At 54.9% G+C, this 66,761-nt stretch overlaps 5 protein-coding genes across 12 annotated transcripts in view; 3 read left to right on the top strand and 2 right to left on the bottom strand.

Moving 5' to 3' along the window:
• FOXO4 (forkhead box O4) overlaps window positions 1–8,476 on the top strand; it is an 8,665-nt gene extending 189 nt beyond the window's left edge. The window contains 4 exon segments of the mRNA XM_072626656.1: window positions 1–171; window positions 173–478; window positions 5,453–6,596; window positions 6,815–8,476. The exon segment at window positions 1–171 is cut by the window's left edge and continues 189 nt beyond it. Coding sequence (XP_072482757.1) covers window positions 1–171; window positions 173–478; window positions 5,453–6,586 — 1,611 coding nt within the window. The 3' untranslated portion in view covers window positions 6,587–6,596; window positions 6,815–8,476.
• An 801-nt stretch (window positions 8,477–9,277) lies between these two features.
• Window positions 9,278–12,089, bottom strand: CXHXorf65 (chromosome X CXorf65 homolog). Its single transcript, XM_072626660.1, has 6 exons — window positions 11,896–12,089; window positions 11,436–11,522; window positions 11,170–11,304; window positions 10,621–10,689; window positions 9,600–9,706; window positions 9,278–9,435 (listed from the first exon to the last, which is right to left on the bottom strand). The coding sequence occupies exons 1-6, from the start codon at window positions 11,918–11,920 to the stop codon at window positions 9,310–9,312; spliced, it is 549 nt and encodes a 182-aa protein (XP_072482761.1). The 5' UTR covers window positions 11,921–12,089; the 3' UTR covers window positions 9,278–9,309.
• A 316-nt stretch (window positions 12,090–12,405) lies between these two features.
• On the bottom strand, window positions 12,406–15,850 carry IL2RG (interleukin 2 receptor subunit gamma). 2 transcript variants are annotated; one of them, XM_072626658.1, is made up of 8 exons: window positions 15,631–15,850; window positions 15,385–15,496; window positions 15,032–15,201; window positions 14,703–14,842; window positions 13,805–13,967; window positions 13,440–13,536; window positions 13,188–13,269; window positions 12,406–12,869 (listed from the first exon to the last, which is right to left on the bottom strand). In XM_072626658.1, the coding sequence occupies exons 1-8, from the start codon at window positions 15,833–15,835 to the stop codon at window positions 12,681–12,683; spliced, it is 1,158 nt and encodes a 385-aa protein (XP_072482759.1). In that variant the 5' UTR covers window positions 15,836–15,850; the 3' UTR covers window positions 12,406–12,680. The 2 variants fall into 2 exon arrangements, with proteins under 2 accessions (XP_072482759.1, XP_072482760.1); XM_072626659.1 differs by having other exon boundaries at window positions 15,706–15,850.
• Window positions 15,851–23,309: 7,459 nt separating this feature from the next.
• MED12 (mediator complex subunit 12) lies at window positions 23,310–44,841 on the top strand. Of its 2 annotated transcripts, none has more exons than XM_072626830.1 (44): window positions 23,310–23,498; window positions 23,871–23,975; window positions 24,270–24,461; window positions 24,953–25,112; window positions 25,213–25,385; window positions 25,556–25,666; window positions 25,749–26,003; window positions 26,312–26,458; window positions 26,549–26,648; window positions 26,729–26,865; window positions 27,253–27,384; window positions 27,609–27,735; window positions 28,318–28,547; window positions 28,659–28,739; window positions 28,856–29,026; window positions 29,197–29,341; window positions 30,637–30,755; window positions 30,941–31,084; window positions 31,709–31,872; window positions 32,009–32,140; window positions 32,329–32,559; window positions 32,690–32,834; window positions 33,019–33,139; window positions 33,320–33,421; window positions 34,140–34,253; window positions 34,641–34,807; window positions 34,938–35,117; window positions 36,287–36,358; window positions 36,796–36,932; window positions 37,066–37,227; window positions 37,453–37,564; window positions 37,677–37,766; window positions 38,029–38,138; window positions 38,436–38,571; window positions 38,754–38,915; window positions 39,429–39,803; window positions 39,936–40,083; window positions 40,330–40,535; window positions 40,726–40,803; window positions 40,888–41,105; window positions 43,550–43,772; window positions 44,046–44,132; window positions 44,367–44,448; window positions 44,611–44,841. In XM_072626830.1, the coding sequence occupies exons 1-44, from the start codon at window positions 23,400–23,402 to the stop codon at window positions 44,652–44,654; spliced, it is 6,426 nt and encodes a 2,141-aa protein (XP_072482931.1). In that variant the 5' UTR covers window positions 23,310–23,399; the 3' UTR covers window positions 44,655–44,841. The 2 variants fall into 2 exon arrangements, with proteins under 2 accessions (XP_072482931.1, XP_072482929.1); XM_072626828.1 differs by having other exon boundaries at window positions 44,046–44,195.
• A 1,580-nt stretch (window positions 44,842–46,421) lies between these two features.
• On the top strand, window positions 46,422–62,782 carry NLGN3 (neuroligin 3). Of its 6 annotated transcripts, XM_072626918.1 has the most exons (9): window positions 46,422–46,583; window positions 48,164–48,821; window positions 49,735–49,794; window positions 52,884–52,943; window positions 53,613–53,645; window positions 54,411–54,560; window positions 58,056–58,241; window positions 59,787–60,576; window positions 61,161–62,782. In XM_072626918.1, the coding sequence occupies exons 2-9, from the start codon at window positions 48,365–48,367 to the stop codon at window positions 62,005–62,007; spliced, it is 2,583 nt and encodes an 860-aa protein (XP_072483019.1). In that variant the 5' UTR covers window positions 46,422–46,583; window positions 48,164–48,364; the 3' UTR covers window positions 62,008–62,782. The 6 variants fall into 6 exon arrangements, with proteins under 6 accessions (XP_072483019.1, XP_072483021.1, XP_072483020.1 ...); XM_072626920.1 differs by lacking the exon at window positions 49,735–49,794; XM_072626919.1 differs by lacking the exon at window positions 53,613–53,645.
• Window positions 62,783–66,761: the final 3,979 nt, after the last annotated feature.

The following is a 66,761-nucleotide window of genomic DNA, read 5'->3' as shown; positions in this document are numbered from 1 at the left end:
GACGTCGACCCCGATTTTGAGCCCCAGAGCCGTCCCCGCTCGTGCACATGGCCCCTTCCCCGGCCCGAGCCCGCGACTCTGGGGCCCGAGGGGCGGCCTGAAGCGGGGCCGCCGCTGCTGCTGCTGCCGCCGCCGCCGCCGCCGCCGCCGCGGCCGCCGCTTCCCGAGTCTGGGGGGGGGGGCCGGAGCCGCCAGCCGCCTAGGAGCCCCGGTCGGGGCCGCCGCCGCCGCCGCCACTGCCACCGCCACCGCCGCCTCCGCCGCCGCCGCCGTAGCCGCCTCCGCCGCCACGGGGCCCCGCAAGGGTGGCTCCCGCCGGAACGCCTGGGGAAACCAGTCGTACGCCGAGCTCATCAGCCAGGCCATTGAGAGCGCCCCCGAGAAGCGGCTGACACTGGCCCAGATCTACGAGTGGATGGTCCGCTCCGTGCCTTACTTCAAGGACAAGGGCGACAGCAACAGCTCCGCCGGATGGAAGGTACTGCGTCCCCCCTCCCCTCCCCTCCTCGCTTCTCCTCCCCTCCCTTCTCTCCTCTCCCCCCCCCGCCTCCCCCCCCCCCCCCCCCCCCCCCCCGCCAGCTGTGTGCCGCAGCCCAGTCCTGGCCCCCGTGCCGCACCGCACCGACGGGGAGGGCGCCTTTACATCCCCTCCCCAACCTCGCAGCCCGGGGCAGGCGGGCACACACAGGCGGACGGGGGCGACGGCTGCCCTGCGCTGCCCTCCCCTCTCCTCCCCTGTCGTCCCCTCCCCTGCCGTCCCCTCCCCTCCCCTGCCCTGCCCTGCCCTCCTTCTGCCGCCGCCGCCGCTGCCGCTGCCTCGGTAGGGACGTGCCGCTGCAGAGCTCTTTTGGCCCTGGTGAGGAGGGGGCCCGGGGTGGGGGGGGGCCGGATGGGGGAGATGGCAGAGGGGGGAATCCGTCCGGGGGGCTCCGCAGGGGCAGGGCCGAGGAGAAAAGGCTAGGCGGCAATGATTGCCGCCCCTCCAGGGCCGAGAGGAGCCGGTTGGGGGGGGGGGGCGGCACTGCGGGCACCACCTGTTGTGCACCCGGCCTTTGCCCGAACTGTCCTCGGCACAGCGGTGAAAGGGCTCACCATCCATTCATCCATTCATCCGTTCGTTGATGGGGAAGGGCCCTTCTAGGTCTCCAATTCTAGGATGTTATCTGGAGGCAGAGATCATGGGAGCTATCCTAGCATCCTTAGAGAACGATGTGGGGGGAAGGGTTTGAGCGGCAGGGGGGCACCTCCCTAGAGATGGCCTGCGAACTGAGCCTTATAGAGCTATAGCCTTGAAAGGGGGGAGTGGGGGTGGGGTGAGGTGGGGGTGGATTTCTCCAAGGTTCCGACTGCTGCTGCCGCCACCGCAGTCGTTTGCCTGAATACCCCCCCCTTCCCAACCAGCTGTGGCTGCCTGCACCTGCAGCTGGCACAAAGGGCAGGGTAATCAGCAGCCCCCGGGGCAAAGAACGTAGAGACTCAGATCCAGGCTGACCCTAGGGGTTGAAGGCCTACTCTGTGCAAGGCTCTGATCCGTGCTGCAGGCACTGATACACTGGAAGGCTGGGCTTGCCAAACCAAGGTGCAGGCCCACCCCCCTCCCCAGGTAGCCTGCTCTGCACCTTGAAAACAGCCCACTGCTCTTCTCCCATGACCCGGCTTGGAGTCTGAGGGAGGACCACTGGTTGCTGAATGCTCAGGGTAGGAAGGCCTTCTCTTCTTTCTCCAGTTGGGCTGAGGGGCTCCCAGCCCAAGATGGCCCTGTCATCCCAACTGCAATAGGAAGGCTGAGCCTGGGGCCACAGTTCTGGGGTGGGGTGGGGGGGTCTGGTCCAGCCATACTTGAACTGGCTTCCTTGGCTTAAGTCCAGATTATCCCTGCCCCGCAGTTTGGTTATAAGGATAACTTGACATTTCCTGAGCTCCTTCCCAACATGATGTCATTTGAACATCACAGCAGCTCTGTGACGTGGAGGCAGGCACTAGGGTGTTACCCCTCTTAACAATGAGAAAGCTAAGGCCTGGAGGAGGGAAACAATTTGCTCATAGTCACTCAGCTAAGTGTCAGAGGCAGGATTTGAACCCAGGTCTTCCTGACTCCGAGTTGGGCAGTCCTACCACCTGGGCCCCCTGCTTGGACCCCGGTAGGGTCCAGTGGAATCCTGTAGGATTAGGGGCCCAATGATTAGGCTGCCTGCTCCCACGCTGGAGGAGAGGTGCATTTCTAGGGGCTATTCAGCTGATCTCTCCACAGGAAAGGTCAGGTCCCAGCTTCCTAAAGCAGCTGGGTCTTGTGAGAGCTAGAGGGGAGGGAAAGGATGTGCCTGCGGAGCTGGAGGGAGCCAGGGGCCAGCCACTGGACCAGGGTTCATTTTGCTCCCATCCAGAATCTGCAGCTTTGTGGCGTGTGTTGCTAAGAGCCCAGCCTGGCTGAGGAGGTGGGAGGGGGGGGCTCTCTCAAATGACGTCAGTCAGTATCAGGGTGGCCATGGCAGCAGTGGTGCCCTCACCCTAGTGTCCCCAAAAGGAACATGGGAAAAAACAAAACAAAACAAAACCTCTCATCAGTGAAGCAGTCATAAAGCAGGCTGAAGGCTAGAGGGATCCGGCTCTGCCATGGAGCCCATCCCCCACAATCCAAATCTCTAGGTCCTGGGGCAACAGATTTTTTTGGCCTGGGAGCTGGAGGGAATTTCAAGAGTGTTAATCCCGAATTTGGAACGCCTGCTTTAGAGCCCCAGCGCTGACATTTCCTCTCCATATAAATAAGCTGGAAAAGGGACCCTCTTTGAGCCTCAATTTCCTTATCTGTAAAATAGAGCCAGTAATTCTAATGCCACCTGTCCCTGGAAAGGTTGTTAGGAGGAATAGCCTGCAGAAATGGAACCTATTATCTTCAACAGTACCTTCTCTGATTTTACAAATGAAGATGTGCGACTCATCCGTCCGCCCTCCCCCACCCGTCCCTCCACCCCACCCCCCATCCTGCCCCTCCCTGCCTCATGGGAGGAGTCCAGGATACTACAGTTAGAGGTCAAGGTTAGAAAGGGCTTGAGAGCTGTCCATTCGTTCACTGTGTTCGCCTCGTGGCTTCCCTTAGCTCAAGCTGGCACTGCCACTTCAGTCGGTTAACTGGTAACTCAGCAAGTTCCTTCCCCTCTTTGGCTTGCTTCACTTTCCCCATCTTCCAAATGAGAGTATTGGACTAGAATGCCAGGAGGAAATGAATTTGGGGAGGGGGCATGGAAAGGCTCTGCCAGTCCTTGGTTCCCAGCCTTGGCATCAGTACTGGCAGAGATGGGATGGGGCACCTAGGAACAGATGGTACCCTGAGGGGAACTCCACGATCATTACCACCTGGGAGAGGAGAGCATTTAATCAGCTCATCAGCAGAGATGTACCAAGTGTCTCCTGTGTGTCCTTTGATGTCCAGCCCCCTGTGGGGAGAAAGAATTAAGAGAAGGGCTCGGCCTCGGGATGCTTGCACTGGTGAAGTCATCAGTCCTCAATCAGCAAGCATTTATCGGGGCACACTATGTGCCAGGCATTGAGCTAAGAACTGGGGTGCCTGAAGGCCAGATCAAAGCTGGTCTTAAATTTGAATGGAGGAGACAAACACGATGAAAATAAGCAAGGCCATTCCTGCCAGACCCACCCAGGGGAGGCAGGGGGTGACCTTAGAGGCGAGAGGCAGTAATGAAGTGGCCAGTTGTGTGGGGCATAGAGGCGATTCCAGGAGGAGGTGAGCCTGGCCATGGGGAAGGTGGGAAGAGGCCGCTGTGTGTGGCCATGGAGGCAGGGGGCAAGGAAGGCATCTTGGAAGCCAGGGAAGGTAGCTTGTCCACAGGGGTTTCTAATCTGCAGATGAAGCTCTGGGCCTGGAGTCAGTGAGACCTGAGTGCAAATGTGCCCTCAGACTCTTCCTAGCTGTATGACCCTGCGGGCCTCGGTTTTCTCATCTGTAAAATGGTGTTACTAGTAGCACCTACCTCACAGTTATTGTGAGGATCATCAGCACAGTGCTGATGATGCATTGGCACCTGTGCCCAGCAGGTGCCATCCTTCATGGAATATTGGGAAAGATAGAGGATTTCAAGATTATGGCACCCTCTGGAAGGAGCTGCTGCTGCTCCCCCTCTTCCTCCTCTTCCTTTTCCTCTTCTTCTTCCTCCTCCTCCTCCTCCCCTCGCCTTCCCTCCTCTTCCTCCTCCTCTCCTAGTATAGACATTCCCCTCACTAACTCAGGTCAGCCAGTCTTTTGTGAATTTGCCTGGGACAATGACAGATTAAGTGATCTACCCAGGGTCACTGTAGCTAACATACACAGGGCTTGAACCCAGGTCTCCAGGGCACATTTGGTATTCCCTCTTCTTCTCCAAGTCCATTCATTTATTCCTTCATTTCTTTAATGAAAGTGATGGCAATCACTCACACTTGAATCCCACAAAGCAGTTGCCATGGACACATTCACCTCCCAACCTGGGCCGAGTGACCCAGCCCAAGTCAGCCAGCTAATAAAGTGGCAGAGCTGGGACAGAAGGCCAGGTGTCCTGAATCCCCAAGCAGAGTCATCGCATGGACCCTGCTGACACTGCTTGTTGCTGCCTCTCACTCTCAAGCCTCTTCTTCCAATCCTGCCGTGGGGTGGGTGCTCCTTTGGGTGCACCCCCACCATCTGCTATTCTGCTCCCTTTGGGTTATTGAAGAAGATTCTGAAGTGGATGGGACCTTGGAGGGCCACCTCCCCTCCTCCCCATTCTATTGATGAGGAAACTATAGTCCAAAAATAAGGGACTTACTCGAAGTGACTTAGCTAGTAAATGGCAGCTGTTGGGTTTGGTTTGGGATGCTAATTCTTCTCCAAGTGCAACAAAGCCTGCTTTGCCACCACTTGTGATAGCATCCATAGAATAATGTCTGTGATAAGAACCATGATAGCAGATATGAGTCCCCTTATGTTGATAGGGTTTGGAGTCTACACTCCCAGCATGATTCCTCAGATTTGACAAATGAGAAAACTGAGGCTCTGGGGGAAGCGTGCTGTATGTGTCCAGGGTCATTAGCTACTGTCCCAGGGAGGACTTAGGCCTGGCCTCCTGCTCTACTTCAGCACCCTGCCGGCCCCTGATTGTGCTCATAAACCCTGCTCAACTCTGCGTTGAGGGAATGGGGCAGTGGGACCATCCACCAGTCCAGCAACTGTGGTCCCTCTTTAATGGGCTGCACCAACCCACTTCACTCTACTCAGTCCCCCGAGTGTGGGATTAAGGTCAGAGAGTGTACTTCAAGCTTCCCAGGAGCCCTGCTAGCTGGTCAGGTAGCCCTCACAGGGGAGGATCTCAGGACCAGCACCTTGCCTTCCCAGGGATCCCATCCCATTTCAGTCAGCTCAGCCAGCAAAGCGCTAGTACTGCCTCCCTCAGTCCTGACCCCTCACCTCTTTGTGCCCCTACAGAACTCTATCCGACACAACCTCTCCTTGCATAGCAAGTTCATCAAGGTCCATAACGAGGCCACGGGCAAGAGCTCTTGGTGGATGCTGAACCCCGAGGGCGGCAGGAGTGGGAAGGCACCACGAAGGAGGGCAGCCTCCATGGACAACAGCAGTAAGCTGACCCGTGGCCGGGTCAAAGCCTCTAAGAAGAAGACGGCTGTGTTACCCGAGGGGGCCGAGGGCCCTGCTCCCGCTAGTCCCGGGAGCTACTACCCCAAATGGCCAGGTAGCCCTAGTCCACGAAGCCCCGATGACTCCGAGGTGTGGACGGCCTTCCGCCCACGTAGCAGCTCTAATGCCAGCATGGCCAGTGCCCGACTGTCCCCCATGGGGACAGGACTGGGACCAGAGCCTGAAGGGGGGGTGGCTGAGGAGGAGGTGATGGCCTCCCTCACTTACCCAGGCAGTGTTCCCCCAACAGTCAATGAGGAGCTTGAGCTGCTGGATGGGCTCAATCTCACAACCCCAAGGCCCCTTTTGTCCCAGGGGGCTACCTCGAGCTTCTCCCTGCAGCCTGCTGGGGGCTCTGGCCCCCCAGCTGCCTTTACTGGCCCCCTCTTTGGCCCTTCTGAGGAGGCTCTGCCACCTGGGGAGGGGCGCTTCTCCGGCTCCCAGACTCTGGAGGCCCTGCTCACCTCTGATTCACCATCCTCCACCGATATCCTTATGACCCAAGTGGATCCCATCCTTCCCCAACCCTCAACCCTTCTTCTGCCCGGGGGGCTTCCTGCTTCCAGCCCACTGCCCCCAGGAGTCAGCCTGGGCCCTAAGCCCTTGGAAAGTCAAGGCCCTGGCCCTCTGCCTCCTCCCCTTGCCCTGATGGCACCACCTGTGGGCATGGAAAGCACTCCTGCCCCTAAGGCCCCAGAGCCTGCTGTGCCCCCTCTCTCCGATGAAGCTACAGACCAAGACCAAATGCCACAGGACCTGGACCTAGATGTGTACATAGAGAACCTGGAGTGTGATATGGATCACATCATCAGCGACCTAGTGGATGGGGGTGAAGGGTTGGATTTCAACTTTGAGCCTGGTTCGGGAGCGCCTAGTTACCCTAACAACTCACAGCCCTCCACCCACTCATGGGTGCCCAGCTAAGTCTGACCAGGTAGGAGAGCAGAGCGACCAGTTGGCCTGGGTTGGGGGTGGAGGAGTAGGAAGGAGGGCAGGGAGAGGGGGGGGGGTGAGCCCCTGGGAGCTCCAGAGGGGTTTCCTGTCTTTCCCCTCCCAGAAGGCTGTGGTACTCCTCCACATTGTCCACAGAGCCCCAGTTAGCCCTCCCTCTTATCCCTTTCTCTGTCTCTGTCTCTGTCTCTCCTCCAACAGGTCCCTGGACCATAGCTGGGAGCTCCTTCCCCTGCCCCCACCCCCAAGAAGGAGCCGAGAATGTCCCTTTTTCTTCCTACCCTTGGTCCCTCCCCCGGGACCAGAGCCCCTCAGGTCCGGGCATGGGGGGCTTCTAAATGTCCAACTGCTTTCAAGGGGCTATCTGAGGGGTGGGAGGGAGGGGGTTATTCTCACTGTGCCAACAGGGGCTAAGGCCCCCCCTCCCCCCTCCCAGGAGCCACCCTCTGCCTCTGTTCCCTTCCCCCTGCCCCCCATAAGAGCGTCCTTGGACGCTACCACACACACACTCACCACGCATATACACACACTCCCCCAAAGGCTTTGGGGCCGCTGCCGGGGCAGGCAGTGCTCCTGGGAATGTGAAGCCGCTAGTGGCCTTACCCCTGCCTTTGGGAGCAGGACCTTTTGTAGAGAGCTTTATCCAGGCAGGCCAGGCCAGGCTGGGCCAGGAGGGCTGGACTGGGCTGGACTGGGCTAGGCTAGGTTAGGCCAGGCCAGGCAGGCGGGCTGAGCTAAGCTAAACTAAGCTGGGCTGAGCTAAACTAAACTAGGCTAAGCTCGTTCCCTCCCTCCCCATTTGCTAGCTCACTCGCTCGCTCACTGCTCAACTGAGCCTGATCGGCCGCAGCCAGCCAAGGCCTGGGTTTTTTTTATGCAGTGACCCCCAAACTGGGGGTGGGTGGGGGCAGGGACAGAGGAGGGCCCAAGCCTGAGCCCTGAGGCAGCCAGCCAGGCCAAGGCAACCCTTTGGAAAGCTGCAGATAACCTAAAAGCTTTTTATAAACTTTTTACGATATATAAACACAAGTATAGAGATTTTAACAGAGAGGCAAGGTGCTAGGGATTGGGGGGGGATTGCTTTTCTTTGTGAAGGCTTTATAATCGTGACACGAGGCAAACACTACAGACAGCAGACAGACAGACAGATAGACACATCCAGATGCTAGGGAAGGAGTCAGTCCCTGGCAAGCCCCAGGGGAAAGGGGGAGAGGGATTGCAGAAAGATGGAACAGCCTGGTCTCCCCAGGGAGAGGCCAATTCCGGGAAGGCCAAGGGGGCTAAGGGGGAGGCCTGTGGTGGCTTAGGGAAGGATCCCCCATTTGTTCGGAGAAGGAAGGAGCTGAAGTGCCCTGAGTCAAGGGCCAGTCTTCAGCCCTGGGAGCTCCTGCCTGAGCACTGAATTCAGTGCTAGTGCTGCTGCCGCCGCTGCTGCTGCTGCTGCTGCTGCTGCTGCTGCTGCCGCCGCCGCTGCCACCGCTGCCGCCGCCGCTGCTGCTGCTGCTGCTGTTGCCGCTGCCGCTGCCACTCCTGCTCCCACCGCTGCCGCCGCTGCCGCTGCCACCACCACCACCACCACCACCACCACCACCACCACCACCACCAACACCACCACCACCACCGACACCGCCAAGGCTGGGGGATGACTTGGGTGGGTGTCTAGAGACCTCCCCCCTCCGAGCCTTGGCCTGCTCCTCCCCCAGCTCCCTCAGCACAGTCCCCTGCCCCTCCCTGCTGTGGGTTCCCATCGTGTCCTGGGTCCTGCCCAGATCGTGTCAATGTATGTATGTACTAGATCCAAGTGAGAAAGTGTGTCAAATGATTAAATTAAATAAATGGAGACATAAATAAGAAATAGATAAATACCTAGAACTGGTTCTGGTTTCTGCTGCTTCCTTGCCCTCTTGGGAGACCTGGAATGGAAGAGCTGCAAAGCGTGGCCGGGAGAAGAAAAGTGGCCATTCCTGGCCTTTGTTGGTACTGTGGGAGCCAAAGAGTGTGACAGAAACTGAAGCATCTGCCCACCAGCCACCTTCTGCTCTCTCCAATACCTCCACTATGCTGTGGGGGCCAACTCTGCCCTCATCCAGGCAAGAAGTTGGAAAAAAACCTTAGAAGTCCACTAACTCAGCCTCCAGCCTGAGGCAAGAGTTCCACCCAGTCATGAGCTCTTGAGGCAGCGTATCTCATTGTTGGGTGACCCTCAGTTCATGTTAGAAAGCTTTCTCATTTGGAGCCCAAAGCATCATGGGATTCCTACCCCCTACTGTCAGTCCCAGTTCTCTTCGAATAGTGAATTCTGTCATTGCGATTATGACCCGTGGCCACTTCAAGACTGCACCTGCCCAGTCTTTCAGCTGCCCAAGGATGTTCTGACAGGTTCCCTGACCATCCCAGGCTACCCCTTCCTGGATGTTGATTGGCACTGGTGCTTCTTAAAGGGTGGCCCCAGAGCTGAACCCAGTCCTGCAATAAATGTACTCGAAGTACCTTGGATGGAACATTCTATGTCTATTCCTTTGCCTCCCCCCTCTCCCCTCCCCGCCGGCAGACACTTCATGGAACCTGCAGCCCACCACAAGCCCCCAGGTCTTGTTCCACAGGAACACTAACTGGTCTCATCCCCAGTCAGTACCAAGCCAGTAAGGAAAGCCAGCTCAGGTGTCATGTGGCTGTTCCATCCTTTATTGACTAATTTAGCGATGTCTCTCTTTCTTGCCAGTGGCTTCAGGCTTAGTCTTGGCAAGTGCAGAAACCCCCTTTCGAGTGGTTGTCTCTTCTTCTCCTACCCCTGATGTCCCCATTCGTCCTATAGTTTTGGTCTAGACAGGGAAGGAAGAGCAGTGGTTGAGTGCATTTGGAGGGCTGTGGGATCACATCAGGGAGGGGCCAGTTTGGAAAGGCCAGAAAGGGATGGAAGTGGGGGCAGGGGGCAGGGCTAAGAATTCATATAGGCTTGTGGGGAGTCAGAGCCAACAAGTCTTACCGAAATGCTCATAAAAGAGTCTATGGGAAGGATTTTCTTAGTGTCCTGGCCACGGAGCATCTTTAGTCGACTCTTTTCCAGATAATCACACTGTAATTTAAGGGCATCTGGGCCCAGAAATGAAGCTTGAGTCCGCTGGTCAATGAGGAAATGCCCTATCTTCCTTATGGTTGCTAAGACCCACTGAGACCCCACCTAGCCTAACCTGTGCCTTCTGTCATTGGGGTTTCTCCACCTTGGCTTGGAATGGAGAGTAGCCTCATTATCCGATGCAAGCAAAAATTGTTGAGGCCACATCTGAACCCTGGCTTTCTCTACTGGTAAGGAGCAGGGGCAGAGGCCCATGTGGCATGAGCTTGGCCCTAGCCTAAGCAGCCATCAGAAGCCTTGCCCATAGCTGTGGGATCAGGGAAGCAAGGGGACAGAGACTAAGAGCAAGATGGCAATCATGAAGGTCAAGGAGCTGGGCTGCAGGGGACCTAGCACATCACACACACATACAGACCCACAACCACACACATATCACATATACACATGCCACATATACATACCACATACACACATACCACACACACACCACACACACACACACACACAACCACGCACACCACACACACACACACACACACACACACACTCACACACACACACACACACACACCTAGCTAGTTTGGTCCATTAACTCCCTTCAATCCATCCCTCCCTCTTCCAGTCTCTCATTTCAGCCTTCCATGTGCTTAGTTAGCACAGCCTGAGTAAGTAAGCTCCCTCCCCTCCCCTCACTAAGCTCCTTGCAGGCAGGAGGAGCCTGTCCCTGGGATCTTGGCACACAGCAACAGGCCCTTAGGAGATGACTGGAGACTATTTGAGTATTTTAGGGCATGGATGTTGAAAGGTCCCCTCCCCTAAATAGGACCAGGTCCTACTCCTCTCCTAGGGCCCCTTGTCCACCCACCATCTTGTCACCCTTTTCCTGATTAGCTTCATGTGCCCACCCACCTCACCCTAGCACGATGCATACCCAGTAACTCGTGACGTGGTTCCTTCAGCAGGGGCACAAAAGCCTTGTAGGCATTTTCATTTTCAGTCCCTGCAAAGAGAGTTTTGAGGTATTCCCCCCCCCCCCCCCGGAAACCCTACCCCAGCCAAGCTCTTAGACTTTCAAACCCCACTTGGAATCTCCTCCTCCCCTTTTTTCTCTTGGTCTGGAGGCTGACCTTGATATTCTTTCCTCATGATGGGGACTGAAATGGAAGGAGGGAGGGGCCCCCCTCCCTTGAGGTCCATGCTTCATCAGAGCACCCTGAGCTTAGAGCTACAAAGGAGCTCAGAGGTCACTCGTCCAAACATTTCATTTTACGGAGGAAGAAACAGGGCCAGAGCAGTGATGAGGCTTGCCTGAGGTCACATAATTTGAAAGTGGCAGAGATCAGATTTGAACCTCCATTCTCTAACTCCTAGTCCTGGATTCCTTCAGCTCTGATTAGGCCCCTGGGGGATACTCCCTGGGAAGATGGTAAACAGGTGGCGGGGAACTAATCAAGCCTGGGGAGGACTTCCAAGTTGCTACCTAGCTGTCCACGTTCCACCTTGCAAACATAGAAGACGTTTCTGGCTTGGAGGAGCTTGGTGGCTGATTCTCCAGGAAACTTCACCAAAAACAGCAGTTTCAGAGTGCCAGCCTCATCACAAAGGTCAATGAGCTCTGTGGGGAAACCAGAGGGAGACTCCAGAGGTTGTGGGACAAGGAGGGGCTCCCCCTGTGCCCAGGATGGGGCTTGGGGAAACCTGGGCCACTTCTCTCCTGTGCCCAGCCCCGGTAGACTGGCTCCTCACCTGTATCAGGCAGCCCAACCTTGTTTTTAATATAATGCAACAGTAGCAAGATTGAGCAGTTGGTGTTGACCAGAAATTGCTGGTTATCTGAAAGACACACAAGAGCCAGAGAGACATCTGAGCCCTCCTTTGGGAGCACAGGTAAATTGGGGAGGGGGAGCTGGACAGGGGTGGGGGAGGGGAGCTGGGTGGGGTGGGGGAGGACCAAGCAGAGCTGAGAGGCAACAACCCTGTCTGCTCTCAAGTCCCTCTGCCAGCCATGTGACTCTGGGCAAGGCACTTGACCTCAGGAGCACAGAAGCGAGACCTGGCTGCCCTCCCCTAATTTCTATAAGGCATGTGAGGCTGGTTCGAGGCTCAGATGAGATGAAGGCGCCTTCTAGTCCCCCAAGGGCCAGCCAAACATCAGGTCTCCTCCTGCAATGTCCCTGAAGCTCTCCTGTTCACTCCTGCCCCTTACTTCCATGCTTGATAGAAATGAACATGGTCTTCAATCTGCTTTTCTGCGTCCCAAGAGGGCTAAAGAGCCATACAGAATTCAAAGTCCACTAGACACTGGCAGGGATGAGTAATGGAGCGTCAGGATATAGATGGATCCCATTGACTGACTAGTCAGGGCCAGAGGTGGGCTGGTTAGTGGAGGCCCTTGAGGTTAACCAGGAGGATCATGGGTGGAGCCCAGTGCTCTGAGTGATTATGAGGTCAGGCAATGATGAGAAGGCTTGTGTGCTCACTGAACAGAGGACAGTTGGGGTGGGGCCCCAACATGAGGGGCTGAGGAGGGCCAGTCTCACTCCAGACTAGCTCTCAGAGTGGTCAAAGAAGGCTCCAGGAGAAGCGTACCTTTGAACCCCCCCCCCCATTAACCTTTACTATCTGGAAGCACAACTTGTCCTACAGTCTGGGCCTGGTCGGTGTTCCCCCCCACCCAAATGTCCCCCTCCACCCTCGTACACCACAAACATTCCTGTTTCTCATGAACTGAAACTTTATTCTTTTTTTTTTTATCAATCCAGGAATAGTATGAAGGAGGTGGGGAGGGAGAGTCCTGATAGAAGGAAGGGCTGGGGGCGGGGCAGGGAAAAGATTCAGGACAACTGGGAGGGGAGAGTGGAGCAGGTACAGCAAGAGGGGGCAGTTCCCAAAGAGGGGATCCAGGAGGAGGAGGGGGCTGAGGGAGAGAGCATCTTCAGGAGGCCAGGCCCAGAGCCTGGCCATTGGGTGGCAAGGTCTCTGAGTCCAGCCTCAGGGCTCAGGGTCCAGGCTGTAGCATGGGGGAGGGGCCCAATAAGGGCTGTGCTGGCTGCAGGGGGAGCCTCCGGACCCTTCCGCTTGGGCCCCTGTCTTCGAGGGGAGCTCGCTCACGTGACATAGCCTCTCACTGTAGTCTGGCTGCAGACTTTCGGCCAGTCCCTTGGACACACCACTCCAAGTCTAAGAACAGACAGCCAGCCGCCCAAGGCCAGAGGTCAGCTTGTGGAATGGGGGGGAGAAGGAGAGGAGAAGGGAAGGTTCCCACAGGCCGGGGGGAGGGCAGGAATCCTCTGGGGCTTCCTCCCCGATTCATTGGCCCTTTGTTAGTGGGTGAGCTCCTCTGGACCTTTCTGTGCACCCCAGCCCCCACCCTCCTGAGTCTCCGGGCCACATCCTGCTAGCTAGTGTGGTCACTCTCACCACACACAAACAGTTGGTCTCTATGTGCTCGGGGGTCTGCCTGGCACACAGGCAGACTGTGTCTGTGCATGTTCTCACCGAGAAGTTTCCCTGGTGCGTGGTAACCAGGTCATCCAGGCTCTTGAGGTTGGGGATTCGAGGCATCAGGATGACCCACACCCTGGGGGACACATTAGGCAGCATCAAGGTTCTGCTTCCAGGGGCCCCATTGGCAGCGAATTGAGTTGGGATTCAGGTTCCCTCTCTAGGTGCTGGCTGAGCTGCTGGAGACCCTTTTCCAGCTGTCCCCTCCTTCCACCCCCCCCTCCCTCCCGTTTCCCTAAGTCTCACCGCTCCAGCCGGGTGAGCATAGTGATGAGGAAAATGAAACCAGTCAGGAGACCCAGGGGTACCAGCACCGTCTCCAGCACGGGCATGGAGGGCCGGTCTAGGACACCGAAGGAAGGCACCTCAGGAGACAGCCCCCGATGGGGGCCCAGCGCATTCCCACACAGCCCCTTCCCAAGCTTCCCTCTGTTCTGTCCCTCCCCCTCCACCCCCCACCCCCCACCGAGATGGATGTCTGTCAGAACAGCCTTGGGGTACGTTGCCCCTGGGCTTGATTGAGGGAAGGTTGGATGAGATGGGCAAGGATAACAAGGGGAAAGGAGAGAGCATAGGGATTAGAGGCAGAGTTTGGGGTCAGAGGGGTTTACCCCTTGGCCTTCTGCCCCCCCACTGGACCACAGGGCTCCACTGACTCCACTGCTGGGCATTGCCACAGTAAGGTCTGAAGCGGCTTCGCACTCGGAACGTGTAAAGTTTGTGCTCATCCACACTGGGCAAGCTGAACTGCAGCCTCTGGTGTACGTACTGCTCCTTAGGGGAAGAGGAGGCCAGAGAAAGGAGGGCAAAAAGGAGAGGCACAACGAGGGGATGATGCCCCCTAGTGAGTGGCCCCTTCCTCAGCTTCTCTCTCTGCACCCATCCTGTAGTGACAGGCTCAGAGAAAAAGAAATTGAGAACGGCAAGGGCCTCAAGATGAGGGGAGAGGGATGAAGGGAGGGGGATGAAGGGAGAGAGAAGGAGGGAGGGGGAAGGAGGGAGGGAGAAGGGGTCCTAGTCCAGCCCCTTCATTTACTGAGGAGGAAACCTAGGGCCAGAGAAGGGAAAGGACTTGCTAAAATCTGGTAGAATGAGGACTGCAACCCAGGCCCTGTGCCTACAAAGCAGGCACTCTCCCCTGTGCCATGCTGCCTCCCCCTCTCTCTTAGGAGGTCTTAGGCCCCTGGGTGTCAGGGTGCCTGCTTTCCCTTCCTTTCCTCCTTCTCTGTCTGGGGTCTAGTGGCATTGCCCAGGTGAATTTCTCCCAGCCTAGTCCCTTGACCTGAAATCCCAACAGTTCCTTTAATGACCATTCAAAGCCCAACCTCCCACACTGGGAAACATATGGAAGTGGGACCTGGGAAGTGGGATGACATTTACCAGTGATGATAAAATGGTCTGAGGGTAGATAAAAGAACTGGAAGCCAGAGGAAGATGGGGGTCACTAGGGGTCAGGGCCCTGTGGCCATCCTTGGGCCTGTACTCCTCCTTTCCTCCCCCCCAACTCACTGTCCAGCTGGCGTCAATGTTGCTCTTATATTGTACCAGGTGCTGCAGACACAAGGCCTTGTAACTGCTGGTCCAGTTGAGTTCCAGCTGTGAGTCATTCACACTGTAGACTGTCAAGTTATCGGGAGCCCAAGGGATCACTGGAGGAACGGCATGTTGGTGGGATCAAGTTACCCTCCCATCCCCCTGTGGCCTTGTCCTTCCCTATGCCTGGCCCTGATCCCTTGGGATCTCTCTCTCTCCCCCACCAGTTCCTAGAACATTATAGGGAAAGGACAAGCCTCACCATTCCCCTGGGCTCTTCCCAAACCTTTCCCCTGCCCTCATACCCAAATCCTGAAGCTTCATTTCCTGATTGAAATGTAAACGTCTACCAGGAGCCCGGAGTTCCACATTGAAGTTGTTGTACATTTCAATATCCTTTTTGCCGAACCAACAGCCAGTAGTGATGTCCCCAGCAAACAAGTATTGGCTACATTCCTTGGGTGGATCACTATACCTGAGGGGAGAGGTTGGAGGAACACAGAGAGGAAGGCTGAGAGCTTTAGCACCCACCAGCTAGGGCTCCTGTAACCTGAACTGGACTTCTCTGGGCAAACTGAGAGGCTAGCCTCTCCCGTTCCCATGAGGCCTCAGTCTCCCCTCTCCCCCTTCCCTCTCTTTTCCCTGTCTCCCTTCATACCAGTAGTACAGGGTCAGGTTGGTAGACTGGGGTCCAGAGCTGCTGTCCCAGGTACAATTCATAAATTCACCATTGAAGACCCAACACTCTACCTTTGGGAGGGGTGTGGGGGCTGTGGACATGGGTAGGAAATCAAAGAGGAGAAACACAAGTAACCAGCAGAGTAGGAGCATGTTTGAAGAAAGAGACTCCTTCCAACACACCTCGCTCACCCCCCCTCCCTTGGAAGTTGGGCAGCCCAATCACCTTGGGCAGCTAGCTTGGATCCCTTCCCCTGGTCTTGCCGTCTCCCCTTCTCCTCCAGGTCACAGCGCTCCTCACCAGCCATAGAGTCCTGGCTCCTCCGGGGATCGAGGGTGCCCAAGCCTGTGGCCACCCCCAGCAGAGCCAGCAGCAGCAGCATCTTCAGGCTGGTTGACTGTTTGGACTGAGAACTGAGTTTCACTTTCATTCTCGTTTCATCAGAAGCCTGGGGGCCCCTCACCAGCTACCCCTCACCACCCACACATTTCCTCCTGTTACAACTTCCGGTGGAAAGAACCTGGGGGCCTGCACTACCTCTACAATAGGGCCCTATGTAGAGACTGAGAGTTGGGGAATTGGGTCACATAAAGGACCCCACACCCACCAGTAGGAGGGCCAGGACCAGCTTGGACTTACAGACTCCCTGGCTGAGCCATTGTCACTCCTCCAAAACTTGCTCTTTGCCCTCCAAAGCAATTTTGGAACTTTGTGCTGCTTCTGGCTTCACTGCAACCTTCCCTTCATCCCTCCATCCCTCTATCCCTCTCTGCCTGACCCTCCACTCCCCCTCCATCTTAGAACCTGATTAACCTTCACTGTCTTTGTCTAGTTCAGCCTCCCTAAGGTTTAGAAATGTTCATCACCTCTCTCAAGGTCGTCAGACTGGTGCCCAACGTGGTACTGGAGCCACTTGCTTCACGAAGCCAAGCACCCTGGCCATTTCTCTTGGCTGCCTTGAATCTCAACTGGGCCCTTGTTACTGCTTGGTAATGCCGGGCGTGTATCTGCTGTTGACTTCCTAGCCAATTTCCCATAGCAATCCCTGCTCCCCTTTCTGCCTCTTCAGTGAGGACATAGGCTAGCCACCAGGCCTGGAATGCTCTCCCTCCTCACTTCAGGCTCCTAGTTTGACTCAGCTCAAATTCTACCTTCTTCAGGAAGCTTCTCCCAGTTTTGCAGTCCCTTCTGAGATTACCTTTCATTTAACTGTCTATGTCTTGGTTAAGGGGCGATGAGGTGGTACAGTGGATAGAATACTGCACCTGGAGTCAGGAGTTCAAATCCAACCTCAGACACTTACAAGCTGTGTGACCCTGGGAAAATCACTGAACCTCCCTCTGCCTCAGTTTCCTCCTCTATAAAATGGAGATCATAATAGCACTTACCTCCTGTTGTGAGGATCAAATGAATAATAATTGTAAAGGGCTTAGCCCAAGCTTGGCACAGAGAAAGTGCTATATAAATGTTGAGTATTATTATGCATGATTTTTTTTGCATGTTGTCCCCCCCATTAGAATGTGAATTTCTTGACAGGAGGGGCCGTATTTTTACCTTTCTTTGTGTTTCCAGCACTGTGCTGGGCGCAGAGTAAATACTATAAATTTAATTTATAAAGTAAATCAATTCATTTTGCAGATAAAGCCTGTAGCCCTTAGCCTAAGCACCAGAGAAAGTAAATGACTTATCCAAAGCCACAATAGTTGCTGGGATTTGAATTCAGGTCCTTTGACTCCAAATGCCGTGCTTTCTCCTAGGTTGTCATTCAGTCATTTCAGTCATGTCTGACTCTTCGTGACCCCATTTGAGGTTTTCTTGGAAATGATGCCACTTTCTTCTCCAGATCATTTTACAGATGAGGAAACTGAGGCAAACAGGGTAAAGTGATTCAACCAAGGTCACACTGCTAGTCAGTGTCTGAGGTCATATTTGAACTCTGGACTTCCGGGCTCTAGCTAGCCCCAGTACTCTATCCCCTGCAGCGCCACCTAGTCACCCATAGTATATATTATACATATATTAATATTTAATCTTTTTTAGTCCTTTCCTACTCTTCGTGACCCCATTTGGGGTTTTCCTGGCAAAGACACTGGAATAGTTTGCTATTTCCTTCTTCAGTGTAGTAATTCCCAAACCTCTATCTCTAGACTGTCTAATCTCTCTCCTGAGCTCCCTCCAGTCTTAAACTTTCAGCTGTCTATTGGCCATCTCCACTTGTAAAGCCTGGCTACCTTTCAAAGTTTATATATTCCAAACAAAATCACATAGTCTCTTTTCCCAAGTAAGCCTGCTTCCATACTGTTCTTCCCTAGATCTTACCCTACCTATCAGATAACTCCTTTTCAGTCTCCTTTCCTTGGGCCATCATTCATTTTTGGCTCACTGAGTAAGAATAGGGGTCTACTGGAACTTTTGGAGAAAGGAGTGATCCCTCCAGGCTCTCCCTCTCTCCCTCAGTGGTCTCAGTGGTGTTAGTGGAGTGTCAGCAAAATCCCAGTTTCCAGGAGTTCAAGTATCATCTCTGTGCAAATGACTCTCAAATCCAGATCTCTCTGTCTCACTTTTGCCCTCACTCTCAATCCATTTCTGCATGACCAAAATGCCTGCTGGATCTTGAGTCTCCTCTTTCCTTCATGTCCTGCCTTCTTCCATCAGTTGTCTAGGAGTCTTACGAATTCCACCTCATTAACATGTCTTCTCTCCATTCATATGAAGGCCTTCATCTCTGGATTGTTGGAATGGTTCGTTAAGTGGTCTCTCCAATCAATGCTCCACAGAACTGCCAAGAGTCTTCTTACAGATCTGGCCATGTTCTTTCCCTACTCAAAAACTTTCAGGGGCCAGCCTTTGCTTGCTGCATAAATCAGTTCTTTACCCCAGCACAGAGTGACTCTCACCTACTTTCTCCACTCTCCTTTGTGCATTCCAGATTCAACTTGGTCCTGGATACTCATAAACCATCCCCAATTCTTGGGACTCCCACATCCCTTACTTACTATCTCTCATCTATATTGACAAATGAGCGAGTAAATGAAAAAGTACTTATAAATACCTACTGTGTGGCAGGCACTGTGCTAAGTGCCAAAGAGATAGCCCTCAAGGAGTTTACATTGTAATGGAGAGGGGAGGGGGACACCCAGATACTAGAGTGGTCACCAAGAAGTGTTTGGGCTGGGAAATCCCCAAAGTAGTGGGTGGGATATAGAGCAATTGATTGACATGCCCATCCCAGAAATGGTAGTATTCTTTAAATATTTATTTATTTTTAACATTTTTTTTAAGTTCCAAATTCTTTCCCTTCCTCCTACCTCTCCTCATCCTTCTAGCAGGCAAAAAAAATGTGATATCAATTATACATGTGAAATCATGCAAAATATATTTCCATATTAGCCATGTTGCAAAAAAAGCAAGAAAAATAAAGTGACTAAAATATGCTTCAGTCTGCACTCAGTTTGGTAGTTCTCTATCTGGAGATGGATAGCATTTTTCACTGTGGGTCCTTTGGAATTGTCTTGATCAGAGTAGCCAAGTCTCTCACAGTTTATCAGTTACAATATTACTGTTAACTGTGTACAATGTTCTCTTGGGTCTGTTCACCTTACTTTGTATCAGCTCAAATGAGTGTTCCCAGGTTTTTCTTATCATTTCTTACAGCACAGTAGTATTCCTTCACAATCATATACCACAACTTGTTCAGCCATTTCCCCAATGGATGGGCATCCTCTCAATTTCCAATTCGTTGTCACCACTAAAAGAACTGCTCTAATTATTTTTGTACTTAATAGGTCCTTTCCCCTTTTCTTTGATCTCTTTGGGATACAGACCTAGTAGTGGTATTGCTGGGTCCGAGATTATGCAGTTTTATAGCCCTTTGAGTATGGTTCCAAACTGTTCTCCAGAGTGATTGGACCAGTTCACAAGTCCACTAACAGTGTATTACAGCACCAACACTTTTTTTAGATCTCCTCCTGGATTTGTCAGTTTCCTTTTCCATCATGTTTTGTTTGTTGAATTATTTCAGTCATGCCCTACTCTTTGTGACTCCTTTTGGGGTTTTCTTGGCAAAGATACTGGAGTGGTTTTTCATTTCCTTCTTTAGCTCATTTTACAGATGAGGAAACTGAGGCAAACAGGGTAAAGTGACAGCTAGTAAGTGTCTGAAGCCACATTAGAACTCATGAAGTTGAGTTTTTCCAATTCCAAGCCCAGTGCCCTATCTACTTTGCCACCTAGCTGCCACTTCTGTCATATTAGCCAATCTGATAGATGTGAGGTGGTACCTCAGTTGTCTTAATTTTCATTTCTCTAATCAGTAGTGATTTTGAGCATTTTTTCATATCACACGCACACACACACACACATATATCACTTTGATTTCTTCTCCTGAAAACTGCCTGTTCATATCCTTTGACCATTTATCAAATGGAGAATGGCTCATATTTTTGCAGATTTGACTCAGATCCCTATATATTTGAGAAATGAGACCTTTATCAGAGAAACTTGCTGTAAACCGCCCCCCTCCCCAGTCTCCTGCCTTTTTTTTCTAATCTTGGCAGCATTAATTCTGTTTTTGCAAAAAATTTTAAATTTCATGTAATAAAAATTATCCATTTACTTCTGATGATCCCTTCTATCTCGTTTAGTAATAAATTCTTCCCTTATCCATAGATCTGACAGGTAAAATCTTCCACGATCCCTTAATTTGCTTCTGATATTGTTTTTTTTTAAAACCTCATCTTGGTATATGGTGTGAGATGTTGGTCTTTAACCTAGTTTCTGCCAAGCTGCTTTCCAGATTCAAGAGCTGGCCCTGAAACCAGAAGACTTGGATTTCAATCCCACTGCTTCTGATACATACAGGTTGTGTGACTCTGGACAAGTCACTTAATCTCCCAGTGACCCCAGGCTACTCGATTTAAGACTAGAAGTTGAAGAGAAGGTGCTGACCTGCATAGGTAGGGGAAATTTCCTCACCTGAAAGTTTCCCCCATAACAATGAAGTCACAAATCTAGACTCTAGTCGTGTCTCCCAGATTTAGAGGTTCAGCTCCGGGGCTATTCCCTCTATGAAGCCCACACTATTACTGCTGAGGCAACTAGAGGGCGCCACAGTGCACAGAGTGCTAGACCTGGAATCAGGAAGATCCTGAGTCCAAAATGCGGCCAGTCACTTACTAGCTGAGTGACCCTGGCAAGTAACAACTCCTGTTTGCCTCATATTTCTCATCTGTAAAATGGAGATAATACTAATTTGCAAGGTTTTTGTGAAGATCAAATTAAATTATAGCTGTAGAGCACTTTGTAAACCTTAAGAGTGCTATATATCGTTGTACTTAGTCGTTTCAATTGCGTACGGCTCTTTTTGAGCTCTTTTGGGGTTTTCTTGGCAAAGATATTGGACTGGGTTGCTATATTCTCTCTAGCTCATATTACAGATGAAGAAACTGAGGCAAACAGGGTTTAGTGACTTGGCCAGGGTCACACAGCTAGTAAGTGTCAGAGGCCACATTTGAACATAGGTCTTCCTGACTCCAGGCCCAGCGCTCTATCCACTGAGCCACCTAGCAGCCCAGACTGCTCTATAAATGTTAGCTGTTGTTATGAGGGTACTATTATCCTTTCAGTCACCTGGGCTCCAAACCTTGGGGTCTTCAGCAACTCTTCTGTATTCCCCTCCACTCTTTCCACCCCCTTTATAACTAGTGGACAAGTCTTGTGGAGCCTGAGTCCCCACGGGCCCCACCTTCTCTCAAGCTTTCCCTGCCCCCAGGCTCTGTTCCCTCCTCACTCCCAGCCATCCTCCCCAAAGTCAGGAAAGTTGTTTCTGGCTGAAAGCCTAGGCCTAAGCAGGTGCCTCCCTTTCTCCCAAGTTCTGCTGGGAGGTCTCTATTGCCTCTAGGCCCCGGCTCAGGGTGGCTTTGAAAGCCCTTTCCTTCCCTTCCGAGGCTTTAGCTGGAGCTGGGAGTTCCTTGGGGGCAAACATTGCTTTTGGCCTCCTTTGTATTATTCCCAGTGCTTGGCACCCTGCTGGGCACAGAGCGGTTGAATACTGCGCATTGTTTGATTGGCTGGCTGATTGTTTCTTTGCCTCCTACCTGCTTTTCTAGACAAAGGTCGAGTCCTCCGAGCCCACACTTCCTACGCTCACAGGGCCCAGGAGACCTGGCTCACCTGCTTTTGCTCACACGTGACATTCTTTTGATTTATTTAAATTGTTAATGATATATATTTTGTTTCTACAAAAGATACATTCACCTCCTGGGGTGACTGTGGGGAACCAATGAGATAATATATGTGAAGTACTGATCCTTAATGCATTATGTACACCATCCCCACGCCCTTTCTCTCTCCTAAAGACACTTATATCAAAGATTACAAAAGATAAAGGGGGGGGGGGGGACGAAGAGGGACACCAGTCAAACTCACCAACATATTGAAAACATCTGACCTAGACAGTCACGCAGGACATTCCAGCGCCCTTCTCTGTGTCTTTGGCCAGGCAGTCAGTCTCTCCCCTCACCCCCCCCCCCCCAATTGCCTTTTGGAATCAGCCTCCAAGCCCCTTGAGAGCTCGGACCAGCTGGGCCCTGGGCTCTTTTCTTGATCTCCCCAGCAAAATTCCAGTTCCCCTTTATATAGAGCTTACTCTGTGCTCAGAGTTTTCCAAATATGATCTCACTCATCCTCACCACAACCCTGGGAGGTAGGAGTTGTTACTAGCTATCCCCATTTTATAGTTGAGGAAACTGAAGAAGACAGAGGTTGAAATGACACCGCTAGTAAGTAAGGGTTTGAAGCTGAATTTGAAGTTAGGTCTTCCTGACTCCAGGCCTTGCGCTCTATGCACTGCAGCGCCACTGAATTACTTTGTACAAGCTTTGGAGGTAGTTTGTAATTGGCTGGTATCCGGTGAATGTTACCTCCCGGAGCGCAGCTGCGGAGCCCGGGGCTGCTGGGATTGGCTTCGTCGCTCTCCCCGCCCCCGGGAGAGCTGAACCCGCGTAGATGTTTGGCTAAATGCAGGCCACTGCGCCTAGTTTGGGGTGCGCGTCGGGATTGCTGGAGCAATCGAAGGCTTTTTTTGAGCTAGCTAGCCGGGAGCCTCCCTCCAGGCAGCTCTTCTGTCATTCCGCCCAACATTTATGTTGAATATTCTGTTGGACTTCTGGTCAACCATTTCCTAACTTGTCACACATACTTCTCTATCCATCCCCAGTTCCTACTAAATCATAAACTCTTTGAACGCAGTGACTACGTCTTGCTCCATTTCCGTATCTCGCGCGAGGTAGGAACACTGAGGGGAGGTGGGGCACTCTGGGCACAGCAGGGACTTTCTAAAGGTTCCTCAAATAGAAAGAAGTGGAAAAGAGCATACGTAAAATGAGGCGGTGCCCGACGTGACCTCTGAGGTCCTTGGATCTTTAGACAATGGGGACCCTGTGGTAGGAGGTGACAGCGTCAGTGGGGATCCCTTCGGGGCTCTCGGGTTAAGCGAAGTAAGCACTGGGCACACACTTCGGCTTCGGAGATGCTCGCCCCTTCCCTCCACCCTGGGCCGTAGTAGACAGAGGAAAAAACTGAGGAGGCTCCGGAGGCCCGCGAGCGGCTGAGGGCAGGTGCCCTAGGATGGGCAGATGGGTGGAGGCTGGAAGTACGAAGGAACAGAGAGAGGGAAAGGGGCCCAGATGGGCGGAGGCAGGCGGCGGGCAGCCTGCCAGCGGCACATGGCTCGGAGCTCCCGGGCTGGGCTCTCTCCTTGCCCTGGCCTGGCCGGCCCCCGCCGCTCGCCAGTTTCCGGCCCCGCCCCCGAGCGCTGGCCCCGCCCCCGCCCCGCCCCCGCCGCGGGCCTGGGCCCGACCCCGCCCCCGCCCGCCCCTACCCCCGCCCCTACCCCCGCCCCCTTCCGCTCTCGGCCCTCAGTCGTCTCTCGCTCGCTTTCCTCACTCCCGGCCGGGCCCAGCCGGCGCTGCCGCGGCTTGGGGCTGCCGGCCAAGATGGCGGCCTTCGGCATCCTGAGCTACGAGCACCGGCCGCTGAAGCGGCCGCGGCTGGGCCCGCCCGATGTCTACCCTCAGGACCCCAAGCAGAAGGAGGTGCGCGCGGCGCGGCCCGGCCGGGTGGAGGAGGGAGGGGGAGGAGGGGGGAGGGGGCAGGAGGGGGGAGGGGGGAGGAGGGGGGAGGAGGGGGCAGGGGACCCACCGGCGATCTGGACCCGGGGTGGGGGGGGTGGGCGCGCGCGGTCGCTGTCCCGACTCCTCCAGCCCCGGAGGATGCCGAGGGCCCCGCCCGCGGCTCCCCGCCAAAGTTGGCAGGTCGGGTCCCCCTCCCCCTGGAGAGTTGGGGACGGGCGGCCGGCCGGCGGCTCACTGTCACCAACTGTCAGCGTGGCCCCCCCCCACCCCCCCCCCCCCCCGCTGAGGCCCAAGCGCCGATGGCTCAAGGGTCCCCTCCCCCCTGTCCCTCAGGACGAGCTGACTGCCCTGAACGTCAAGCAGGGCTTCAACAACCAGCCCGCAGTGTCCGGGGATGAGCACGGCAGCGCTAAGAACGTCAACTTCAACCCGGCCAAGGCGAGCTGGGGCGGGGGACCGGAGAGGGGGGCGACGACGCTTCCTCAACTAGCCTCCCCACCAGAGTTTCCTTAGCCAGTCGTTCTCACTGGCTTCCAAAGAAGGGAGGGGCAAAGTGGCCTAGAGCTGGAGGGTTGGGGGGGGGGGGTAGCTCTGGCCCCTGCAAGAAATGGGCTGCACTGGAGGACCCCTGCTATCCCATGTGCCAAGGGGGCTGGCTGGGGCAGCTTCAGCTTGGCCCTCTGGCAGGACCACTTGGCGATTGCCCTCTCCCTTTTCTCCCTCCCCCCTCAGATCAGCTCCAACTTCAGCAGCATCATCGCAGAGAAGCTTCGCTGTAATACCCTACCGGACACCGGGCGCCGAAAGCCCCAGGTGAATCAGAAGGATAACTTTTGGCTGGTCACCGCACGTTCCCAGAGTGCCATCCATGCCTGGTTCACGGACTTGGCTGGCACCAAGCCACTCACACACTTAGCCAAAAAGGTGAGGCGTTGCTTCCTGGGGCCTACAGGCTGTGGGGGGAGAGAGCACTCTTGGCTCCCAGCTGCCAGCTCTTTCCCCCTTGCTATTTCCAGCTTGTCCCAGGCTGACTTCAGCTTCCGCTCTCATCCTCTTTGTTGCCACCAGACTGGCACATTCCATCATATTTCCCACTCATCGACCTGTCTCCTGCCTCCCTGCCCTTTTATGCAGTCAGTCAGTTCCCCAGGCCTGAAGGTGCTCCCTCCTCACCTCCACTTTGTAGAATTTCTAGTGTCCTTCAGAGCTATGTGCCACCTTCTGGGTGCCACCTTTCTTAGTGCTCTCTCCTCTGATATGCCCATTCTTTTTGTATGTAAGGCCTCACGGGGAGAGATAGCCACCAGTTTGGTAGCTAGCCCCAAGGCCAATGGGACTCAATTCACATGACTTGGGAGTGGGTCCCATGGAAGTGGCTTTGGGATCCTCAGAATCCCTCTGGCATCCACATGTAGGTGCCCATTTTTGGGAAGAAAGAAGAGGTATTTGCCTATTTGGCTAAGTACGCAGTGCCAGTGATGAGGGCTGCCTGGCTCATCAAGATGACTTGTGCCTACTACGCAGCGATCACAGAGACCAAGGTTAAGAAGAAGCACGTCATCGACCCTTTCATGGGTGAGTAAACCAAAGGCAGAGCACGGGCATCTCCCACCCCTTAGGGCCGCTCCCCCCTCTGCCCCACCTCCTGATATCCCATTCTCCATCCCACTTCCAGAGTGGACCCAGATTATCACCAAGTATCTGTGGGAGCAGCTGCAGAAGATGGCAGAGTTCTACCGGCCGGGGCCTGGGAGCTGTGTTTCAGCCTCGGGGTCCCTTCCCCATGAGGTGGAGGTGGCTCTTCGACAGTGGGACTACAATGAGAAACTGGCCATGTTCATGTTCCAGGTAGCAGGAAATGGGAGGGGTTGGGGGAGGCTAAGTGTGCAGGGCACCAAGCTGAGCTCAATAAGGAGCCATTTCACTTGGTACCTGCTGCAATTCCCTCAAGATCCTAACCTGGCTCCCTCTATGCTGTTCTCTCTTCTCTGGTTTTCCTCGTACCCTTGCACTTTCAGGATGGGATGCTAGACAGACATGAGTTCCTGACTTGGGTCCTAGAGTGTTTTGAGAAAATCCGGCCTGGAGAGGATGAGCTACTCAAACTCCTGCTGCCCTTGCTGCTTCGGGTAAGACCCTAAAGCCTGAGCTTTGTGGGACTGCAAGGGGCCAGACTGACTGGAGATTCTGAGTGCCATGTCTACTCCACAGTACTCAGGGGAATTTGTCCAGTCTGCATACCTCTCTCGACGTCTTGCCTATTTCTGTACTCGGAGACTGGCCCTGCAGCTGGATGGTGTGAGCAGCCACCCTCCCCACGTGCTTGCCACTCAGTCCAGTGGCACATTGCCCCCAACCCCTGCTCCTCAGCCACCAGCTGGCAGCCAATCCTCCACACCCTTTGGTGAATTGCTCCAGTGTCCTCAGCATCGACCTCTGGTGTTTGGGCTCAGCTGCATCCTTCAGGTGAGTGCTGAGCCATGGCCAGGCTTTGGGGCAAGCTCTGGGTCATGACCATGATGAGTGTCTCACGAGGGTTGGAAGTCAGGGCCTGCAGCCCAGAGCTGGCATCCCAGGATCCCAAGCCAAAGGAATATGTTGGGGGGTCAAGGGGAGGGTTGGGGCAAGTAAGGAAGGAGACTCCCTCCTGTTCAACTTCCTATCTTCCACACTGGAGCTGGCGGGACTGGTGCTGGGCAGGAGCCTGTCATGTTTGGCCTGGTCTTGAAAAGACATCCCTGGTAACTGGCCTTTTTGATTGGCTGGTCTCCTAGAGCATCCTTCTCTGCTGTCCCAGTGCGCTCGTCTGGCACTACTCGCTGACGGACAGCAGGATTAAGACTGGCTCACCTCTTGACCACCTGCCTATTGCCCCCTCCAACTTGCCCATGCCTGGAGGCAACTCGGCCTTCACTCAACAGGTACCCTAACTAACTTGTAGGCCAATGCTCCCTGTGAATGGCCCCTGGTGGCACCCCTCTTGAGCTTCACTGCCCCTTCTCTTGGTGTAGGTGCGGGCCAAACTACGGGAAATTGAACAACAGATCAAAGAGCGGGGTCAGGCCGTCGAAGTTCGCTGGTCCTTTGACAAATGCCAAGAGACGACTGCAGGTAGGTCCAAGCGCCAGTGACTGGGGATGCACTGGAGATCCCTGAAGGAGGTGTCCTTTGACCTGCTGCCTCCCCTTCAGGGTTCACCATCGGCCGAGTACTTCATACTTTGGAAGTGCTGGACAGCCACAGCTTTGAGCGCTCTGACTTCAGCAATTCCCTCGACTCCTTGTGTAATCGCATCTTTGGATTAGGGCCCAGTAAAGATGGTCATGAGGTAAGCTGGGGCTGGGGCTGGGACTCAGGAGGGAGGAATGGGAAAGGCGCTACACGAAAGGAGCCACTGTTTGTTCGCAGACTTGACATCACCAGGCCCAAGACAGTGTCGATTGCTGTCTCTTCTCTGCTGGGCAGCTGTTAGGGAGCTAGATGACACAGGGCCTGGAGCAGGAAGAATTCACATCTCAGACATTTGCTAGCTGTGTGAGCTAGTCCCTTAACTTCTGTTTGCCTCAGTTTCCTCAACTGTAAAATACCATGAGTGCCTGCTTCCCAGGGTTGTCTGAGGCTTCAACAAGATAACATAGGTACTTGTAGCCTAAGTGCCCAGCACATAGTCGATTCTGATTGACTTTCTCCTTCCTTCTCTCCTTCTGCTTCCCAGATTTCTCCAGATGATGATGCTGTAGTGGCACTACTGTGTGAATGGGCTGTCAGCTGCAAACGTTCTGGCCGCCACCGGGCTATGGTGGTGGCCAAGCTCTTGGAGAAGAGACAGGCAGAGATTGAGGCAGAGGTCAGAAGGGAGCAAAGAGAGAGAACTAGGCTGGTCAAGGGGAAGGGAGTTGGGCTAGAGTTGGAGACAGTGATGGAGGTCCAAGAACACAAATCAAGGCTGGAGTCGTGGGGCCCAGGATGAGGGAGCTGTCAGAGAGGGCCTCAGGGGTTTGGGGGGGGGGGGTTAAGTTGAGAGGGACAGAAGAACTCAAGAAATGCCTTCCCTGTTGTCTCCCCTGCCAGCGCTGCGGAGAGTCTGAGGCAGTGGATGAGAAGGGCTCCATCTCGTCGGGCTCCCTGTCCGCCCCCACGGCTCCCATTTTCCAGGATGTCCTGTTACAGTTCTTGGACACACAGGCACCCATGCTAAGTACGGATCACAGCCCCCTCCCCCATAAAAATCCACCCCACCCCACACCTGATGCTAAGCCCTCCAGGGGCATCTCCACAGAGTCACTTGGCTAGAGGTAGGCCCAATCATTGAAGACTGAGGGGTCTGACTGGCTGCCCTAACAATACAATTGTGTTGTCTCTGGAGGAGCCTGTCCAGGTGGCATTAGGGACAGCTAGGTGGTTCAGGGGATAGAGCCCTGGAGTCAGGAAGACCTCAGGTCACTCTGTGACCCTGGGCAAGTCACTTTACCACTGTCTGCCTCAGTTTCCTCATCTGTCAAATAGAGGTAACAAGAACACCATATTTGTACTGTGCTTAGCAGTGCTCAACACATAGTAGGTACTTAATGGATACTTATTAAAATTTAAAATTTCATTTGAAAAAAGACCCACGTAGAGGAACAATAGCTATCCTAGCAAACCGAGGCCAGTTCTCTGTGTAACAGTCAAGTTTTCTCATGTATAGGTCCAAGGCACTTGACCAACAATATTGAGCATGGCCTCAGTTTCCCTGTTGCCTCTTGTGCTTCCTCCTCCTCACCCCATTCTGTCTCTCCAGCTGATCCAAGAAGTGAGAGTGAGAGAGTGGAGTTCTTCAACCTGGTGCTTCTGTTCTGTGAGCTGATCCGCCATGATGTCTTCTCCCACAACATCTACACCTGTACCCTCATCTCCCGAGGTGACCTAGCCTTTGGAGCGCCGGGGCCCCGCCCCCCCTCTCCCTTTGATGACCCCCCTGATGACCCAGAGCGGAAGGATGCTGAAGGCAGTAGCAGCAGCAAGCTAGAAGTGAGTGCTTTGTGTCCTTGGGCCCTGGTGCCCAAGAAACAGGGGGGGTGGGGTGGAGGGAGGAGAGGAAGAGCCCCCCCCGTCACTGGCTGTGTCTGCTTGTGCCCTCAGGACCCTGGGCTCTCTGAGTCTATGGACATCGACCCTGGGTCCAGCACGCTCTTTGAGGACATGGAAAAGCCTGACTTTTCGGTAAGGGGCCCCCGACCGGGGAGGAGTGCTGCTCCTCACTTCTTTCCCTGCTCTCTTCTTTCTCCCCTGGCCTTCTGCCCTCTCTCCAGATGTTCTACCCGCTCTGCTTTCCTCAGATGTTTTCTCCCACTATGCACTGTGAGGGGAAAGGCAGCCCATCCCCTGAGAAACCAGATGGTGAAAAAGAGATGAAACCACTACTTAAGGAGAAAGTGGAGGGGACCTTGGGGGTTCTGTATGAGCAGCCACGCCATGTTCAGTATGCCACACACTTCCCTATCCCCCAGGTACCTACCTCCTACTTCTACCTCATTAGTATTGTGCCCAGGGCATGCGCCCCAGGGATGGGGTGTGGGTGTTCTTGGGAGAAGGAGGGTGTATGGAGGAGCGGGTGATTTCTGTACTCGGCCATGATCACCAAGTTGGGAGAGTCTGACGAGACTACTGGCACTCCCAGGAGGAGGCTTGCAGCCATGAGTGCAACCAGCGACTGGTGGTCCTGTTCGGGGTAGGAAAGCAGAGAGATGATGCCCGCCACGCCATCAAGAAAATTACCAAGGATATCCTGAAAGTGCTGAACCGTAAGGGCACAGCAGAAACTGGCAAGTATTGAGTATCCCCAGGGCAAGGTCCTTGAAGGAGCTTGAGTTTTCATTTTCTCCCCCAGCACAGGGACCTATTCAAGGTCAGGGCTTGGAGCTCCACTCTCTCTGAAATCTCCCTTCTCATTCCCCTTCCACTCTACACACTGGCTAATGTTTGCTGGGCCTTTGAAAAATGTCAAGAGATCAGTGCAGAAGGGTCCTTGGAAGGTGCAGATGGGTCCCTGGGAGGTGCAGAAGGCTCTCCTCAGAGGAGGAATACACTTCCTGACAGTTCGTTCTCTGTACTACTTTCTCTTTTGGTTCAAAACAAACAAAGAAATCAGAAGAGATAGATTATTACATTTTCTTTGGATTCAGTAGATACTTCTCCCCAAACTCCCTTACAAAATCCATTGCTGACAAAAGCAGAAATAGTTACATTGTATATTTGTTCTCAGAGAGGAGGAAGACTGCCCTTGAATGTAGCTGGAGCAGGATGGGAGGAGCAGGTGGGAGGTGGCTGGAGCCACTTGAATTTTTATTTTGTTGCGCTCAGGGTGCCTGACGTTCTCTGGACTTGGCCTTCTTGTTTGGTTCTCAATTTGTCCTAATTTTCCCATGCTCCTTGCTTATCCCACTGTAATATTCCATTCCATTCCAACGAAGAGGCTGTAGCTGGTCTGTTCCCCATTCCCTGAGTCCTGATGCGTTTCTGGCTCTCTTTGAGCACAGACAGGACACTTGTCCAGCTGCTGGGCCTCCCTGGAAGGCCCCTTCTCCAGAGCCTCCTCGAGCTAGAGTGCTAGTGTCCTAGTGTCCGTCAGTCAGCAGCTTCTTTTGCCTGATCTCTGATTGCCTTCCAAAACGATCGAATCTCTCTGCTGCTCCATTCCAAGTGGTGAAACTGCCTACCTTCCCACAGCCCCTCCAACAATGAACTGCCCCACCTTTGTCTTGTTGACATAGCTTGATGGCTGATCCTTGGGACTGCTGGCATTTGCATTTCTTGGGTTGTTCACATCTTTTTTTTTTTTCAGGAGGTTAATGATTTTATGTCTTCCATTGAAAATGGTTTCTATTTCCTTAGTTGCTCTGATTACCGCTTATTCCTTGAAAGTTGTACCCTGCCATCTTAAACTTCAGCATTTCTTGTGTCTCCTGTATACAGGAGGCAGGAGGCAGCAGCCTCCCCAGGTCAGCACAGAGCCCTCCACAAGGGCCCCTCTGTAGTCAGTCTCAAAGGTCCAATGAGCTTGTCTCCAGTTGTAAGTTTGTCCTTTGACTGTCCATTCTTCCAACTGTCCTCCTCACAGGTGGGGAAGATGGCCAGAAAAGAAGGCGGAGTCGGCCAGAAGCCTTCCCCACTGCAGAAGATATATTCTCCAAATTTCAACACCTTTCCCATTACGATCAACACCAAGTCACAGCTCAGGTACAACCCTAAGCCTCGACTCCAACACCTCGAGCCCTGCCTCCTCACTCTCATTTCCATCCTCTGGCTCTTGCTTTGGCCTTTTCTTTTCTTTTGAGCAAGCCGAGCCTCCCTGGTGCATTCCCTCCCTTCTCCTTGGCGCATCTCAGCTCAGCCGCTCAGCCTCATTGCCCTGCCCTCCCCAGGTCTCCCGGAATGTCCTGGAGCAGATCACGAGCTTTGCCCTTGGCATGTCATACCACCTGCCCCTGGTACAGCACGTACAGTTCATTTTCGATCTCATGGAATATTCACTCAGCATCAGTGGCCTCATCGACTTTGCTATCCAGGTGGGGAGTTGAAGGGCGAGGGCTGGACAGAGCATGCCCTGGGGGCATGAGGTCACACTATGGAGCAGGCTAGGGCTAGGCTAGGCGGTGGCCAGCAGAAGGCTGAGCAAGGTGCAGAGATCAATGGGACGTGATGTGGCAGGCTTGTTCATGCAGCTCATGCTCCTCTAGGCTCTTAGCTCTCACAAAGCACTTCTCACAAGCAGCTGAGGTAGGTAGCATCATTCGCATTGGAAAACAGAGGCTTTTTTAGGTATAGGAACTCGGCCAAGGTTACACAGCTAGTAAGTAAATGGCAGAGCTGGGCCTGGGACCCAAAGCTGTTGTTCTCTGTGGCATGCCACGCCCCCTCTGCCCACTGCTTTGTGACTCCCTGAGAATCCCTACAGTCTAAGGGCCAGATGAGAGGGAGGGTCCAAAGCCCTTCCCTTCCTCCTCCACCACCAGGTTTCTGAGGAGAACCCTCCCCTGGAGGTGATTTCTGTGTCACTAGTCACTGGGGAAGGGCAGTTGTGGGGTAAGGAGCCCAGGATCCTCAAAAGACTCTGACTAGGGAGAGGGCATAGGGCAGACAAGGGGAGGAAGAGGCCCTCTTCTCACTTTCCTCCTGGCCTCCATTGGCAGCTGCTGAATGAACTGAGCGTGGTGGAGGCTGAGCTGCTCCTCAAGTCCTCAGACCTTGTGGGCAGTTACACTACCAGCCTGTGCCTGTGTATTGTGGCTGTGCTGAGGCACTACCATGCCTGCCTCATCCTCAATCAGGACCAGATGGCACAGGTCTTTGAGGGGTAAGCATAGAGGCCTGGAACCTCTTGGGTCAGGCTGAGGGGCTGGTAGAGGAGCAGGTAGCTCCCCATACCCCATCCCCACCACATCTCACCCCTCCATGAGCTAAGCCTGCCTTTTTCTTTCATCCCCCATCAGCCTTTGCGGGGTGGTAAAGCATGGCATGAACCGGTCGGATGGCTCCTCTGCAGAACGCTGCATCCTAGCCTATCTATATGATCTGTACACCTCCTGCAGTCACCTAAAAAGCAAGTTTGGGGAGCTCTTCAGGTGAGAGAGGGCCTTCCCCTTCCTGCCCAGCCTGAGGTGGCGCTTCCTGGTCCCCTTGGCTTCCTGGGCCAGGCACTGATGTGGGGCCCATTTTGTGTGCCCTGATACAGAGCTGTCCCTGTCCAAGTCCCTGCCCACCCCCTTACCAGGTCTGTCTCACCCTTACCATGCTTTCTCCCCGCCCCCAGTGACTTTTGCTCAAAGGTGAAGAACACCATCTATTGCAACGTGGAGCCCTCGGAGTCAAACATGCGCTGGGCCCCCGAGTTCATGATTGACACACTGGAGAACCCAGCGGCGCACACCTTCACCTACTACACCGGACTGGGCAAGAGCCTCAGTGAGAATCCTGCCAACAGATACAGCTTTGTCTGCAATGCCCTCATGCACGTCTGTGTGGGCCACCATGATCCTGACCGGTATGGGCTGGGCCTGGCGCCTGGGGGCGTCTCGCCATTGGGGTGGAGATGGCGCTGGAGCTTGAGACTGGGATTGGTTTGGGGAGCACAAGGCCCCAGCCTTTCCCAAGGAATGTCCCCTCTCCCCCAGGGTCAACGACATTGCCATCCTGTGTGCTGAACTGACTGGTTACTGCAAGGCCCTCAGTGCAGAGTGGCTGGGGGTGCTGAAGGCCTTGTGTTGCTCTTCTAACAATGGCACCTGTGGCTTCAATGACTTGCTCTGCAATGTAGATGTGAGCCTGGGGGGCAGGGTGGTGGCCATGCTCTGGGGGGGGGCAGGGTGGTGGGCATGCTCTGAGGTGGGGGCAGGGTGGTGGGCATGCACTGAGAGGGGGAGCAGGGTGGCAAGCATTCCAAGGGCAGGGAAGGGAGGGCATTGCTTTGCTTCGGAGCTCTGAGCTCGCCTTTCTTTCCCAGGTCAGTGACCTGTCTTTCCATGACTCCCTCGCCACCTTCGTTGCCATCCTCATTGCCCGTCAGTGCTTACTCCTCGAGGATCTCATCCGCTGTGCGGCTATCCCCTCACTGCTCAATGCTGGTGAGGCCCCCTCACCCCTCCCACCCCCTGCCCCCGGGCTTTTGAGCCCAGACCCCTTGACTGACCTCTCATGGCAAGGGTTCACTGTCCCCTTCCTGGCCCCATGCCCCTACCTGACCCTGCCCTCCCCTGTAGTCAGGGCAGCCTCAGCTTATTCTGAGCATTGCTTTGCCCTACTAGCTTGCAGTGAACAGGACTCTGAACCTGGTGCTCGCCTCACCTGCCGAATCCTGCTCCATCTTTTTAAGACACCTCAACTCAACCCCTGCCAGGCCGATGGCAGTAAGTAGGCCTGATTGCAGATCCTTGCTCACCAGGGACTTGGGAATGGTACCCGAGCGCATCCCACTGACTTTGTTCCATCTTATATGTGGGCAGCTAGGTGGTGTGTTACAGAGTGTTGTGCCAAGAGTCAGGAATGCCCAATTTCAAATCTGGCCTCAGACGCTTACTAGCTGGGTGACTGTGGCCAAATCACTTCACCCTGTCTGCCTCAGTTTCCTCATCTGTAAAATGAGCTGGAGAAGAAAATGGCAAACCAGGATCTTTGCCAAGAAAACCTCAAATGGGGTCCCAGAGAGTTGGACACAACTGAAAAACTATCAAACAATTCCCTGATAAGATCCCTCTTCAGATTCCAATCTACTTTTTAGAGGCTGATTTCCCATGACTCTCCCCTTCATAAATCTGGTATTCTAGCCTCCTTGCTGCTCCCTGGATAGGACCTTACATGTCCTGTCTCGCCCTCAGCTCCCTCCAGGCCCAAGGCACATCCCTTCCTCCATGGGGCCTCTCTCCCACATCAGCACTCTCCTCCTTGTGCCAATGACTTGGCACTTATTTGGACTTACTTGGGAACATGTGAAGAGTTTCCCCACAGTAGACTGTAAGATCCTTGAGGCCAGGGCCCTTTTTCATTTCTTTATATTCTTAGTACCTGGCACATAGTAAGTGCTTGCTTGATCAGTACTTATTAAACTGACTAGCCTTCTCTCCACAGACAAGCCTGCTGTTGGGATCCGCTCCTCCTGTGATCGGCACCTGTTGGCTGCCTCCCAGAACCGAATTGTGGATGGGGCTGTGTTTGCTGTGCTCAAGGCTGTATTTGTGCTTGGTAGGGGTTGGGGAGGGGGAATGCAGAGCATGGGCACTGTATCAGCTGAGCTACAAAGGACAGTCTTTCCACCCCTAGGGCCCAGGTTTCTCACCTTTCTGTATGTCACAGTCAATCTGACAGCCCATGGACCCTGCCTTCTCAGTAACTTATATTGAAATGCATAGAATTACAAGGAAAACCTATTTTATTAAAATGGAGTTAGTAGGAAGTTTACAACAAACCCAAGTTCTGGGAGCCCTGGTTAAGAATCTCTGCTCCTTTGGGGAGGCTGGGTGGCAGGGAGGGTCGGGAGTCAGGGTAGGCTGAAGGGAGGAGGACAGTCCCCTTTCTTTGTCTTGTGTCCAGGCCTGACCACCTTTTTTTCCTTCTCTCCCTGGCCCGTAGGGGATGCTGAGCTCAAGGGCTCAGGCTTCGCCTTAGCAGGAGGGACAGATGAGCTCCCCGAGGAAGAGGGTGGGGGTGGCCGGAGGCCTGGGGGCCGAAGCTTCTCAGTGGAGACGGCCAGTCTGGATGTTTATGCCAAGTATGTGCTGCGCAGCATCTGCCAGCAGGTCAGTACCAGCCTTTATTGCCACTGGATGGCCCATTCTCATCCTACCCAATTCTTTTCTCCACCTTCTTCCACTCCCCCCATAATCGTTTCTTCACCTGCTCCCCCATACACATACTTTTCTCCCCCAGGAATGGGTAGGAGAGCGCTGCCTCAAGTCCCTGTGTGAAGATAGCAATGACCTACAGGACCCTGTGCTGAGTAGCGCCCAGGCCCAGCGCCTCATGCAACTCATCTGCTACCCACACCGGCTGCTGGACCACGAGGATGGAGACAACCCCCAACGTCAGCGCATCAAGCGGATTCTGCAGGTATGGGAGAAGGACAGCCAAGGTGCCAGGCGAGGTGGGCTGTGGGAGGTGGGGTCTGAGGAGGAGGAAGAGGAAGCAGCTGAAGGACCAGCAGGAGCTGAGGCTAGAACAGGGACCGGAAGGGGCCATTGTGGTCAGCAAGTGAGCAGGATCTGTCATGGACCCATGGTCTGGGGTTTTTAGTGGAAATCCTGCATGTCACACAGCTGGGAAGCTGTCAGGGAGAGAGGCCATCTGTGCCCTCAGAGACCCAGCTGGTAGGAATCCCACGCAGAGTAGTAACAGCGGCAGTGAGCCATTGTTGATACAGTACTAGCCGTCAGCTTTACCAAGCATCTTCCAGAACTTAGATCTCATTGGATCTTCATGGCAACCCTGAGAAGGAGGAGAGGAAACTCAGGTAGATACAGAGGTGAAGTGACTTATCCAGGGTCACACAGCCAGTCAGTGTCCGAGGCCAGAATTGACCCAGGTCAATTATCCCAGGCGGGGCTGTGGCTTCCCCTAGTGGCTGAAATTGGACTCTGCTAAGTACAGAGGAGTCTAATACTAACTAGTTCACCCTTCTACTCTGGGGCCTCTGTCCAGTGACTTGTCCATGGGATGCCCAGAGTGAATGCAGAATGTTTGAATTGAACCTGATTCAGTGGCATCTTTAAGGTTTGCAACTCCACCCTGAGATAGGACTGTGAGTGTTATCCCCAGTTTACAAATGAGGAAACTGAGGCTCCCAGGGGTCTAGTCATTAAGCATCAGAGTGGGGATTCCAACTCAGGTTTGGGCCTAATTTGGGCTTCTTGGCATTGTATGCTGCCGGGTTTGTCTGTCTGGGTAATGTTGTCCTGTCTGAAGGAGCAGGACAGATGACTTCTCTGGGTCCCTTTAACAAAAACAGCTCCCATTTTGCTCAGACTTACTTCATTCAAAGTCTGTGAGGTTTAGGTAGTATATGTAGGGGCCCCATTTCATTGATGAGGAAACTAAGGCTTAGGTCAAGTAACTTGTAGGTGCCTTCAACACTCCGCCATGTTGCCTTTGAGACTTTGAAGTTTGTTGCTTAGGGTGGGGGGGCTTCTGGGAAATGGGTTGTGAGAGGTTTGGGTGCGGGAGAAGGAAGCCAGAGACTAATGAGGCTGGGGCATTGGGGTGGGTTGGGACCTGAATTGCAGAATCTGGACCAGTGGACCATGCGACAGTCTTCCCTGGAGCTGCAGCTCATGATCAAACAGACCCCTAACAATGTGAGTAATAAAGCACCCGCTTCTCCCCTTCCTACCCCCCCCACCTGTATGGGAGGGGGGGGAAGTTGGGACAACAGAGAAGGCCCCAGGGCTTCTGGTCTGGGAGAGGTCAAGGGGAAGGAAGATGACAGAAATAGGGGGCTGATGGTAAGAGGCATGCTGAGTGGGACCCAGGGTTGGAGGCCTGAAGAGGGGTCAGACTGTTTGCTCTGGGGGTTGGGGATACAGGTGGGGAGATGAGGTAGAGGGCAGGGGGGAAGGGGAGGTGGGCGGTAGAGAACATGGAGATGCTGGAGGGCAGGATTTCCAATGGAGTCCTGTCCCCCACCCTGCCATCTGCCCTCCTCCTCCTCCACCCCTGCCATCACCTCCCACCATCTGCCCTCCTGCGCCTCCAGCTGGCTATGTAGCCCTCCCATCCCCCTCGTCCTCCCCAGGAGATGAACTCCCTCCTGGAGAACATTGCCAAGGCTACCATCGAGGTTTTCCAGCAGTCGGCAGAGACGGGGGCAGCTGCAGGAGGGCCTGCTGCCACCGCACCCCCCAGTAACAACAAAACTAAGCCTGTTCTCAGGTGGGGTAAAAGCCTTTTGGGCCCTGACATCCCTATGGAGATACTGGCATGGCCTCTGGGGCGGGGGAGGGGGATCCCTACTGCTTGCCCCTGACCCAACACAGCTGCATCTGCCTTCCTCCCCTGACCCCAGCTCCCTGGAGCGCTCTGGGGTGTGGCTGGTGGCCCCCCTCATCGCCAAGCTGCCCACCTCTGTACAGGGCCATGTGCTGAAAGCTGCTGGGGAGGAGCTGGAGAAGGGGCAGCACCTGGGCTCCTCCTCCCGAAAGGAGCGGGACAGGCAGAAACAGAAGAGGTGAGTGGGCAGCCTAGGACCACAGTGAATCGGGCTGGAGTGGGGCCCTGGGTAGACGACAGCTGAGTGGGATGCCAGATAGGGGAAAGATGGATCCCAGAGAGCAGAAGCTCAGGCCTGAGGAGGGTGGCCAAGCTCAAGGAGCTGGAGGGGAAGGCCTCTTAAAAGCCCCACTTCCAGCCTCTGCTCCCTCTTTCTTCCCTTGTCCCTGGCTTCTTCCACCAGCATGTCCCTGCTGAGTCAGCAGCCCTTCTTGTCCCTGGTGCTGACTTGCCTGAAAGGGCAGGATGAGCAGCGTGAGGGGCTCCTCACCTCCCTCTACAGTCAAGTGCACCAGGTATGTCCGCTAACCTAGAGTGGGCAGGAGGGGCACACCTACTTCTGTGGCACACAGACCCCACACACCTGCCTGCTCTGCAGTGGCGTGGCTCAGTCTGGCTTTTCCCTAGATTGTTAACAACTGGCGGGATGACCAATACTTGGACAATTGTAAGCCCAAGCAGCTGATGCATGAGGCCCTGAAGCTGAGGCTTAACCTGGTGAGTCATGGGGGCCAGGGCCAACATTGATGGGGTAGGAGCCCAGGCAGGGTTGGGTGCAGCCCACCCAATGCAGGGCACAGGGAGACCTATTTAGACATCTACTACCACCCCCACCCCTCCAGGTATTCTTTTCCAGTTGAGAATATTGAGATTCAGAGGGGCAAACTGGTGATGGCAAGGCCAGGTTAGGCCAGAGCCCAGACATTGGTGTCAGGGTTGGCCTACCATTTCAGTCCGATTTTGCCTATGATCCTGGCAGGTAGGGGGCATGTTTGACACAGTCCAGCGGAGCACCCAGCAGACTACCGAGTGGGCTGTTCTGCTCCTGGAGATTATCATCAGCGGCACCGTTGACATGCAGTCCAACAAGTAATCCCAGCCCTTCCACCAAATGGTCCCTGTGCCTCCAACAGCCCAACTCCCCCATCCTCACTCCAAGCTGCTGCTCTGTCCAGGCCCTGGTGTGGGAGGGGAGGTGTGGTCATTCTGACTCCCATGGACCCCTTGGCCCTGGAATACCACTGGTACCTTTTGTTCCCCCCGCAATGACTCAGATCATCTAGTTTGGCAAAAAGCCTCCACTCATCCTGTCCCTGTGTCCCCCACCCTCTCTGTCTCTGTACGTGTGTCTGTGCCCGTCTGGGTGTGTACCAACCCCTCCTGCAGTGAGCTTTTCACCACTGTTCTGGATATGTTGAGCGTCCTGATCAATGGGACATTGGCTGCAGACATGTCCAGCATTTCTCAGGGAAGCATGGAGGAAAACAAGCGGGCATATATGAATTTGGTGAAAAAATTACGGGTGAGCAGGGGGGCTCCCTGGGGCTGGAACCCTGGTCTCCAACTTCCATTCTCTAGTGCTTTGTTCTAAGCTGAACTCTGGCCTGCCTTCAGTTCCCTGTTCTGTTTGCCCCCATGTCCTGGTTCTTTGGGGCAGGGGTGATTCCTGACCCCATGTCCTTCACTGCCTTCTTGTGCCTGCAGAAGGAGCTAGGGGAACGTCAGTCTGACAGTCTGGAAAAGGTACGCCAGCTCCTGCCGCTACCCAAGCAGACACGAGACGTCATCACCTGCGAGCCACAGGGCTCCCTCATTGACACCAAAGGCAATAAGATTGCTGGCTTTGATTCCATCTTCAAGAAGGAGGCAGGTTCCACTCCCTTTCACATGCCCACCTGGCCTGACATGTGCCTCTCCCTGGGGCATGAACTCTCATCTGGCTGGTTCCTGGCAAGGCCTCTCTGAACTCTTGCCTCACCTTTGATCACTTGATGGGTCTTTCCAGCCACCCAGCTTGCCTATCTGTAGCTCTGCTCACCTCTCTCCCTAGCTCTTTCACTTTCTCAACCACATCTACCTCTTTGTACCCCATGCAACTTTTCTTGCCCAAGGTGAGTTCCACCCCTCGCCATAGCCAGCTCATGTAGACGGCTGGTGGCAGATGAGGCCAGGTCTAACAAGATGAAATGGAACAGGGGAATTTCCGTTCAGCAAGCAGCTGTTAAGAGCCCACTAAGCTTAAAGCGCTAGGCATGGAAGCGCGCACATGTCCATTATAGCCAGCCACACATTTTCTCATCTCTCTCCTCATGTGCCAGTCTCTCTCTCTGCCCTGTTTCCAGGCTTTCATGCTCATTATCTCTCTCTCTCACCGGGCAGGGCCTCCAAGTCTCCACTAAGCAGAAGATCTCACCCTGGGATCTCTTTGAAGGACTGAAGCCATCAGCACCACTGTCCTGGGGCTGGTTTGGGACTGTGCGCGTAGACCGGCGGGTGGCCAGGGGGGAGGAGCAGCAGCGCCTCTTGCTCTACCATACCCATCTGCGCCCTCGGCCCCGGACCTACTACCTGGAACCGCTGCCGCTGCCCCCAGAGGATGAAGAGCCACCTGCCCCGACTCTCCTGGAGCCAGAGAAGAAGGCCCCTGAGCCCCCCAAAGCTGACAAGGCTGGGGCAGCCCCTCCTAGCACAGAGGAGCGCAAGAAGAAACCCCCCAAAAGCAAGAAGCGACCCCAGGCAGCCAGCAAGACTGAGGTCAGCTCTCTGGCCAGTCTCGAGCTTGGGGGAGGGGGAGCACTCGCGTCACAAAAGAACTGACCTTAGAGCTTCAGGCTCTTCCCCATCTCCTCTACTCACTCACTCTCTCTTCTCCCTGGCCACATGCAGGACTATGGACTGGGCCCAGGGCGGAGTGGCTCCTATGTTCCGGTGCCCACAGACCTCCTGCACCATGCCGCTGGGAGCTCCATATCTCGCTTTGGCTACCCCCAGACACCTGTGACACTCTACACCCAGAACCAGCCTCTGCCTGCAGGTGAGTGGTAGCCCCAGTGGGGAAAGGCATCCAGTTGAGTAGGGCCTTTTGACGGGTGGCTGGCTGCTCCCTGCCTGGCTTTGTCAGAATAGGAAGCTGACCGGCCCCAGAGACTAAAGAAAGGGATGAGAAGCCCAGAGAGGCCAGGTGGCTGGCCACTATTCTGGGCCCCCACCCCCTCCATCAGAGCCCTGGGCCTACTTCCGAGCCCTCTGCTCTTCCAGTTCAGCCTCTTCTCCTTGCCAGGGGGCCCTCGTCTGGATACCACATATCGCCCAGTCAGGATGCCAGTGCCCAAGCTCCAGACCCGACCATCATACTCTGGGGTGTTGCCTTCACCCATAACAGGGGTCATAAGTATTGACCCTTCCTACAAGACTCCTGTGTACCGGCAACAGCAGCCTCCAGTGCCACAGGGCCAACTCCTACGTCAGCAGCTCCAGGCCAAGCTGGTAAGAGGAGTGGAAGAGAGAGGCTTCAGGAAAAGGGGTGTGGGATGGGGAGGGCCCTGAGGTGTCCAAGTTCCATCCAGAGGGGATGTTTAGGGTGGGAAACATGTGGAAGGAGATCTTGGAAGGGAAGGGATCAAGGTGGGGAAAGGGGAAGGGGAGAAGGCCAAGACTCTACCCTTCCCCTTTACAGAGTCAGGGAATGTTAGGTCAACCACCTGTCCGCCAGATGACCCCAAATTCCTCCTATGGTTCACTGCAGGCTTCCCAGGTAAGGCAAGAGGAGGAAGGGAGGGAGAAGGGGCCAAAGAGTTGGGAAGTTTTTTGGTCCTGACCTATCTCCTCTTCTGCCTAGGGCTACACTCCCTATGGTTCCCACATCGGACTACAGCAGCACACTGGCCCAGCAGGCACAATGGTGCCCCCCAGCTATTCCAGCCAGCCTTATCAGAGCCCCCATCCTGCTGCCAACCCCACTCTTGTGGACCCTGCCCGCCACCTCCAACAGAGGCCCAGTGGCTATGTGCACCAGCAGGCCCCAGGCTATGGGCATGGGCTGCCCACCACTCAAAGGTAGCTAGGGTATTGATGGGGGCTCAGAACTGGGGAGCCAGGGAAAGTGGGCGAGGTGGGGAGGACCACTGAGGGCAGAGGTACATTTGGATTAGAAATGTGTATATGACCAGTCTTGGGACTACTGGTCATGGACCTTGACGCTCCAATAAAATTCACCTGCCTTTAGATCCTAGGATCTTAGCATTCAAAGGGCTCTTAGAAGATCATCTAGTCCACCAGAGTCCCAAGAAGTTCTTGATTTAGTAGGGAGCTGCAAGGTGTATGTGTGTGTGTGTGCATGAGTGCGTGTGTGTGCTTGAGGACCACATGCTGCTAGGTGGTCACTGTAACTCAGGCATGGTTCCTGCCCTCATAGGCTATGCCATCTAGAATGTGAAAAAGATACCAACCCTGACACACTTCTTATGTAATATCGTGTGGCCTTTGGGGGTGGGAGGGCAAGACAAGAAGGTCAGGTGACTCATCCCAGGATAAGGGAAGCCAGGCTTCACAGGGGACTGGGAGGACTGTGCCTGGCCGAGAAGGGAGGGCAAACTCCCACTGAAGGCCTAGGGAAGCAGCCTGGGTCCGAAAGGGAATCAAGAAGAAAGGGGTGGCCAGGCTGTGGGTATGGGAAGACAGCAGTGCCTAATCAAAGCTGCCGCTGCAGTGGCAGGAACATGAAATGACATGCCGTGATCATCACCATAGTTCAGAGCCAGAGCACTCTGCTGGCTCTTTCTGCACAGCAGTTCTGGGAGAGAGATGGGAGGCATCATCGGCCCCATTTTACAGATGAAGGAAGTGTGGGGATTTGGGAAGGGAAGGAAGCCACTTGTCCATGACCACCCAGTTGTTAAGAATCTACAAGAGGATGGAAGCCTGACTCTAAGCAGTAGTAGAGCTAGGGTTCCACCCCACTTCCTTGGCCTCCTGACCTTGAGGCTTTCAATATTCTTTACTGTGTCATTGACATGACCTGGAAAAGCCTGGAATGAGAGGGGAAAAAGGGCGGGTAGCATTTGGATGACTACGTGGTGGCATAGAGTATAAGATGATAGTTATTGTCCATGCAAGGACACAACCCTAAAGGTCCAGAGGCAGGAATGACGATGCCAGTAGAGAGGGGGGCAGGTGGCAGTCAGGAGAGCGGTTGGCCTCAAGTTGGAGGTAGTGATTGTCTTGGGGAGAATTGGGAGTCAGGGGCTAAGAAAGGTCAGATCTGTTGCTAGAAGGCCTTGAATGCCAGGTTTGAAGTATTTGGACCCGATCCAGTAGGAAATAGGGAGCCATGGGAAGTTCTTGATCAGGGTGAAGACCTGAAGAAATAAGTGATTTCGAAAGCTGGATGTGGCAGCAGTAGTGCATAAGAGGGCCCATGGGAGAAAGCCTGGCCATGGCAGGGTGAGGGCAGCTCTAGGAGTCTGCCATATTGAGCACAAAAGGAAGACAGGGCAGCCTGGACCAGTTGTTGCAGCAGTGAGGATGAAAGAGGAAGAGATAAGTTTGAGAGCTAGACAAGACAAAAGAGAACCAAGGGGGGTGACTGGGAGGCTTGGAGCTGGGGATCCTATTGACAGACATGTCATTATTGGGGAGTAGGGAGGGCCATCATTTGCATCGGGTTTGTTTTTCCTTTACAAAGGAGTTCTGAGCACTATTGCTGGCACTTGTCAGTGCCCCCAGACCCCTAGCTTGGCCATGTCCCACAGCAAATGCGTCTGTCTTGTAGCTTGGCCCAGCTCTCCTGGGAAAGGGGAGGGAGGCAGGCGTGGCCTCCTGGCAGTCTTCTCAATGAATGACTGGCTGATTTTTGACCTTGTTAGGTTGGAGGTAGGGGCTGTCTTGGGGAAAACTGGGAGACAGGAACTTGGGTGCATGTGCAAGTTTGGTGCTGGAGGAACCTAGCTCTCTTTGGGACTGGTTGTTGTAGAGATGATGGTCAAAGGCCTGGGAGTAGCCGAGTTCTCTGAGGGAGGACAAATATCAGAGAAGAGAGGAAAAGGCTGACTGGTCTGGGCCCAGGGGGTGAACTAGAGAAGAGGTTGAAGGAAGAATCCATAGACACAAGGGCTGGTAATGAAGGCTGGACAGCAGAAAGGGATGACAGGGAGGTGTGGAGAAAATGTCTGATCTTCAAGGCCTCAGAAAAGAGCCTGAAGAACATCTTGAGTCTATCGAAAAAGGCCTGCTTTTCCTTTCTCCCTGAAGCCCATGAAGAAAACTGGCCAAAGCTGCCTAGTGGAAGAATTTCCATGTAAAAGCAGGCAGGCCACGAGGGGTGCTACAATGCAGTCTCTCTCTCCCCCTGGAGGTCTCTCAAGAGAGCAAGAGACTACTCTGTCTGGGGTTGGAAAGAGTGCTTATCCTTGGAGGCAGGGGAATGGATGAGATGACCCCTGAGTCCTTTGCAGCTCAAGGTAACAAGGGTCTTTTCCTGTCCTCGGTGCCCTGCCCTGCAGGTTTGCCCACCAGTCACTACAGCAAACATCCATGATGGGAGCTATGACCCCCTTGAGTGCTCAGGGGGTCTCCAGTGGTGTTCGCCCCAGTCCCATCCTGCCTGAGCAGCAGCAGCAGCAGCAGCAGCAACAGCAGCAGCAGCAGCAGCAGCAGCAGCAGCAGCAGCAGCAGCAGCAGTACCACATTCGCCAGCAGCAGCAGCAGCAGCAGCAGATCCTGAGGGTGAGTGGGGGATGGGACTGGCCCTGGGCCTGGGGTTTCAGTGGATGACTGTATAGGGGGCTCAAGATGGAGGAGGACTGGGGGTTGGGGCCTGGCCACGCCCCCTAGGGAACTCTGGGAGGAGAGAGTCTGGGAGTTTTCCCAACAAACTGCCGCTCAGGGCCTCTGAAAGCACTGGTGAAATCCCACACAACTCCCTCCTCACTCCCTTCTCTCTGCCCCTAAACCTGACCAAACTTGGGCCCAATCGTGTCCCCTTTCCCACCCCTGCAGCAGCAGCAACAGCAACAGCAGCAGCAGCAGCAGCAGCAGCAGCAGCAGGCGGCACCCCCGCCACCTCAGCCGCAGCCGCAGCCCCAGGTAGCCGCTGTGCCACAGCCCCAGGCTCAGGGACAGCCGCCCGGGCTGGGCATGCAGCCCATTGTGAGTGGGACAGGGACAGGGCCGGGGAGGCAAGGGGTGGGGAGGGGAAGTGTGGGAGGAGCTATGGGCCAAAGGCTGGAAGTGCCAGATGCCAGGCAGCATGAGGATTTGGGGAGGATGCTCTGTTGCGAGGGCAGGTGTGATCTGGACCTTTCTTCCATGTCCCCTCAGTTCCAGCGGCAGGGCCTCCAGCAGACGCAGCAGCAGCAGCAGACAGCAGCCCTGGTCCGGCAACTGCAGCAGCAGCTGTCCAGTAAGCCAGCTCCCCATTTCCCCAGGAGCCTCCTGCCCCTCCTTGGGTTCTAGGGGCTTTCTCCCTAATAAGAAGGGGGAGGAGAAGTCAGCACCCTCAGAGCAGCCCCTCTTTGCCCTTGCCTGCTGCTGTCCCAACCTTGATCATCTCTGGTCTCTACAGATACCCAGCCTCAGCCCAGCACCAACATGTTTGGACGATACTAAGCCGCCTGAAGGAGCTCCCCTGCCCGTTGACTGGACCCAGACCCTGGCCCCTTCCTCAGGCTCCATTTTTAATGAGTTTTTAGTATTTTTGTTAAGACAGGCTGCCGCACTGTCGGCTTTTGTACGCCATTTATACAGACACCCTGGGGCTAGCCTCAGCACCCAATATACAGAGCCTCTTTGCAAAGGGAGTGTTTGGGCTCTGTGTTTGTTGGGATGGGGGTGGGTGGCTGGGGCTTAGGGGAAGAGGTAAAAGTCATGGGTGACAGCCTAGGACACGGTATTGAAAGGGGCCTCAGGGTCATGGAATCCAACCCCCAGGCCTTCAGCCCATTCTTTCATCAGTTCATAAAGTCAAAGAGGCCATTAAGTCCAATCCCCAGATTTTACAGAGGGAGAAATGGAGGCCCAGAAAGGTTAAATGACTTGTCCAGAATGACATTAAGGGTCTGAGGCAGATTTGGAACCCAGGACTTCCTACCTCCCAGCCCACACTCTTTTTCCCATCTGAGGAATGCCAGTTGGCCAGACCATCAACTTCTTAAGGGGAAGTAAAGATATTCTGCTCCATGTGGCCCCAGCAGGGGAAGAGCCGCCCTTCCCATCCCCCACCCCTATGCCTCCTCCCCATGCCCAACTCTCAGTCTTGTAGTGCCCCTTGCCCGCAAGAAGGGGAGTTTGCCAGCTGCTCAGGGCTGATGTGCCCTCCTTGAGCGAGAGGGGTCTGTCTCTTGTCTCTGCCTTATTGGCAGATGAATCTTTTGGTCAGTTTTCATGACACTCTCCTGAACCCTGAGGGTGGGATGATATCTTGATTCTTCCCCTCGTACAGAAGGAAAAGCTAAACGACAGACCCTGATTAATGTGCACAGAAGGAAGTGGGGAGCTAGATTGGGCCAGGAGGTGCTCTAGAATGAAAGCTTCCTGGCCAGCCAGAGTTCAGCCTCTCTTCCCCAGATGATTCCCCTGGGTGCAGCTCCAAGGCCTAAGGGTGCTGGGGTAGGGCTGGTGTTGCCTTTGGTAAATGACCTTGACTGAAGAAACAGTGTCCAGACCCCAGAGCTGACCCACGCTGATGGGAGGTGCTGGGTGACCAGGGGGAAGACACAGATGCAACACTCAAGTCAGTGAAAAGAAAAAGTCAAGATTTGGGGATTGGGAGAGTTATCACTCATGGGGATCAAATGACCCCCTTCGGGAGAACCTGGGAAAAGCAGTGTGGTGTACAAGGTGGGAGGGGGTGGAGTGGTGTCTGCTCTCCGGAGAGTGGAGCAGGGCTCCTGAACAGATGCAGCCAGCATCCTGGGCCTGTCAGGGTATAGAAAGAAGGTCAGCTGGGAAGTTGTGGGCTTCGAGGGATTTGGAGGTCAGCAGGGCTTCCATCCCAACTAGCATATGGGTGGATGGATGAGTGGATAGATGGATGGGCCGTGGACCAGAGCAGGAGACTGAACAGGACTCCCTAGGGTACCAATAAAGATGGCTAGAGCCCATTTAGGGTTAGGGGGAGACCGGCAGACCCAGCCTTTCTTCCCTTGTTCCTCCATCCGCTCCTTCCAGAATGGCCCCCGACACGTCGGGCCAAGTGAGCAAAGGGGCTGCTCCGGGCACCGGGATGGGCCTCAGTTTCCCTCCGGCGCCGCGGCGGGAGGGCGTGGCGGGAAGGCGGCCTGGCGCCCAAGGAGTTAATGGCGGGGACCCCGCCCCCCCGCGCCGCGCGCCCCCCGCCCGCCCCCACGCGCCGCGCGCCCCCGCGGTGCGCGGGCACAGCCAGGCTGCCGGCGAAAGGATCGGCGAGGACTGGGCTGCGGAGCCCGAGCGGCCGCCTCGGAGGCCCCGCCGCCGCCGCCGCAGCAGCCACCCGCAGCCCGAGTGTCTCCGACCGCGATCGCCATGGCCGCTCCGCGCGCCGCCCTGCCCGGGCGAGAGGTGAGGCCACCCGCCTGGCGGCACCCCCAGCCTGCAGCACCCTCCCCGGACCCCGCCGCCGCTATCCCCTCCTTGGCCCGGGACCCAGAGGGCGTTTGGGGGTCGCCCGACTTCGTTGGGGGCGGGTCGGTGGCGGCGCCCAGAGGGTTAATGGAGCCCGCCCAAGGGCGGGGAGGGGGGCGCCTCGACGAAGGGGCGCGGCGCCGAGAGGGTTAATGGGGGTCGCCCTGGCGGAGGAGCCGCGTGAATGAGCGGTCTGTGCCCGGAGGTTGCCATGGCGACGCTGAATGGGGGGATTGTGTAAGCTCAGCTGCCTCCCGACCCCCCCCCCCCAACCCGTCCGCCCCCCGGCCAGTCTGTCCGCCCTCTTGCTCGGTTCCCCCTGCCCTGTGCCCCGTGCCTCGGTCTCCCTTCCCGCTCGGGTCCCCAGTCAAGCACCCCCCCTCGGCGACATTGCCTGCCTGCCCCCTGTCATTCAGCGCGCCCCCCCCCGCCAGACACTTTCGCATTCCCCTCTCGTTGCTGATGCTTGCCGGGCGTTCCCAGGCTCCCTCTTCTACCCCTTCAGCTCGCTCTTAAAGGGGCCACCCCTGTAAGCCGGGATGGCGGGAGAAACCGGGGAGGTGGGGGGGTGGGGCGGATCGGGTGGGCAGGAGGCTGAGTGTGTTTGTCACCGGGGAGAGAGAGCGCCTCTGTGTGTACGGAAGAGATGTGTGCCAATCATGCTGAGTTATCTCGTGTGTGTGTGTGTGTGTGTGTGTGTGTGTGTGTGTGTGTGTGTGCGCGCGCGTGTGTGTGCGCGCGCGCGCGTGTGTGTCCCATTCCCTTGGTTCATACACCTTGCCTACCTGTCTCTGTCCCTCCAAGCCACATGGCACCGTGAGTGCCCCTTTTCCTTTTGTTGATTTCACACTGATTGGACATCAGGATACTTGGCAGAATCCTTTCAGGCTCTGCTCTGGCACTCCCTGTAAATTGGAGAGGAGATGCCCACCACAGAGGGTCCAGGCTTTGGGAGCAGGGAGTAAACACTGAGGGAGAATTGACAGAAGACGCCCGGAAGGACATGTATCTGACCTCTTCCTTGTGGGCTCAGATAAGGGAACAGGCTGGGACTGCCCTACCGTATGGGGGGACCTAGCACAGCTGCTGGGCCTCAGTTTCCCTGAAGTGCTCTTAACAATCCCACCCTTTTGCAGCTGGTAAAAGCTGTTGGGGATATCTAATCCTATGAGTAACAGCTTTGTGCCCACAGATATGCCCAGCCAGGACCAGATTCCCCACCCCCCCTTATGTAAGTGTGTACAAGCCATTATTTCCATGGCTTCAGGTCACTCATGGGAGCTGTCCACTTTGCTTTGGGTGCCATGGCTTTCATCACCTCGCCTCTTCATTCCCTTGGACTCTCCAGCTCCAAGCCAGGAGGAAATCTTGGGGAGCTTCCTGGCGAGCAGTGTCCCATGAGGACTACCTTTGAGGCATTTCTTAGCTTAGGAGAGGAATCCAGAATGAGTGCCCAGAGCCCATCCCCGACACCTCACTGCCATCTTGGCTGATCCTTCATCCCCTTCTCTCCACAGGCTCATCGAGCCCTTAGGGTCTCCGCTCTCTGAAGCAACAGAGCCTGGAGGATCTGCCTGCTTGCTTGCTGGTACCCATGAGTGTGGTCCCTCAGGGGCTTAGCTCTGAGGTTCAAGTCAGCTCAGCTATGAGGGGGTTGCCTAGTGGGCCAGTACCGTGACCCCGGAGTCTGCCTTTCTGCCAGTCCCCCTGCCCAGAACATGTGGCTACGCCTTTGTCCACTCTTGCTGCCCCTGAGCCCCGAGCCCACAGCTGGCCGGAGCCTGTGCCTTGCTCTCTGGATCCTCAGCTTGGTGCTGAGATCCAGTGCCCAGGCCCCAGCACCCACAGTCAATACCCACTTTGGGAAGCTGAGGGGTTCTCGGGTGCCACTTCCCAGTGAGATCCTGGGACCTGTTGACCAGTACCTGGGGGTGCCCTATGCAGCACCCCCAATTGGCGAGAAGCGCTTCCTGCCCCCTGAGCCACCCCCATCTTGGTCAGGCATCCGGAATGCCACGCACTTTCCCCCGGTGTGCCCGCAGAACATTCACACAGCTGTGCCTGAGGTTATGTTGCCCGTATGGTTTACTGCCAATCTCGACATTGTGGCGACCTACATCCAGGAGCCTAACGAGGATTGCCTGTATCTGAACGTCTATGTGCCCACAGAGGATGGTGAGTGTGGCCAGCCTCGGCACTGCTCTCCTCCTCCCCCTCCCCCTCTTCCTTCTCTGCCCTCCCCTCCTCCTCTTCCTTCCCCATCCTCCTCTCCCTCCTTTTCTCTCCTCCCCCTCCTCCCCTCCCTCTTCCCCCTTCTCTCCCTCCTCCTCTCCTCATCTCCCCTCTCCCCCTCCTCTCCCTTTCCCCCTCCTCCCCTCCTCTCCCTCCTCTCCATCCTCCTTCCCTCCTCCTCTTCCTCTTCCCCTCCTCCTCTCCCTCCTCCCTGCTGCTTGGGCGCGTGCCCTTTTGTGTCAGAGGCCAGCATGTTTGTGTGTGCCCTGCAGCATGTAACTAGCTAGCTGTCTGTGCGGATGCTTCTCACCACCATTGCTGCTTGGGTCCTATTCCTCTCTTCCCTCTCTCCTTCTTCCCTCCATCAGTCCTCCTCCCCTGGCTCCTCCCTCCTCCCTTGGCATTGGCCTAGCTCCCGTGTGTGAGAGTGACTGGGCCCAGGAGGAGGCCACTCAGGGCCTGGGAGCAGTGACCAGGCTGGGCTCCAGAGCTGCTTTGGAGGCCTCAGGGAAGTGTGGGTCACTGCTGACGGCTGCCCTCAGGAGGACGCTAGTTCATCCAGGTCCCCCCCCACTCCACCCACTTGCCCTGAGAAGCACTGGGTGGAGGTGGTTGGGGAGCAGGGTATTCAGAGGGAGGGGGGCAGGCCCTGCAGGCAGCGCTTAGGTGCGTCCTCTGACTAACTGATCCCCCCCGGCTCATGGGGTCACCCTCAGGTAAGTGGCAGTGCCAAGGAGATGGCGGGACAGGCTCGCCACCATGTGCCCGCCTGCCAAGAGGCTCCTGGGTGGGTGGAGGGTGCATGCCCCTGGCCTGAGGCCTCCTGTTATTTTTTAGTTTTTTATTCATTTTACAGTAAAGCGGATTTCCAAGGAATGCGCCCGAAAACCCAACAAGAAAATTTGTAGGAAAGGAGGTAGGTAGCGAGCCGGCCGGGAGGGAGAGAGAGAGAGATGGGGAGGACTGGCTGCCCGCCCACCTGCCCTTGTCCCCCGATGGACCCAGCCTTCAAGCTGCCTGGCCCAGGCTTCAAGGGGAAGTGAGCTCCCCTGCTCTGCTGTGCCCTCTCCTGCCTTCCCCACCTCTCTTCTTGGGGAGAGGCTCTTTGGGGGGCCTGATGAGGGTGGAGGGAGAGGAGAAGCCCTACTTCCTGCACATCTCTACCCAGAGCTGCATTGCTACCTGCCACAGCTTTGGCTTCCCAGCTGGGTGAGAAATGGAGCTAGAAGCTCTATCCCGCCATGTTCCTGCCTGCCCCCACAACCCCCCTCCCCTCCCAGTGCTGATTCCCCACCCTAGCCAAGTCTGGCAGGCAGCTCTGGGTGTTGGGGTCAGTGAGGAGAGGGCAAGCTTTGCCCCAAGAACTTGTCATTTCAATTTCCACTCCCCTCCCTCATCGTTCAATTGGCTCCTCCCAACCTCTCGAATGAGGTCAGGTGGGTGATAACATCCCCACTTCTAAATGAGGAAGGGAAGGCACAGAGAGATTCTGTGACTCGCCTAGTCACACAGTAAAGAAGTGGCGGAGCCCAGCTGAGAACCCAGGTCTGGTTGCCAGGCCAGTGGTCTGAGGGCAGTGCTCTTTCCACAACACCATGGTGCTTTTCTTCTTTGTGGTCCCCCATTGCTCCCCCCACTCACTCCCTCCCTCCCTCCTCATTTCCTCTCTCCCTGCCAGGCAGCTTTGAGGGCAGCCTGCAGGTGGGCCAGTTAGAGAGCTTAGGACCAGCTGGGAGGTACACAGAGATGCACTAGATTTATGGGTTTGACAGCAGGAATGGGCCTTAAAGATCATGGAGTCCCAGAGGAGGAAACTGAGGGCTTCATTCAACCTTTCCATGAGCAGGTGACTTGATTTCCCCTCAGGATGAGGCACTGCCTCTGGAGGGGCACCCAATAAAAATGCGATGCCTAAATGCCTGGGAGAGGAGCTTCCTGGCCCCTTCCCTGATCTAGAATATACATTCTGGACATATCCAATCTGTTGACAATAAGCATTCTGGAGTCTCTAGTGTGGTGCTGCCCCAGGCCCTGCCCCTTCCTTGACCTCCCTGGGCCTCAATATTCTCATGTCTTAGAGGAGGGTGTTGGATTCAGTGGCCCCCAAGGCCCTTCCTAGCTTGTCTGGCTGGCACCCTCCTGGCCAGTGCGCCCTTTGACCTCCCAGAGCTCTTGGAGCTCCTCTTCTCAGATTGTGCGCCTCCTCTCCTCTCCCTTGACCTCCTTTGCTGGGCACCATAGTGGGATCCTTCCTATGTAGCACTATTTAGAGAAGAAAAAAATGGATTTCTTTCTGGGGTAGCAGTCACCCAGTTACAGCAGCAACCGAAGCCTGCCTCAGACAGGTCCTGGCCAGCCCTGGGAGTTCGGACTCTTGGCCCAATGCTGACCTCAGAGCTGTTCTCAGGCCTGCCCCGCCCCCCCCTCAGTTTCCACACTCTGGAAATTGGACCTTGCCCAGGTCAAGTATTCTCTGAACTATACCGAAAGCCTTCTGGGAGCTTTTTGACCCCAGGAAACACCTCCCATTGAGCCTCTACAACATACAGTCATGTGCTAGGTGCTGGAGGTACAAGGACAGTAATTAGACCCTGCCCTCAAGGAGTTCCCAGTTGAATAGGGGGATCCAACCTGTGCATTGATGGAGAGGAGGAATTCAGAGTTAGGGTGAAGGGGGCTCAGGGCACCAATGTGCTCGGTTTCGTCTTTCTTGCACACTGAGGTTCAGCCAGTGCTTTGCTCTCCTTACAAGAAGGCAGAGAAGCCAATTTGGGAAGGGGAAGACATCACTTTCAAAGCAGTAATTGTGTGACTTCTGGGGGAGCCCATCCCTAGGAGTGACCCTGAGGAAGAAGCCTGGCACAAGGAGAGACCTCTGGCCCTGCTGTTTGGGGCCAAGGCCTGGCCCCTGGCAGAGCCTGGCTGGGCCGGGCCACTACAGCACGTAGTGCAGTGCCACACTGACACTTGGCCAGGGTCTTTAACTGGGAGAACATAGGCATGGCAGGAGTAGCTGTGATGAGCTTCAGCTTAGGGTGGGGGGAGCTTGCCTGAGTTGGGAAAGGCTGTCCAGGAAGCCCTCTGCACTTAGTCTGGAGGGGATGCATGTTCTGAGATGGCCCCGTGGCCCACACTTTCTCTTGGCCAGATGATGCTCTGGCGGGGGGATTCAAGTGGTCCCCTTTTCCTATTGGATTTTGGAGTCAGTGCTGCAGGGATGGGCAGTTGGAGGGGCCCAAGGTGGCTCTTCCCTGTAGGCTTGGCCCTCTAGCCCAGGCATTGTTGGGCGCAGGCCCTGTTCTGAGTGGCAGCCACAGGGAAAGTCAAGGTACCAGAGTCCAGGACAGCAGAGGAAGAGAGGGCATCTAATGTCACGCCATCAAGAGGGGAAGCCCCCAGAATTCTCTCTGTTCTTCACACTGAAGAGGTTTCTTAGGAATTTGTCCTCCCTATCCTCCATGCCCTGGCCAGGAGGTTGCCCAGACAGCAGGGACAGAGGGAAGGCTCCAGGCCAGGCTTGCTCCTTGCACCTGGGAGCCTCTTGGGGTCACCTGGGATGTACCCTGACTCCCAGGTCCTGGGGAGGGATGTGATCTCTCAGGAAGGGCTTGGTCATGGGACCAAATGAAATAAATCTATCTCTGAAGGCTATTTCTTTTAGGCAGGGACGAGCCCTTGACATTTCACACTGGTCTTCCCATACCACCTCTCACTGTGTGTGCCCAGCTCCCAGGCCCAGGCCTCTTATCCACACCTCCCCTCTCAGGCTAGAGTTAGGAGGAGGGGGCTGGGCAGGGAGGTGCCCTCCTTCCCCCGCCCCTGTCATGGGAGCATTGGGCCTCAGTTTCCCTGTTCCCCTGGTGACCACCTTCCCTCCCACCGGCCCGAGCCCGGTTCGGAGCTGGCCAGCTGGGCCACACGGTGCTCGTGCTGTGTTTGAATTCTCTCTCTGTTTTGTTCTCTGTTCTGTGCTGTTGTGTCTCCCCGTGCGTGTCTGGTCCCCAGGATCCGGTGCTAAGAAACAGGGCGAGGACTTAGCGGATAATGAAGGGGACGAAGACGAAGGTATTTGGGGGCTGTAGGGCGCGGAGGCTGGTGCATGGCACAGAGCCCTTCCCCCTCTGGCTGGGGAGAAGCCCCAGCTGTCTGTCTGTCTGTCCGTCCATCCGTCCGTCCGTCCGTTGGGGTGTTTCTGTTCCTGCACAAGGCGGTTGGTCTGTTCGTCCATCACCGTCAAGGGCCCTGGGTGGCCATCAGGGGCTTAGAGCTGGACCGGGTTGCGGGGAGGGCCCTCCCGGGCAGTGGGAGCAGCTGATTGGAGCAGAGCTCTATGGAACGCAGTCCCTCTTTGAATGCCCGACATGCTGAAGTGGCACACACACTGTTCATGGGATGCTCTCAGATGGGCACCGGCTCCCTGAGGACAGGGAGGGCTGGGTACTCTCCACCTCTGATGAACAATAGGGAAGATGGCAGGAACGGAGACATAGGAATATGGGGAAAGGCTGAGAAATAAGGAAAGAAGGAAACAGGGCAACTGGCCTAGAGCCCGAGCCTGGCATATGCTGGGCCCTGAAGACTCCATGAGTTCTGGAGATGCCCCCAATCCTGCCTGTGCCAGAGACAAGGCCAGGGCCCAGAGCTTGTCTGCTGGAGGAGGTGGGGGTGGGGGATGGGAGACACAAGATCCCTGGCCCTCAGACCAGATCTTCCTTTGTGCCGCTCTCTACCCAGCCGTCGGTCGGGTGTTCCGTGTCCCCATCAGGGGTGAGTGAGTGCCCTGCCTTGAGCCCTTCCTGAGCACAGAGCAGCACTGATGCTCTCCTAACGGTGTGTTCCTTCTTGCCAAGATGAGGAGATGGGCCTGGAGCTGACCGATGGCTGTTTCCCCCTTGGTCCCGCCCTCCAGGGCATGTGCACAGGCACAGGAGGCTTTGAGCCCCACCCCAGTCCCCTCAGTCCCCTTTCTTTTCCCCTTGTGCTCCTCCACTTGTCTCTGTCTGCACTGGCGGGGGGGGGGGGGGGGGGGGGTGGGGAGGTGCCGCAGCAGCCACAGCTGCCACAGCCATGTTTCCATGTGACTGCTCTGGTCTCAGGAGTTGCAAGGCTCCCCAGACCTCCCTAAAGCTGTGTCAGGTCCCAGGACTCTTGGGTGCCCAGGGCATGGACTCCATCATGTGGGAGGGTCTGACCTTAACCTGCTCCCCTAGCCCATTGAGGCACGTCCATGCCTAGTGGTGCCAGGCATGATGCCTGCCTTTAGCCCTCAACAAGAATGCACTAAATGAGCCCTTGGGGAGCCTCATTTCCCTTTCGGTAAAACCACTGAGACCAGAGTCAAGCTGTCTCTGTCTCTCTGGCTGCCCCTGGAGCCCTAAGTCCTGCCCTTGGGATGGCGATGGTGTCCTGGCACCTGGGATCGCTTGGCCACCTTCTCCCTGCCCAGCCTCTCCTGGGATGTTGGGCTGGGTGGGGGGGAGTGAGTGGAAGGCTACATCCCCCCAGCCTCTGTCTCACCTCTTGTCCTTGCAGATATCCGGGACAGTGGAGCCAAGCCGGTCATGGTCTACATCCACGGGGGCTCCTATATGGAGGGCACCGGCAACATGATCGATGGCAGCGTCCTCGCCAGCTATGGCAATGTGATCGTCATCACCCTCAACTACCGGGTTGGGGTGCTAGGTATGGTTGGTGGGCCAACATCCCGTCAGAGGGTATCCTGCCCTCTCAAAGCTTGCTTCCTTCTGGGATCTTTCTCTGTGCATTCCATGTGTTTGCTCATTCATTTGTCCACTCCCTGCCCCTGATGGTGACCGCCATGGTTCTTGGGGCTGAGGGAAGTAGTGTCTAAGCACAGCCATGCAGCCCCTCAGGGCCCTCAGGAGCCTGGTTCTCCAGGGCTGTGCATGCCTCCTGGGCAGAAGGGTAGAGAGCACCTTTGTTCATTTCAGCGCCTGGTTTGTTACTTTGCTAGTCCCAGGCCTGTGTGTGACTCTGGTGCACTTGTCCTTGGGCCCATGACATGAGCTCTTGATTTAGTGGGATGAGGAGTCCTGTATCACTGACTGGCTGGGGTGCGTGGAAGAGTACCATGCTCCACCCCAACCCAGGGGCCACAAGAGGAGCATCCCACTGGCCCCAGCAGCCCAAGGGCATGGGAGCTCCCTGGGGTGGGAGGGCATCCCTAAGTCAGTGAGAGGCCTGTGGTCTTGTTGAGCAGCTTGGGGGGCTACTGGCCCCTTGGAAAGACCCCAGGGAAGCCTCACTTCTCTCTCTCATGGCTTCGCTTCTTCCTGAGAAAATGGAAAGCGCCAACCTTTCTGGCTTCTGCATTGGAATCAGCAACTTCATTTAGTAAAGGTCGTTTTGGGAAATAGAACAGGTGCTTCCAGCCTCAACCCCATGTTCCATATTCTAGCCAGTTGAGTTGGGGAAAGAGATGAGGAGGAGAGGGAAAGTGAGGAGATCCAAGTATTACAAGCAGACAGGACCTTAAGGGGCCCAGCCCAGGAGGCTAAGCCTCAGCTTGGAATGGACCTTAGGGGTCATCTGCTCTATTCCTCTCCCTCCTTTTTCCAGCTTAGAAAATTGGGGAAAGAGAAGGCAGGAATATGGGCAGGCCAAAGCCTGAAGCCTGTCTGAGATCTGGGCCCATTTAGCTCTGTCCTTGGAAGTGCTACCTCTTCCCCTCGATGGCGTAGAGCACTCTCTCTGAACTGGGGAAGGTTCTGTGAGCACATGCTTGAAGGAGCGGGCCGCAAGGCACAGGCCAAATTAGTTTGTCAGAAGGCATTGCTTTTGCCAAGTCAGGGCCTTTGGTAAAAACAGTTTTGTGGATTCCTGTCACACTGGTTTAGAGACTCCTTTCTCGAGTGGGATAGTCTGATCAACCCACTAGGGGGAGAAGTTTCTGTATCAGCTGTAACCAGAAACAATCTTTCCCTGAGGACTGGAGAAAATCGGGCCAAGGGCTGGATCTGGGCCCACAGCCAGAAGCTCCCCATGCCGCCACCACCACCACCGCCACTACCGCCTACTCTGTCCCCTTGGGTCCCCACTCTGGTTTGAGCCTGAACTATGGGGAAAAGTGTGGCCAGGATCTTTGGAACCTCAGGGCCGTCTAGGCGGGCAACACTGGAACAAGAAAGCTCTGAACAAGGGGTCCTCCAGCCTTGGCAAAGGAGACTCACTGCCTAGCCCTCTGAGGAACAGCTCAACCTGTTAGGAAGCCTTGCTCCCTGCAGCCCCTCATCCCTCTCACTCTGGCCAGTGCACTGATCCCACAAAGCCAGACATCAGGTAGCATTGCTGGCACTGGAGGAGGGGGCCAGGGAGCACAGAGCCTGGGTCAGCCCTTGGTCTCCTCAGGCCTTGGACACAGTGAGGGGTCATGGGCAGGGTGAAGTGAAGACAGCCTACAGCTACCCAAATAAGAAGGTGGGTGGAGGGCATGGGGCTCCATAAAGCTGAGAGAAGGGCGCTCTGTGGAGTGTTTGTTCAGGACCTCAGTTAAACATTCTCCTCTCCCTGCTTTAACATACTTGAGCCAAACTTTGGCCAGAAAAGAAAACCTCCAAAGCTGGGTGTTACACGGGCACACCAGCACCTCATCTTTATGTGCTCCCCATGGTTGGCTGTGCCCACTACCTCAGGGCTGCAGCCTTGGGCTTGGGCAGTTGGCTGTGAACGGCAGTCAGACAGCACTTGCCATTTGCCCTCGTCCCTGAGTCCTTGCCAATTCAGCTTCAGTCCCTAGGATGCTAGTGGAGCGGCCTCTGGCCCCGTACGGAGGGACTGTTGTCCTGGGCTGCAGGTTTCCTTGCTTGTGTTCCCACAGTTCTTTCACGAGTCCTCATCAGCTCTTTCCCTTAGAAGCTGTTGTATGGGAGCCAATGGGACATCAGCCAGAGGGTGGCAATACTCCCAGCAACAGGCCTTCAGCTCTGTTGCTGGTTTAGTTCTGGGTCCTTCGAGGTCCTGAGGCAAGCTCCCCTTACTCATTAGGGCAGTCCTGGCTGATGCCAAGCAAGGCTGCTACTGCCCAAATCAAAGAAAGGGGAGAGGGAGTACAGGATGGCAGAAGTGAGCAGACAGGGAGAGAGAGACAGAGAGGGAGAGGGAGGGAGAGACAGGAGCACTCCAGGATTTGCACTGGAAGAGCCAACGGTGTGGTCAACTGGGGGTAAGGCAAAGACTAAGGGCCCCGTTTTGGCCTTGCTTCATCTTTCTGTTCTTTCCCAGAATTCCCTTTTCTCCCTATCTCCAACTTGGACCTGAACATAGCCTCTCTGTAGCTGCTTGGGCCCTTTTAGGAAAAGATATGGGGACTCAAGGAGTGCCTTGGGGTCTAGAGACCATCCCAACGTGGCCTCCCATCAAATAGGTTCCAGATGGTATGTTCTGTGATTCAAGGTTAGGGACAGGTGGAGGTATCCACCGTTCGTTCTGGTTACCCAGTAGGCAATTCTCTGAAGGACGACTGGATCCTCAGCGGCAGGGGAGACAGGGAGTAGGATAGGTAGGCCCTTTCTAAGAGATAGCCAGCAGGTGGGTGGGAAGGGCATTGCCATGGCGATGTGGTTGCAACAGCAAATCCCAGCAGGTGGGTGGGAAGGTAGTCTCCATGGTGACATGTCTCCTCAACAGCAAATCCCAGTGGGTGGGCGGGAAGAACTGTTTCTATGGTAACATTCCTAAAGCAGTGCCACTTTCCTTCCTCTGCCAGACCAAGAGGGTTTAAACCAAATCCCTTGGGAAGGGGTCCATACTGGGAGCACAGAAGTAGAAGGTCCTGGGACCATGTAGGTCTCCTGAGGGCTCTGTTGAGACCAAAGGAGAGAGGGGTGGGGGTGGAGGCCCCCAAGGAGGGGTTGCCTTTGCTGCTATTAACAGAAGGAGCTTGGAGGTTGTTAGCCCTTAAGAGTCTCAGAGTCCTTTGCCCTAAGCAGGGTTGGCGGTTGATGCCCTCTCTGGGCTTGGAAAAGGGGGAGGTACCTGACATGAGGAGATATTTCAGGTGGGAGATGTGAGCCCGTGCTTTCCTGGAATGGTGCCAATCCTTGAGAAAAGGGAGCTAATGCTCTGGGCATCAGTGAAGAAAAGGGAGCTCGACATGGTCCTTGTCTAGCTCTCCCAGCCAATAGCCCCTGCTCTTCTCACCCATTTTGTTGGGCCTAGGTTTCCTGAGCACTGGGGACCAAGCTGCCAAGGGAAACTATGGTCTGCTGGACCAGATTCAGGCCCTGCGCTGGGTGAGCGAGAACATTGCCTTCTTTGGTGGAGATCCTCGCCGTATCACGGTCTTTGGTTCCGGCATCGGGGCCTCCTGTGTCAGCCTTCTCACGCTATCCCATCACTCTGAGGGTGAGTAATTTCTCAGGGGTATGGTATATGTGGGGATCAGGGGAGGGACCTGACTTTTCCTGGCTGCCCCATTAGCCTGCCAGACTCTGGAGTGCCCACTGGGAACATGTTTGCACTGCCCCTCAGAGAGAAGAGAGGCCTTTCTCTCTAGGGAAAAGACTTTTGCCTTGCCATTGGCATCTATCTCATTGGGCTGGGCAGGGAGGAGGCCCCTTCCTTCTTCTTCAGGAAGGAACAAATCTCAGGTTGGGGTGGAGGGGCCTTACTTTTGAACTGTAAGAAATACTGTCTGAAGGGGAAAGGTCCTTTATGTCTGAAGTGAGTCTCCTTGTGGGATGTGTGAGTCATTGGAGCCCACCTTCTCTTGAGCTGAGGGAGACCATGTTTCAGGCTCTATCTGGCTGAGGAGGAAGAGTCAGGTGGGGTTTGTGACTCTTCCTGTCCGCCCCACCCCACTCTCTCTGGCCTTCCTGGCACTGTTTTATGGCCTGAGACATGGCTTTGGGATGAGATCTGCATCAGAGTCACATCAGTTGCTGGTGACCTAGGAGTCCTGGGCTAGGGTGCTAAGAGGGGGAAAAGCAGCCACCTCCTGAGGCAAGAGGGCATACGAAGATGTGAGAATGCGGTTGGTAAGGGACAACACTGAGGTGACCTCAGGACCTCAGGCCTACCAGGCTCTCCTGAAACCTCCCCTGTATGTGGGACTTCTCTTCCAGCCCTTGTTTCTGGCCTCTCAGGAGAAAGGTCCCTTTGTCATACAAGAACCAGTGCCCTGGTGGTGCTTTGGCATAGAGCTGAGCCCAGCTGGGCAGGAAGCAAGTAAGGAAGCCAAGGGGGGGAGTGCAGAGAGACAGAGACAGCCAGAGATGCAAGACACAAACAGATAGAGACACAGACAGATTCAGACAGAGAGACAGACACAGACACAGACATAGACACAGACAGAGCCAGAGACAGACACAGACACCCAGACAGACACACAGACAGCCAGAATCAGATAGACACAGACACAGTCAGCCAGACAGAGACACAGAGATAGATACAGACAGCAAGAGACAGAAAGACAGTCAGATAGAGACACAGACAGACACAGAGACAGCCAGAGGACAGAGGGGAGGAGAGAAAAGCAGACACATGAGGCTAAGTGTTCATTATGCGCCTTTACTGCTTAAGCACTGCCTGGGATAGCAGATAAAGCAGTGGCTTTGGAGTCAGGATGATCTTGGTGCAGGTCCCTTCTCTGTGACTAATGTCATGTGACCTTAGCAAAAAAAAACTGGAAGACAGAGAGGAGAGGCTGCTCTGTATCAGTGAAATCCCATCCAAGGGCAGGCTTCCTTGGGTCCCCAGCACAGAAAGACCCAGAATGGATCTAATAACTAACTGCATGAGAAACCTGATGCCATCTGCACACTGGGGTCAGGAAGGGAGTTCTAGGTGGGCTGACAACCCTGTCTGGAGGCTCTAGGAAAAGCGTAGAGCCTTGGTGGTTTGGGCTGGTATATTGGGGAGCTCTGACTGGGTGCTGCCTGTCCCCTGCAGGGCTCTTCCAGAGGGCCATCATCCAAAGTGGCTCGGCCCTGTCCAGCTGGGCAGTGAACTACCAGCCAGTTAAGTATACTAGCTTGCTAGCGGACAAGGTGGGGTGCAATGTGCTGGACACAGTGGACATGGTGGATTGCCTACGTCAGAAGAGTGCCAAAGAGCTGGTGGAACAGGACATCCAACCAGCTCGTTACCATGTGGCCTTTGGTCCTGTGATCGATGGGGACGTGATCCCCGATGACCCTGAGATCCTCATGGAGCAGGGCGAGTTCCTCAACTATGACATCATGCTTGGCGTCAACCAGGGGGAGGGACTCAAGTTTGTGGAGGCTGTGGTGGACCCTGAGGATGGAGTTTCAGGTACTGACTTTGACTACTCGGTCTCCAACTTTGTGGATAACCTGTATGGCTATCCAGAGGGCAAGGATACCCTTCGGGAGACCATCAAATTCATGTACACAGACTGGGCAGACCGGGACAACCCTGAGACCCGCCGCAAAACTCTGGTGGCCCTTTTCACTGACCACCAATGGGTAGAGCCTTCCGTGGTGACAGCTGACCTGCATGCCCGCTATGGTTCACCCACTTATTTCTACGCCTTCTACCACCACTGCCAGAGCCTCATGAAGCCAGCTTGGTCTGACGCAGCCCATGGGGATGAGGTGCCCTATGTCTTTGGCATCCCCATGGTGGGCCCCACTGACCTCTTCCCCTGCAACTTCTCCAAGAATGACGTCATGCTCAGTGCTGTTGTCATGACCTACTGGACCAACTTTGCCAAGACTGGGTGAGGAGATGTTCATGTCCCTGCCACTTTAGGACCCTGGCATGCCTTCCCCTCTAGCCAAACCCCATCCATCACCTATCTCCTCTTACCCCTGAGTTACTCTCCTGCCTACCCTCCATCCCTGTCATTCTGGGTCATTTCTTTTTTGACAAAAACTCTCATGGGGGTTGGGGAGAAACAGCTCTGACTTGGGGATGCAAGAGGGATCAGGGGGGCCTGGCAGAACTGGGGTAAGGAGATTAGAGAGCTTGTGAAGTGGGAACATCTGAGGATGGCCAGGGCATGACCCTATGCTATCCCATTCATGCATGGGGAAAAGCAAAGCAACGTCTCTCCAGCATCTCTGAACATGAGTCAGGACTAGGGCTATCCAGGGCTGCGGCTAGAAGGGTCAAGGGTAACGTGAGTCCAAGATCTGGGGAAATAAGAGGTTGAGAAGAAGATAGAGAGGGATGGGTGTTGGAAGGAGATGGAGAAACTGTGAGGTAGATGTGAGGATGTTGGACTCTGCCAAGTCCCCTTCCTCCGCCATCCCCACCCCCCAGGGTAGGGTGCTGACCCCACATTTCCATACGGCATTTCAGGGATCCCAACAAGCCGGTCCCCCAGGACACCAAATTCATCCACACCAAGGCCAACCGCTTCGAGGAGGTGGCCTGGTCCAAGTATAACCCCCGGGACCAGCTGTACCTTCACATCGGGCTGAAACCCCGGGTCCGTGACCACTACCGGGCCACCAAGGTGGCCTTCTGGAAGCACCTGGTGCCCCACCTGTACAACCTGCATGACATGTTCCACTACACGTCCACCACCACCAAAGTGCCGCCCCCGGACACCACCCACAGCTCCCACATCACCCGGCGCCCCAACGGCAAGGCCTGGAGCACCAAGCGGCCAGCCATTTCTCCAGCCTACAGCAATGAAAATGCCCAGGGCACCTGGAACGGGGACCAGGATGCCGGGCCTCTTCTGGTGGAGAACCCTCGGGACTACTCCACAGAGCTGAGTGTCACCATTGCTGTTGGGGCCTCCCTCCTGTTTCTCAACGTGTTAGCCTTTGCTGCCCTCTACTACCGCAAGGACAAGAGGCGGCAGGAGCCCCTGCGGCAGCCCAGTCCCCAGCGTGGCCCCGGGGGCCCTGGGGAAATGGGAGCAGCCCCTGAGGAGGAGCTGGCAGCCCTCCAGCTAGGTCCCTCACATCATGAGTGTGAAGGCCCCCCTCCCCACGACCCACTCCGCCTCAGTGCCCTCCCTGACTATACCTTGACATTGCGACGTTCTCCTGATGACATCCCCCTCATGACCCCTAATACCATCACCATGATCCCCAACTCCCTGGTGGGGCTGCAGACGCTGCACCCCTATAACACCTTTGCCTCTGGCTTCAACAGCACTGGCTTGCCCCATTCACACTCCACCACACGGGTATAGCTCTTACCCAGAGCCTTTGCCCAGCCTGGCCCTGCTTCCCCCTCTCCCCCAGCACCCATCTGTGCACACCCATACACCCAAGCCCACAGATACACGCACAGAGCAGACCCCCTCCCCCATGTACAAACACATATCCAGAGTGAAACATGAATGGACTCTTCAAAGAAGAAAGCCCCTAGCAGTCCCAGGGAGTCAGCACCCCTGGGGCAGCAGGAAGCAGCAGGTACCTCTCCCTGGTGCTGGCCAGCCCTTGGCCCCGCCCCCCTTCCTCGCCAACCCTCACACTGGGGCTGTTCTGGATCTCAGTTTGGCTTTTTAATTTTTGAATAAGTGCTTTCTTTTCCCCAGGAAAGGCAGAGAGGGGAAGGAAAGGCCCCTTCCATCCAATCTCCCATTGCTCACACAGCCAGAGACCAGGGAGCAGAACATGACCCAAGGAAGAATGTGGGCTGGCAAGAGGGAGGGGAGGGGGCTGCCAGCTGCCTGGCCCCTCCTCACCTAGGCTTGCCTGGGGGCCGCTGAGAGATGACCCTGAGGGCCCTCTGCGCACCCTTGGGCTACTGCTGTTAGGAGCTTGCGGCCTTTTTCTTTTCAGAGTCTCTTTTGTGTCATTTCTCTTTCAAAAGGACTTTTTAAAAAAAAAAGGAAAAAAAAAGAAAAAAGAAAAGAAATTAGTTCTTAAAACACTAATGGAAACCCCTGGAGTTTGTCCTTTGTACAGATTTTAAACACAGTGTCTTGATATAAAAATAAAAACTCCAGTTAGCGCTCCCAACTTGTGTCCCTTGTACAGCAGCGTCCCCCCCCCCCCCCCCCCAAGCCCAGGACTGGGCCTTCTGTGCCCCTCCCGCTGCACTACTCGATCCCCAGCGATGGTGATGCTGCCGTTCCCTCAGCTCTCCCAGTGTCCTGGAGCTGAGACCGCCTACTCTAAGGACCTGACATGGCGAAAATGAACCATTCCCCTTGGCAGAGGCGGGCCAACTGCTTGGCTTCCTCCCTGACAGATACTTTGGCTTGCCCTCAGGTTTACCTCAGTCCATAGTGACATCAGAATGCCCATGGAGCTCCAAACATGATGACACATTCTCCTAGGGAGACTAGACAGGACAGGACCATTGGCTTCCAGAGAAACTTGCCCCCTAGTCCAGGAAACTGAATTGGAGAAGGTTTGGGAGTCCTGGGAGTAGTCTTCAAAACAGGCTTAGCCCTGGGGAATGGGTGGAGCAGGACTCATCTCAGGGACACGTGCCTTTTCCTATTCCCAGTGACTTGATAGGTTCACTTGACATATTGCCAGAGCTGTGACAGCAGCTTTTGCATCTGACGCAAGCTTCCGAAAGGTTCCCAGGACAAGGATGAGCGACACAAAAAGCACCCTCAAATCATTGCTTGCAGATATTTAGTTGACCATGAAAGATACCTCAAGCTGTCCCTGGCACATGTGTGTGTGTGCATGCAGTGTGTGCATGCAGTGTGTGTGCATGTGTGGGAGGGAAGCATCCTTGGGCTACATTCTATCCCAGCTAGCAGCTTCTGATAGGAATGAATCGCTCTTGCTCCCTTGGTACTGAGCCCCCTTGTTTCTAGGCTGCTGCTGGAGCATTAGCGCTATTGGTATCCAGAGATCGTGGCACCCTAACGCCCAGCTGCAGATGGCCCATCTTAGTTACTTACCATCCTAGGAACCAGGAAGGGAATACTTCAGAGACCTTGACTGTGCTCTGATACTGTGTCAAGTGACTAACAAATCTGAGGAATGGATCTACAGACCCAAGCTCTGTAAAAACAGAAGGTGGGAAATAAGCCAAGGACCCAAACCTGAAACAGTTTCCCAGGCAGGGCTGGAAGAATGACAATGGCAGACTTGGGACCGGGCAATCGAGAAAGACCTACTCTGCACCAGGCACCGTACTAAGTGCTGCATTCAAATTTGTTGTTAGCACAGAATGAGCCACGTGGTGAAGGTGCTGATAGTGATTGTCTGGGACTTTATTAAAACAGGGACCTCACATAGCTGTTGGGTTAGAGGGAGAAGACTATGACACAGGAGAGCCAATAAGGACTTGTTGTCAGAATGATGTCAGAATTCAAAGGGATCTTGGGAGATCAGCTAGTCCAATCCCCACTGGGTTTTTAAAAGTATGGTTTTTCCTGCCTTTGGGTTTTACATCAATCATTTCTGGACACACCCTCTTCCCCCATCAGAATCAAGCTTTCTCTTGTAACAAAGGAAAACCTTAAAGGACCATTATTTGCCATGGAGAGCTCCTCTTCCAGCGATGTATAGGATGTTCCGACCCAGTGGTGTCCATCCACCTCCTGCTGAAAGGAAGTATGTTTTGCTGCCTATGCTCTCAGATGCCCTCATTTTCTGGAGAAGGAAACTGAATCCCTAGTAGGGAAGGCATTGCATTCAGCTGCTGAGTACGAGAGTTGAGACACGGCCTCATGATGTTGGAGGCCAGTGTCCTACACAACTCAATCAGCCGTGTCTGGTGCTATCTTTGTACTTTTAAGTGTTCCATCCACCCTTGATCATCTCATTTTAAGAAAGATATGAAGAAAGGAGGGTGTGGAAAAGAGGAGGATTAGACCCTAGGACCTAAGGAAAAGAGACATAGAATTTCATTAGCCCCTCTTGTTCATTCTGCTTCCCTGACCAGAACTGAGGGGTCAGCCTTCATTCTCTCAGAGGACATGTGGAAGCTGGGGAGATTTGCAACAAAACAAAAAGCATTTGCTGATGGTGAGAGGGATGAGTTATTGGAATAGACCAAAAAGAAAGGCTATGGGGTTTACTTGCCTGGAAGCTGAGGGATGACACGTGTGACTGTTCAAGGTCACTTTTGACGTGGCAATATGGATCTTCCCAACAGACCGCATGATGGCCTAGGCCAAGTCTGCCACCCCAGGATTCATTTGATGCTGTGAGACACTGGACACAGCCATGCTGGCATCAGAATTGGAGGCCAGAATTCTGAAAAGGGCTGATTTATATGATGTTCCAGTTGCTGAGAACCTTATCCAGCCAAGGAGATGGTGTGAATGTGAGGCCCCTGGCTGTGATGTTGGGTGTGTGTGTGTGCGTGTGTGTCCTACCAATGTCACAGGGCTGTTGTTCCAAGGAAAACGGCTTGGAATTTGTAGGATCATCACAGGATGGTAGAACCTGAGTTGGAAAAGTTCTTGGCCACATCTAGCCATCCTAGAATCGAATGAAACAATGGCTCAAATTCAAATCAGTGGAGAGAAAAGAGGTACCATGCCAAGTTAGGGAGACAGCATGAGCAAAGACACGGAAGAAACAGTGTTTGGCCTACCTACCTGCTCTCACTGAGAGTGGAGGGTTTGTGTTTTAGAATAGTAAGGGATAAGGCTGGAAAGGAAATGGAGGACAGACTATAGTAGGCCTTGAATATCACATTAAGGAATCCAGGTTTCATCTAGTGAATGTGGCATGGTGGGGGAGGGAGGATATGAAAACAAGCACTTACTAAGCACCTACTATGTGCCAGGTATTGTGCTATGCAATTTACAAATGTTCTCTCATTTGATCAGACCCTTGCTTTGTTTAGGAAGACTGTTCTGATGTAGCTTGGCTCTGGTAGAAATTGGAGCCAGAGCCCAATGAGGAGGGTTCACTCCGGGCACTCCAGTTATCCATCACCACACTCCTCATCCTTCCTTCTTGCAGACCAAGGGGGCTAGGAAATAGGACTTATTTGGAGAGAATTCTGCAGTCCTCATGTTACTGTGACCAAAACCAGGTTTTTCTTAGAGACTATTTCTCCCCCAAAGACTACAGAGATGGGTGAGAAGAGGGGGTTCCAGCTTCTTTTTGTCAAACTTCCATGAATTCATCATTGCCTACTGAGCAAAGTCTAGAGAGACCAATAGGATCCAGTGTCTTCATTTTCCAGGTGAGGAACTTGATGACTATAGTAGGAAGTGGGAAAGAAGCAAAGACTCATGGAGCTAGAGTTGGAAAGGCCCTTGGAGTAGGGTTCTATCATCTTGTTCCATCATCTGACTCCTTCACTTTATAGATAAGGCTCAAGTTAGTTATAGACCTTGCCCAAAGGCCCACAGGCCATGAGTGGCAAAGCTGGGATTTGAACCCAATCCCCAGGGCCTCCAGCACCAAGGTCAGCGTTCCCTCCACTACACTCTGCTGCCTCCCTCTGGCTGGTTCCCTGTTTGCAAAGCAACTGGAGGGCCTTATTCTGTAGACCATTTCTGGAATACGGAAAAGGAGTCTGGGGTCAGCCAGTGCTCTCACCTGCAGAGCTCAGAGAAGTCAATCAAACATTAAGTGCTAATAACAAAGAGGGGTACAGATGCAGATAGGCTCCCTGCCTTCAGAGAGTTTATAGTCTAGGAGAGATTGGCTGGGGGAGAAGAATGCCAAACCCACAGATGACAATAACACCAAATTGAATGTGCCCTGGGAAAAGGGAGAGCTCACTTCTGGTCCAAGGCATCAGGGAAGATTTTGTGGACCTGAAACCACAGGGCAGATTTCCGAGTTGGGAGTGACCCAAAGTCCGGTGAGCAGTGCCGGGTATATGGTTTTGGAGGTGTAGGCCATGAAGCCTGATGAGAACGACTTCAGCTCAGTTTGGCCATGGTCTTTGTTGGCACTGCATCCTTCAGTAGTGACCCAGGACAGGGCCTCCCCAGGCTGGCACTTCCAGAACATGTTCCTAGGGGTGCAAGGGACTGACAACTTAAGTCAAGTTCAATCTGGGAGG

The sequence above is a fragment of the Notamacropus eugenii genome, chromosome X, assembly GCF_028372415.1.
Source record: "Notamacropus eugenii isolate mMacEug1 chromosome X, mMacEug1.pri_v2, whole genome shotgun sequence".
Taxonomy (NCBI): Eukaryota; Metazoa; Chordata; class Mammalia; order Diprotodontia; family Macropodidae; genus Notamacropus; species Notamacropus eugenii.
Note: the sequence above shows the minus strand (reverse complement) of the source record. Positions and strands in the feature narration are given on the sequence as shown.

Coding starts and splice junctions, on each gene's coding strand:
- CXHXorf65 (XM_072626660.1), bottom strand. CDS start 11,920: ATGTTCATTTCTATCAAGCATGGAA. Junction 11,305..11,435: donor GGTTGGGCTGCCTGATACAG/GTGAGGAGCCAG, acceptor GTTTCCCCACAG/AGCTCATTGACCTTTGTGAT. Junction 9,436..9,599: donor ACTCTTTTATGAGCATTTCG/GTAAGACTTGTT, acceptor TTCCCTGTCTAG/ACCAAAACTATAGGACGAAT.
- IL2RG (XM_072626658.1), bottom strand. CDS start 15,835: ATGAAAGTGAAACTCAGTTCTCAGTCCAAACAGTCAACCAGCCTGAAG. Junction 15,202..15,384: donor AACCTGACCCTGTACTACTG/GTATGAAGGGAG, acceptor CTCTCCCCTCAG/GTATAGTGATCCACCCAAGG. Junction 13,537..13,804: donor GGGGGGCAGAAGGCCAAGGG/GTAAACCCCTCT, acceptor TCGGTGTCCTAG/ACCGGCCCTCCATGCCCGTG.
- MED12 (XM_072626828.1), top strand. CDS start 23,400: ATGGCGGCCTTCGGCATCCTGAGCTACGAGCACCGGCCGCTGAAGCGG. Junction 33,140..33,319: donor CCCCTCACTGCTCAATGCTG/GTGAGGCCCCCT, acceptor TTGCCCTACTAG/CTTGCAGTGAACAGGACTCT. Junction 40,804..40,887: donor GTTCACTGCAGGCTTCCCAG/GTAAGGCAAGAG, acceptor TCTTCTGCCTAG/GGCTACACTCCCTATGGTTC.
- NLGN3 (XM_072626918.1), top strand. CDS start 48,365: ATGTGGCTACGCCTTTGTCCACTCTTGCTGCCCCTGAGCCCCGAGCCC. Junction 54,561..58,055: donor CTACCGGGTTGGGGTGCTAG/GTATGGTTGGTG, acceptor TGTTGGGCCTAG/GTTTCCTGAGCACTGGGGAC. Junction 60,577..61,160: donor ACCAACTTTGCCAAGACTGG/GTGAGGAGATGT, acceptor ACGGCATTTCAG/GGATCCCAACAAGCCGGTCC.